Raw genomic sequence first — 72,089 nt, forward strand, 5'->3', positions numbered from 1 at the left:
GATATTTCGTACTTGTACAGTGCATATAACATCTTGTCTCATGCTTGTATATATCTTGGCAAGACACAAAGCTCCTCTTTTTGTTTTGAGTTCTAGTCTATCCCAAACCCTGGCCGACTATAATCCTAGGTTTCAGAACTGAAGAAGTACGCTAAAAACAAAAACTAGATAAAAGTTTCACAATTGGCCATAAATATTGACGAAATCACAATATGGTCACACTTCATATTACCTTACGAAGAAATTCAGACTGACTTTGCTTTTCACCAGTTACACACTCATCAGACCCTCTGTCTAATAACTTTTCTTCAGATGACATTTCTGATGTACTTCCATTCTTCTCAGTGTGGGGCTTCTGCATATTCTCATCATCGTCATCCTTCAACTTTTTACTACTCTCATGATGGTGATGGTGACGGTGACTGTGGGTCCACTGACTGGCTCCTCTGGAATTTTCTTCAACATACCTCACGATTTTCTCCACAACAAGAAAAAGTACAATTCCAGCTGCAACAACCAAATATCACTGTAAGAATTCAGGTCATAAAATACCAATCAGCAGACTGGCAGAGTTCCTGATGAAAATCAAAATAAAAAAACAAGACCACCAAAACGTAAATCATAAGAACGTAAGGGGGTAAGGAGGAGCACGTAGGAATTCTGACCATACCCAAGGTAGGGTGAGCATCTCCTGACAGATGAGATTGGACTCAAGCCAAAAAAAAGGAAAGAATGCTGAAGAGGCGACAGTAATCAACAATTTAAGAATCCACATCAAATGTTTCTCAGCTTACCCAACACGGACAATCCAACAGAAAGATCTTTCAAGGAATGAGAATGTGAAGGTTCAACTCCAACATGAACATGAGAATGACCGCAGTCCTCAATGTCGTGGGAATGAGAGTGTTCACCACCTGAAAATACATAATTCAAAAAAACAACACATTATGACCAAACCACCACCATTAGAACGTGCTGCAAGTTTTTGTAAATGCCATAGTAAGGGTTCAGGTGAAACCTCTAAGCAATGACTAGAAGGTACGAAGCACCAACACTCCAAAGGGCGCCGTATCCAAGTATTGGATACGGGGACACACGGGGACACATATTGGATATGCATGCCACGTGGCGTGTCCAATAATTTTTATTTGTTTTTAATGGGGGACACACGGGGGACACGCCAGGGACACGGATGGGGTCAAAATGTAATATTTTTAATTTTGGGGGGTTAATATGTAATTATTCAAAACTTTTGGGTTAAACTGTAGTTATGCCTTCGAAAAAAATTATAAAATTTGTGAAATTATTCATATACAATGGTTCATTAAAAAAATTATATTTTTTTATACACGTGGCGTGTCCCCCGCCGTGTCCGTTTCCCCATTTTTTTAGGAATGTCGTGTCCCGTGTCCGTGCCTGTATCCGTGCTACATAGACTAGAAGTTGGAGAAACTAGTTTCCATTCTTTCATCTTACGAGGGTGAATGAACAATAATATTAGAGAAACACCGGAGACCATAAATGACTAGAAGTTGGAGCAGCTAGTTTCCATTCTTTCGTTAATTTAGATTAACAAAATATGCTTGTCGGTGAAGGTCCAACTAATGAAGTAAACACATCAGACACAAATCTCATACCCCTATCCGAGTGACCGACACGTCGGGTACTCTATACATACTAAATGATCCACTCAACAAAGAGCCCAATAGAATGATAAATTACCACAGTTCCTCTACTATAATTAGCCAAAACTGTTCACTACTAGAAATAGAGGAATTCAGGAATCCAAACTACATAAAAAAAATAAGCAAATAATTGAAGTACCAAAGAATGACATCAGACCCGTTGCATACCAAAAGCATGTGGTAATTGGTGAAGAAAAGCATCCCCTAACATAGCTCCCGCCTGCAAATAGCAAGAGGTGAAGAAGTAAAGGAACTGAAGAAACAAAGCCAGTATCTTATTTTAATATCAGTCAAAGTGTATCATTTTCCCACTATGTGCAATAGAAGCAAGGTACACTTCGCAAACAGTTGGAACTCGGGTAAATGACTCAGAAAAAAAGCAGTGCCTCGAAAGAGTCACCTAAAATAAAGGGTGACACCTCTCTATATGTCAGCGATGTCACATACCTAAATATGATATGTATTGCAGAAACCCCAAAACATAGATTCAGAAAACATTACAAATTAATAAAAAAAATTACACTTACAGTGGAAGTACGATCCTATCATTCTCAGGTTCTCGCCGATGTAAGAAGCAAAAGATCCGATGAAAAAGTTAAAATGAAAACTTATACTGTTCTACGTCACTTTACCACTTAGGTAGTACTAGTTGAAAGGAAATTCTATTCATTGCCCAGCTTTCTTTTCCAGTTTAGCTAGACAATTCTCATTTCAGCATTCTGAACCCCAAATAATATCTTCTCCAGAAAAACGGAGAATTGAAGAACTAGCACAAGCATTACTGCAAGCAGTAATCACGATTTCAAATTTGAAGCATTACATCTATTTCGTCCAATGATATAAATGAAGTAATTATAATAGCTAAACATTCAATAGCAATTTTTAGAAGACACAACACAAAACAATCCACGTAACCAAAAGACGAAACTAAGTCTGTAAATCAAAGAAGAAACTAAGAGGCAGGATAAATCTAACCCCAAATAGAGCCAACGAATCAACAACTGCCTTCGATGGTTTCCCTTGTACTGAAACAAACGGAAAAGTGATGATTAGTATAATGATACAGGCATCATCAGCAGAAAGGCAACTCAGCCAAAACTAACACTGGAGTCAGGAAAGTTAAGTTTTGTGCAGCTAAGCTACTTACTAAATATTAAAGGCAAAATTATCAAACAAATGAGGGAAGCCATGCTCACCAACAGCGAGCACCCCATGGCATGAATCCAAAGACCTATCAAAAAGCAAGAAAAGCAAGATAGGATTAGAGCTAGACAATCAAAAACTTCAGCCTTGTATATACGTGGTTGGAGATATACTGTACAAGTGTACAGTAACATAAAGATCGATTGCATTCAGTTAGTTAATTTTCAGTAAAGCAATTTGATGATAGAATTAAATTTTTTGCAATCCAAGGGAGAAACTAAATAGAAATGAACCAAATTGAGCATAAAACTTCGGCCTTGACAGTTTGACTTATGCGTTTCTGGCTCCACTAAATAGGTTACCTCCACAAAAAGCCATGCGCCATGTGAACAGAGTTCTACATACGAACCCTAGTGTTTGAATATCAAGTTTTACCCTAGGGTTTGGAGATCAAGTCTTTGGAAAATAACAAAAAATGAGTTACACAAGCAGAATAGATAAACTAGGATTTCATCAATACAAAGTAGGACACTGATTTTGGCGCTCCAGTGCAAAGTGGAGCGCCTGCATACAAAAGTGGAGCGCAAAAATCAATTTCCTACGAAGTAATGAACCATTTTTTTTACCAATTATTAGCTTGATGTCCATTACTTTTAGTAAATAAGACCTCCAAACAAAACAGTGGTACTGAATGCTATACATTGAACAGATTCCTAAGTTAGATATACAGATGTACACATATAACAGGTACTCTTAGCATGAATGCATCGACCCAAGGCAAAATTCCTATTGGAGGTTTCCAACTGCCGTCACGTAAAGCAGAAAATTCAGGAAGACAACGGCATTCCAATCTTAGTCACATAATCCATTAATAGAGCCCTTCACTCTCGCTCTCAATTATTGGCTCATCGCTCTATGATGGCGCTCTCGATCCTCGCTCTTGCCAATTTAGCAGTTTGGAATATCTTTAAAGGACTTTTTCACGCTCTTACTCTCGCAACTTAGACTGCAATCCAAACGAAAAACCTGGGCGAAATGCGCTAAATTGAGCTCGAGAGGTGAAGAAATTACCGACGCCAGAGAGCTCCGAAGAACCATGATGGTCGTGACGGTGAACGTGGCCGTGGCCGTGGTGGGACCCAAACCCGTAGAGTTCCAGATCCTCCTCCTCAGCCAATTCTTCCGGAAGCATATTCTTCGACCCGACCACATGATCGTGGCGGGTGTCGCGGTGGTGGTGGTGATCGTGGCCGTGGTCACAGTTGTGATGAGCGTGAGGTTCATTGACCTCCTCGTGGACCGGAGACGTACAGGATCCAGAGTGGTGGTGGTGGCCTTCGTGACCGAAACTCGGATCGGATCCGAAACTGATTACCAAAACGGTCACAAGCAACAAGAAGGGCCGGATCTGGGGACTGCGCGTCACCATTGGTGTTTTAGGAGGGGAGTATTTTGTTTAGGAGTATTTTGTTGTTTTGTTTTTAAGTAGAGCGGCGTTTGCAGGTGCCTTCGAGAGTGACGAAGCAGACAGCGCAGAAGAAGAGCACGATTATGCCTACGATAACACCGAAGGTAAGTACGTCCATCATTTACTCCTAGGGGAGTGGAGTGTGCCTTTAAGTGAGGCGTTTTCTGCTCGATTTGCTCGTCTCGGGAAACTAAAAGGGAATCCAAACGCATCCATCTATCTATCAGACGGAGGGAGAGGCGGGGATTTACTGCCGTGCGGATAGGTGCAACAGCTGCTTGCTTGCCGCATGGTTACTCTAAGATGTGGAGACGTTGACATTTCTTTCTATTTGAATTGGTCCGTCACATTGTTTACTGGAGCAGTTTCCGTTCACAAAATTCTTTTTTTTTTTTTTTTGAACAGCTCCGCTCACAAAATATTTAACACTAACATTTGATACAAATTTTACGTAAAATTTCCACGCAAATAATCGGAGCTGTTCAATTTATTTGAAACATGTTCTTAAAAGCTTCTGTAAATAAATCAGCTCATGTTTATTTACCTATTTGGCTATTTGCATTTCTTATTTTTGTTTGGTAAAAGAGGATGCACTAGGGGTATACAACCCCTATCAAATTCGCATAAAAAAAATTAGCGATACAATTAGGAAAACAATGGTAGATATAGAAATCTGCCACCGAAATCGATGCATCATTTGTCAATGCATCCGCACAATGATTTGCTTCACGGTAAACATGATTGATAAATACCGCTTCAACGCCTCCTTTAGTGACTTGCAATCAAAAAGGATGATACCAAGTGGATGATTTTCTATTTGCTAGTTTAGGAGTTGAATTACCCCCAAAGCATCCACCTCTATTTCCAGATTTCTCACGTTTTCAGCCTTTGCGAGGCTAAGCCCATCACGCAAAGCCCAAAGCTCCGCCATGGGGCTCGAGTTTGCCGTTGTGTTTCTATGAAAACCTCCTAACCAATGTCCAAGGTGATCACGTAAAAGCCCTTTTGTGCATGTTGTACCTAGTGCCGGGTCAAAAGAACCATTGGTATTGAGTTTTACAAAATTGTTCTTTAGAGGAAGCCATCCCACAAGAGTATCACTCCTGCGCCTAGAGGGTCTTTGTTAGACCAAGAGAAATGCCACTTCAAAGATTTGCTAATAATAGTTTTTGCAATTGAATCTGGGTCTGGACAATTCGAGTTGGAGTTAAGGTCAAACAGACGTTTGTTCCAATCATTCCAAATGTGCCTAAGAGCCAGCACAAAGATGACATTCCAAGCGGAACCCAAGCAATGATTACCCTCTTAGAGTTGGTGCGAATCCAGTCGGAAGGGTTATCCGAATCGCCCGACGCTCATCTTGGACAAAGCCAACCTAATCGTCTAACTAATACAAAATGAGAAAAGTACAAGACGGTTCATGTCTTTCACCCTAACAACATCGCCTGACGCTCATTTTGCTAAAATTTTATATTTCCTAGCAGTCTCAAAAAAAGATAAAGTGATAGTCAACAAAAAAGATTTGATAGTCCTTGTTATCGTGATGAAAAATATTTTCGAGACTTTGTATTTTGTGTTCTTATTATACAATGAAGAAGAGTACTTTTTATAGTTTTTCCTTTCCATATTGTGACTATTTGTTGATGATGTTCTTTTTTGGTAAAAACTGTCGAGTAAGGGCCCCATTTTTAGAATTGGCCTAGGGTCTCAAAAACCTTAAGGAAGGGCCTTTTGCCAAATGCTAGAAGCCTTGATGCAATCACGGAGAACATGGCAAGTATTCTCCGTCAAGAAAGGGCACAAAGCACAATTGAGCGAAGCAGTGATGTGCCGAGCAAAGAGATTGTTACTACAAGTTTGAAGGCGATCTTGGACAGCGAGCCAGATGAAGTGTTGGATATGGTACGTGCCAAGTAACCGCCGCCATAACCAGTTCCAGTCAAGGTTGGAAGGAGAAGAAGCCATGGAGGCAAGAAGTGTGCGGGCTGAAGAATTGGTGAACTCGCCATTGGAAGTAAGGTTCCAAATGTAGGAAAATAGTGCCGAAAAACAATAAACGATTTTACTAATTTCTGGAACTTACATCATGAACATGAATTACAAAATCACACAATATGAAATGTAGACATAAACTGTAAAAGAGTATTAGCTATTCCAAACCGAGACCCGTTTTGAACAACGGTGCCCTTAAGACAAATTTGCCGCCTCACCGGTGCTGGGGGTTGTGTCGATGTTCGTCTCCCAGGGTTGACTCGATTACCACTCAGCCGTTGGAGCACCATCGTAGACTACTCATCAAACCAACTTGTACTCTCTCTCTCTCTCTCTCTCTCTCTCTCTCTCTTTCTCTCTCTCTCTCTCTCTCTCGAAAAGTACAATTGTATTGCAGAAGAATGCTTTGGATTGTTTTCGGTATGATTTTGGTGTATTGAAACCAAAAGAAGAGGTCTCCTTTTTATAGCTGGAGGAGGAGCCTCTCCTATGAAATGCTGCAACGATGGAGGAGCCTCTCAATCAATAGAGGAATTGATTCTGCAATTCAATTCTGAAATAAAACTGATACAGTTATTATTCCTAAAATTGAATATGCAATCATGGGTAATAACTCTGGGTAATCAACTAAGCTTTGACCATCCAACCAGTTGTTAGTCCGAAACCCACTTTGAAAGACAATTTATCATTCATCTCTCAAGGAATTTGTTCATTCTTTCATAGGTTTAAACTCCTTAGCAATGAGTATCTAAAACCTACTTGGGCCCACCTCGCGCGGTGTGGGTCCCACCAAATTCTCTTTGGTTAAAATTTCATTTTTCCAACAATCCCCCACATGAATGAAATTGGTTGAATCCGACTCGGGAGACAAAGCTGACACGAGAGAGAGTACAATGGAAAATTTTGGCATAGGATAGGTAGCTTTTGGCCTTGAACCTTCCCTTGTGAATACCAATCAAATTTACTGGATAACTAGTGAACATGTTGTCTTGAACTGTTCTGCCGTTTGTGTAAACCGAGACAACAAGCATCACATGGAACTTCTCCCAGCACAGTTCAGTTCTCACTGTTGGGTTCGTTTTGGCCATGACACCCCTTCCTGGTTCTGCAAGTATTTTCTCGAGAATTTTGCCTTTCGAAATTCTCAAAGAAGCGGCCACACTTCATACTCACATAGGTGACCTTCTTATAAAAGGTATCCTGCTATACCCCACCTGGCATTCCAATGCATAAGAGTCATTAAAAGCCAACGCTTAACCTGTTTCCATTTGCAGGTATCGCTGTTTCGCACCATAGGAATGAGCAAGAGAGCATATCTCTACAGTGATTGTTCTCCGTTACTCGCAAGTAGGTTGTCCCATTGAACCTAGATCTTGGGATCTCCAGTCAGCTAGGTTGCGTTTCCTTCACGGTAACACGAGCATAGTAGGCTTTAGCCCCATTCCTTTCAATATTTTCTGAACTAGCTCTTTATTTAACCCTTTGATTAGCGGATCCGCAATGTTGTCATTTGACTTCACATAGTCAACAGTAACAACCCCAGTTGAGAGTAATTGTCTAATAGTATTGTGTCTACAACGGATATGCCTAGACTTACCATTATACATATTACTTTGTGCCCTTCCTATTGCTGATTGACTATCGCAATGGATGCAAATTGCTGGCACAGGTTTCGACCATCTTGGAATATCTTCTAGAAAATGGCGTAGCCATTCCGCCTCTTCAGTTGCTTTATCTATAGCAATGAATTCAGATTCCATCGTAGAACATGCTATACACGTCTGTTTTGAAGATTTTCAAGAGACAGCTGCACCGCCAAATGTAAAGACATATCCACTCGTGGATTTCGAGTCTTTCATATCTGATATCCAGTTTGCATCACAGTACCCTTCTAGTACTATTGGATATCTGGTGTAGTGCAGTCCCAAATCACGAGTATGCCTTAAATAGCGTAGTACTCTCACTACTGCCTTCTAGTGGTCATGCCCTGAATTACTCGTGTATCTACTCAGTCTGCTGACTGAATAGGCTATGTCAGGCCTTGTACAGCTCATCAAGTACATCAGACTCCCAATTATCTGATAATACTCCAATTGGGATGCCCCTACCCCCACATTCTTGGATAAGTGGAGATTCACATCCACAGGAGTCCTTGCTATACTCGTATCAGACTTGCTGAACTTCTCAAGAATCTTATCGACATAATGAGACTGAGATAGTGCAAGTCCATCAGATGTTCTAGTGATTTTAACACCTAGTATTACATCTGCAAGACCCATATCTTTCATGTCAAACTTCGAGTTCAACATCTTCTTAGTAGATTTGATAATCTTATTGTTACTACCAACAATGAGCATGTCATCAACGTAGAGACACAAAATGACGTACCCTTCGTCTGTGTCTTTGACAAATACACATTTATCACACTCGTTGATTGTGAAACCACTTGACATCATAGCATTGTCAAATTTCTCATGTCATTGTTTCGATGCTTGTTTTAGACCATACAATGATCTAACAAGTCTGCAGACTTTCCCTTTTTGACTTGGCGCAGAAAAACCCTAGGGTTGTTCCATGTAGATTTCCTCATCTAAATCGCCGTTTAGAAAAGCTGTCTTCACATCCATTTGATGTATCTCAAGATTTCGCAAAGCTGCAATTGCGAGTATCATTCGAATGGATGTGATCCTGGTGACAGGAGAATAAGTATCAAAGTAGTCTAGACCTTCTTTTTGTCTATAACCTTTAATGACAAGCCTAGCTTTGTACTTATCTATTGATCCATCTGCCTTCATCTTCCTCTTGATAATCCACTTGTAGCCCAACAGCTTACTACCAGGAGAAAGATCCACCAATTCCCACGTATGGTTTTGCAGAATGGAATCAATTTCACTCTTAATAGCCTCTTTCCACAAAGGACCCTCAGAAAAGCTCACAGCTTCCTTGAATGTCCAAGGCTCACTTTCTAACAGATACGTTAGAAAGTCTGGACTAAAGGATGTTGATGTTCTAGCCCGTTTGCTTCGTCTAGGCTCAACATCACCCTCTTCCTCTTGGTCTTGACCGCTTTCATATGCAGTCTCCAAAGTCCGCTTCATGGAACTTGACTCTTCTATGGATCTATATGGAAATACGTGTTCAAAGAATGTCGCATTCTTAGATTCCATGATAGTGTTCTTGTGAATATCCAATATCTCAAGTTTATACACAAGAAACCTATAGGCAGTACTGTTATGTGCGTAACCAATAAACACACAATCAACAGTCATTGGACCTATTTTCTCCTTTTTAGGTGGAGGTACAGCTACCTTTGCAAAACACCCCCACATTTGAAAGTAACTGTAGATAGGTACCTTGTTAAGTATATAATTTGCGGAGAGGATAGCCTCCCCCCACAAGTTCCGTGGCAACCCAGAACTTATCAACATAGCATTCATCATCTCTTTCAAGGTACGATTTTTCCATTTAGCAATTCCATTTTGCTTAGGGGAATAAGGTCCAGTGGTTTGGTAGATAATTCCGTGTTGTGCACAGAATTCTCCAAACAGTGATTCATACTCACCACCTTGGTCCCTTCTCTCCACCTTAATCTTTTTGCTAAGTTGATTCTCAACTTCATTCTTATAAAGCATGAATTTGTCCAGTGATTCATCCTTGCTATTAAGCAAGTATACATAGCCATATTTGGTGCTATCATCGATGAAAATAATAAAATACTTTCCACCAGTTCACGTTTGGACATATTTTAGATCACACACATCAGTGTGAACAAAATCCAATGGCTCAGTGCTTCTTTCAACCGTTTGAAAAGAAGACCTGGTCAATTTGGCTTCAACACAAGTTTCACACTTGTGTTTTTTATCAATTTGGAAAGCTTGAATGTGGTCTAAGTTAATTAACCTTCGCAAAACATCATAATTAACATGACCTAGTCTACCATGCCATAAATTGGAAGACTCAAGCAAGTAAGCAACTGAGGATTCCATTTTATTAATACGTGGAATTATAGTCATTACATTGAGCTTAAAAAGACCACCGGTCATATAGCCATTTCCCACATATACCCCAACCTTGGTGACAGTCACCCTATCCGCTTCAAAACACCATGCGGAAGCCATGCTTGCTTAGCAGAGAACCGGACACCAGGTTCTTGCGAATGTCCGGCACAAACAGGACATTGTTGAGAGTCAGCTCCTTGCTAGATGTCATCTTCAAGATCACCTTGCCTTGACCCTCAACCTCAGAGGTTGCAGAGTTTCCCATGAACAGCTTTTCACCGTTTGTAACCAGCTCGAAGGAGGTGAACAGCTTCTTCTCACAGCAAATGTGGCGGGTAGCTCCATTATCAACCCACCACTCTTGAGGGTTTGACCCCACCTAGTCGGAGGCTTGGTGCACTCTGAAGCACGATGCCCAACCTTGTCACAATTGAAGCACTTGCCTTGAAACTGAAACTTTTTCTTGGCAACACCTCCTTTAGGTCCCAACTTGACCTCTTTGCCTTTCTACTTGACAGACTGCTTTCCAGACTGATGTTTTTTCGTTCTCGAAGACTGGCCATGTTCCACAACATTAGCCTTGGCGGCATAGGTGCTCCCTACCCTCATTTCAGCCATCTTAATGTCCTCCTCAATGCGGAGCCTAACAACAAGATCCTTCATCGTCATAGCCTTTCGCTTGTGTTTCAAGTACAACTTAAAGTCTTTCCAACCAAGGGGCAGCTTTTCTATCATGCATGCCAGTTGGAAAGGCTCACACAACAACATCCCTTCAGTAGCGATTTCATGCAAGATCACTTGGAGTTCTTGGACTTGACTGATCACAGTTTTTGAGTCCACCATCTTGTAGTCCAAAAATCGACCGACGACAAATTTCTTTGATCCAGCATCCTCGGTTTTGTACTTTCTGTCTAGGGACTCCCACAGTTCCCTAGCCGACTTCTTCACACAGTACACGCTGTAAAGTGCATCATGCAAGCAATTCAAAACATAGTTCTTGCACAAATAATCGTGCTCTTTCCATGTGATTTGGTCCTTCAGAACTTGCATGTCTTGCTCATCTTCAGCAACGACAAGTGCATCCTCACTCAAAAACCTCGCAAGGATCAGAGTCGTGAGGTAAAACAGCATCTTCTGCTGCCACCTCTTGAAATCCACACCAGTGAATTTCTCAGGTTTCTCCCCGTGGTTCACAGGAACCGCACGCACTGCCGTTGGGATTGAAGGATTCTGAGCCAAAGTCACGGGAGGTTGCCCGTTGTTTCCATTGGGGGTCCCGTTGCCATTTCCATTTCTAGTTTCAGTCAACATTTTTTTTTGAAATTTAAGATCAAACACAAATTAGTTACAAGATCTTAACCAGAAAAAATAGCCCAAACAGCCTAATCTTTTGAACTATGAAGACTGGAATTGGAAAACCCAAAGCTGAGAGTATCAAATAATCTTGAAACAAATTTGATCGCTACTAGTGAAATGTAAACTTTAGTAATACAGTAGCTTAGGTATTCCGAATTCAAATACCGTACTGAGGATTAAAAAGGTTAGTCCGCAGTCAAATATAACAAAATGAGCTATTAAGAACAATTGTCAAATAAATATGCACTGATGTCCCTAATAGCAACGGATAGAGAACTTTTAGTGATGAAAATCAAAAGTTTTGATCCACGTATTCAAAGCACCCAATAAATAGTTTACTCCAATAAAACCCTTTATACTGTTAAAAAGTTTCAAGTTGAAAAGTCAAACAAAATATAACCCACCTAGCAAGTTTATAACAATGAATTTGCTGGTCTTAAAACCAAATGAAACCGTAGCAGTATTTTAATAAGGCGGAATATATAATTTTATGGAAATCAATGCTCTAGACCAAAATAAATTTTACCCATTATTCACGAAACCCCTTCTCCAGTTACAAAAAAAATTGAAGTTTGAAAACGTCAAACAAGTATCTCACCAATCAAGTAGTAAAATCAGAACCAAATTTCACTAAATCAGCATAGAATTAATAGCACGCTAAGATTGTTTGCACTGACAGAAAGAAAGAAACAGTTTATAGCACAAACTTACAAGGCTACAGTAAGCAGGGGAACAATACTCTACTGTGATCGAGAAAGAATTGGGTTAGTCAGCAATCGACTAAGAATATGCAAATTGCTCTAGTACCAATAACAGTGGTAAACAATAACTTCTCAAAGATGTCAGCAGCAAATATGGAGTAAAAAATCTAAACAAAGACTACTAACTTTTCTAGATTTATACAAGCAATGAAAAGTCAAACCAAATCAGCAATTAATACTCTACTGTTATGGATCTGTTCAGTGCTTCTTCTTTTTTAAAATGCACAGCGAATATAAACAGTTAGCATGCAAAACAATTGAAACAGGAGCACGTAAAGGAGCAAACCCTCTACTGTTATTATGCAAGAGGCACACTTCAATTCGTGAAAAAATCCAAAACTATTTTTCCAGAACAGAACACTAGTGTGCAAAACTCTTAAGTAAACTGAGGGGGAAAAAATAATTCCTCTTCAAAATCTGTTCGTAACAGGAATTCCATAAACTGTTTTTCAAAATAGAACCAAAACTATTTTTCCAAAAGGAGAAATTTGTCTTAAGATTGTAGGAAAATAGTGCGGAAAAACAGTAAACAATTTTACTAATTTCTAGAACTTACAACATGAACATGAATTACAAAATTACATAATATGAAATGTAGACATAAACTGTAAAAGAGTATTAGCTATTTCAAACCGAGACCCGTTTCGAACAACGGTGCCCTTAAGACAAATATGCCGCTTCACCGGTGGTGGAGGTTGTGTTGATATTCGTCTCCCACGGTTGACTCAGTTACCACCCAACCGCCAGAGCACCGCCGTAGACTGCCCATCAAACCAACTTGTGTCTGTACTCTCTCTCGATCTCTCTCTCTCTCTCTCGATCTCTCGATCGATCGATCGATCGAAAAGAACAATTGTATTGCAGAAGAATGCTTTGGATTGTTTTCGGTGTGTTGAAACCAAAGGAAGAGGTCTCCTTTTATAGCTGAAGGAGGAGCCTCTGCCATGAATGCTGCAATGATGGAGAAGCCTTTCAATTAATAGGGGAATTGATTCTGCAATTCAATTCTGAAATAAAACTCATACAATTATTATTCTTGAAATTGAATATGCAATCATGAGTAATAACTCTGGGTAATCAATCCAGCTTTGACCATCGAACCGTGCACTATTGTTGGTCCAAAACCCACTTTGAAAGACAATTTCTCATTCATCTCTCAATGGAATTTGTTCATTCTTTCACCGGTTTAAACTCCTTAGCAAGGAGTATCTAAAACTCACTTAGGCCCACCTCACGTGGTGCGGGTCCCGCCAAATTCTCTTTGGTTAAAATTCCATTTTTCCAACACCAAATGGTACGGTCAGGAGAGTTATTGAACCACTGGAAAGTGATATCGTGGGTGGAGTTCAGAATTGGGGTAGGGAGTTCAAAGAAACTCTTACCGAAGTGCCAAGTCAAGTTAGCCCAACAAATCTCTAACCTTGAGGTCACTCTCATGGCCGTGAAGAGGTCCCACAATTTTTTGAACGGATTGGCCCATTCCCTGTCCAATTATGAATTATCCCACCGAAAGGAGGTGGAAAGTCCATTGCCCAAATGGATGCGGGTACGTACCCTTGTCGTAGATCTTTTTACCCGCTTGGATACCTCTCCCAATGGGGGGGAATCTCGTGGTAGGGGAACACGGTACCAACTTTTGATAACCCGTGTCCAAAGAGGTTCAACTTTATTGGAAAGCTTCCAATTAAGTTTAGCTATAGAAAAACCAAATTGTTGTGTCTTGTCTTTCGCAACCCCAGCCCTCCCAAGGCTTTGGGTTTGGATAACAAGATCCCAGTTAACAGCATGGACTATCCTGTGATCCGAATTTGAGCCGCAAAGAATATATTTTACTGAGTTGGTCAATTTTCTTGGTGACCGAGACGGGGAGTAAATTGCAGTGCATGACATGGACAGGTATGGTTTCGATAACAACTTGCCTCACAGTGTGCATGTTGTTACTCTGAAATGTGGAGACGTTGACATTTCTATTTGGATCGGTCGCATTGTTTATTTACCTATTTGGCTATTTGCATGTTTTTTTTTAATATATATACGTGTTACTTTTTTAAGAGTAAGAAATCCATTAGTAATACGTACTTATAACCCATTGATTTTAATAAAATATAAGCAATTAAGCTACCAGCTTGGTAACCCCACGACAGCTAAGGGCCTCAGCACATACTTTAATGTGGAGTTTGATTTCATTTCGCGTATATTAATTCTTGTGTTTTTTTTTTCTTTTTTGGGTTAAGTATATTAATTCTTGTGTTGGATCTGTCGTACATGAGGTTTTTTTTCCCGCAATTTTAATTGGCCATCACTAGTAGATGGATTAGTCACTCATTAACAAAAAAAAAAAAAAAAATTCGAGTTAGTACAAATTCTATAATTTGCATATTACTCCTTATTTTGACACAAATGGAGTAAAAGATTACTTACTAGTGAAGGTAACCAAACAAGTATTGCTATTCCGAGAGCAAGTCCCAATTGAGTTTCTAAACAACACTCTGAAATCACAGTTCAAAAAAACCACCACCACTCTGAAATCAAATTTTAACCATCATCCAGTTTATGCGTCTTCTAATGAATGACTAAATTAGTATTAAAGAATTTAACAGTGGCCAAAATGACCATATCTGGCATTATTTCGTCATCTTTCAAATTTTGGAATACTTTCTCACTTTGTCACTCTTGATAGGATCCAAATATGCAATTTGGAGTCACTCTTTAAAAAGTACAAAAAATAGAAATCGCCACCTTACCACACTCAGTAAAAATTCTCATTTTCTTGTTTTATTTTTCGTTTTTTGGTGGCTGGTGTAAATCGGTTGCAGATGTTCCGCAGATTGAACACAATTAAAAGGGGATTTTAATCCCACACGAGTCATAAATCAAATAATCAGAGACAAGTAGGCAACATAAAACACTGGAAATGCACGACCAACCAAGAATTTCAAGGCTCCAAACCACCAGAAAGTAAAAAAGTCAAACACCAGTTCAATCTGTTGAAGACAATCTAAGGGGCAAATGATCTTTTAACAAAAGTAGGAAAGGAAAAAAAAAGTGAAATTCAAGGCATTACAGTAGAAGTTCCCTACACGAAATTGAATCCGGCACTGAAATACATATAATATTTACGCGTACGTAAAAGTAAAGACACAAATGCCATCCACAGTACAAAAGATCAGTATCGCCTAGTTCAACAGAAGTGACTTCAAGTTAACTAGTATATCCACCACCGCCACCACCTCCACCACTGATATTCTTGAAATCCATAGCAGACCCAAATGCAAAACCTCGGTCGTCAGTTAACTTTGTCCAAGTACCTCTAACCTATCGCAATCATACACTACAGTACACTCCCTTCTATATTCACAAGCTTTCCACTGTCCAAATCTAGTTTTTACAGTTTCCTCAAACCACAGCAGGTCTCTGGTTCCTGCACAAGAAATCAAAGTCCAAGTTTCAATGGTGGCACATTCCAGTAGCTCACAAAATATAGGAAATAACGGTTGAAGAAATGGTCCATTTCACTTAGGCACCACTCGTCTAGTTGTTCAATGAAGGATGTAACAAGAACCGGTGAGTGGTGACTAATGTATTCTACGACCTTTTTAGAGAGGAAAAAGCTGCCTACCCACTACGGCACTACCTCTACATGACGCTGCCATAAGAGGAAGATTTGTGTTATGTATACGACTTTTTTTTATCAAGCATCAGTGGTTCCAGTCATTTCCATAGTTTAGAAGTACTACAATCAAATATTCACCAGAATCTAAGCGCGTCTGAGTCAAGACATTAGACCCAGAAAATTGAGTGATCCTAGGGTCATTCAAGCGCCTACAGATAATTTTTCAGCATAATTTCGACTAGCACATCTTAAATATAAAATGGAATGTGTGTCTAATTCCAAATTGATGAATCCACTCATAAGAAACTTTTAGCCAAGTACAAGTCCCTTCTTACGCATTTTTGTTACCGCTAGTGTTGGTCAGAACAACAATGCATAGGGTAGGACACATGCAAGTAGCAGCGTAACATTTGAAATTGTTCAACTTTTTTTCACCTATGGGACCATACTGATGAATAAAACATTTTCCGGTGATGCTAAAATGCCTTGAAATAGGGAATAGGATAGGTGAGAGAACATACTGCTCAAACCTCAGGTTCGAACTTGAGGGGGAGATTCTGGCTCTGAACCACAAACAGATGAGAATGAGATAGTATCTTCTTTTGCGATGGCCACAAAGTTCAGAGGTGCAGTATTCAACCTTCTCATTTCCTTGAAATACCCATTTTGATGCCCAGAATATGAACGTGGTGTTAGAAGTTCTGCATTCGGGCTACCAGATGATTTACGTCGAGGTGTGGGAGTCATGGATCCATTCCCATTAGCATGATACCCATTAGCCTTTCTAAAGCTACTGGTTCTTCTTGGACTAGGTTTAGACCCATACATCGCTTCCTTTTCGATAAGAAGCAGGTCTTGCAGCTTTTTTTGGTCCTGAATAAAATAGAGGTAACATATAATCATATCGTACTAAAATAAAGGAAGGATATTCTTGTCATGAAGATCAATTTAGAAACACATAGACATAAATAAAACCGTGTAGTTTCGTAATCTATGTAAAATACCCGTAAGTTATACCCATCTGGAGTGCATAACCAGCGTGTTTGCTTAATAATTTGGACAGCGATTTTTAGACTTGAAATTTCCAAAGAAGTATGAAGTGTTTGTTAAAAATTCATACTTAAGAATCTCGATGATTTGTAGAAGCAGCAGATGGACTTCAAAATCTAATCTTGGAGACTGTGCTTATGGAACAGATTAGAAATCTAAATGATTCAAAAGCTGATTTTAAGCTTTTGAAGAAAAAACTTCTAAGCATGTTGCAACTTACAGCTCCAACAAACATGTTTCCTAGCTTTTAGTGGAATCCAAAGCTATAATCTAAAATATATTTCCACCTCAATATAGCATGTGTGCCCGTCCACGCACACACGCTCACGCGCGCACATTATCTTTTTCGTTAACTTACATACCACCTTGACTAACATATAAAAACTTAGTTTCAAAACTTTTCACATTTTACCTGTATTTCAAATGAGGTATTTATGAAAGAAGATTAAATTTACCTTGTATCGCCTCTTCTCCTCTTCCTTTTGTTGTCTGGCTAGTTTGTAATCCTCTAGTATCGAAACCAAACGGATCTAAAAATATGGCAAAACACAGTTTCTTTATGAGCAAGAACCACAAGAGACAGAAAATCACGATTCACGAATCTTACGCTATATTCAAACTCACCCCATCATAAAGAAATAATTTCTGTTTTTCATCTTCCCATGCATGCGTCTTACTTATTAAGCTGTCAACAATAGCTGAGAAGAGTAGGTTTTTTGTTAACTCCAAATAATGGTGCCAGCTTAGGCAAAAGAAAACATCCTTACAGAAGCTCACAGTAGTATACCTGGAATCTTATTTACAGTAATACAATAGCTGAGAAGAGTAGGTTTTTTATTAACATCAAATAATGGTGCCAGCTTAGGCAAAAGAAAACATCCTTACAGAAGTTCACAGTAGGATACCTGGAATCTTATTTACAGTAATACGAGCTCGTTCTGCACGTTTTAGGTTAACATGAGCACCCCTTCCAGCACTGTAACGGGTATGATCCTGAGAATTAGTAATTCCATTAGAATACGACAAAATTTGAACTCTGATGTGTAAAGCAAGCATCAAGATCCATGCATCTCCACTCCTTACTCAAATGTTGACCCAAATTAGAATGGAGTAAAGAAAACGCCTAAAACATAGTGTAAAGCAAGCATTAAGATCCATGCATCTCCACTCCTTACTCAAAAGTTGAATTAGAATTGAGTAAAGAAAACACCTCAAACATATCACCCTTTCTTGAACAAGAAACAGTAATAAAACGAAATCTACTCAATTTTTCACCCTAACTTAAGGGAGACTCTTATTTGAACTCAAAATTTCAAGGCCATCTGTGGCTCTCAAACTTAAATCTTTGCCATAAACGAAGCTTTTTACTCGAATGATATGATTAAACATGCGTTTTTACATGAGTTTTTATCAGATCAAAAAAAAAAAACATGAGTTTTTATCTGATAAAAAAACATGAGTTCTACATTGATTTGCTAGAAGCTTTTAATCAAAATTTCACGCAAACTGTTATTTGAAAAGGACTGGAGACGGTCCAAGTTAAGCAAGCTACGTAAGCTCGAAACCAAACCATGCTAGACTGAAGAAATCTGCAAATAATAAAAGAACAAGAAAAACCAAACTATCTGGTGATACTAAATATCCATATTTCTTAGCATGTAACAAACCAATATAAGCCTCTTTCTAGCTTACTTGACTATACTCTTCCAGCCAATTTTCCTCCTCACATGCAGACAGCCATCTTTCTATCTTATCCATGATTTCTTTTCTGCTCAGAGCTTCATCTTTTGTTTTGCTTATTTGAGCTTCAATATTTGCCAGAAGTTCACAAGGATCCACAAGACCTAAGAAACAGAAAATTTCCCAAATCTATTACTTCGAAGACGAAAAATGAAAGTGATAAAAGCTGGCAAATTACGATTTGAATTCAGATGAATCAGATGCAAACCAGAATCCATCAAAGCAGTAGATTTCTCAGGAGCAGTGCTCGGATCAGGTTCAATGTGGGTTTTATGGCATATATCCTCCAACTCTGACCTCTTTTTCATTACCAGTTCTTTCATTCTGCTTGCTTTCAGTTTATTGAGCCTCTCCACTTCTGCCGATAACTATCAGAAAGACAAAATTAGTTGAGAATTCAGTTATGATGAACATGAAAAAGAAAAAGAAAAGGAAAAACGAGCAGGTGAGGATGCTTTCAAACCTGTTCAATATTTTCTGTTGAAAGAACACCAGGTTCTAAAATTTCCATTTCTGAGAGTCCACGTATCCAAGTAGTCCTTGAGAAATTACTCCTCTCTTCTTTTGTGGAGCCCATCAGATTCCAAAGTTCAGATAATGATGCAACAGTATCTTTCAGCTGTATTTCTGGAAGTCAGTTCCGATAACACTATGGTTGTATTTGGATAGAGGATTTGGGTGATGTAATCATTGAAAATCAATGGAGGATCTAAGCATTGTGAGCCGTTGCATCATTTAATGTTTCAATATCCTTAGATTCCTTACCCAAATCCTTAATCCAAAAATACAGACAAGGTAAATCACAACATAAACACAGGATCCACACTACCTTCTGAAATCGAACTTTCCTTTCTGTTTTCAACTTAAGGACGGTCCGTTCTAGACCCTCCAATGTGCTATCACTAATGTTTGTAGATTGTTCTACGCCTGTTCCATGCAAGCTAGGATGCACATCACCCACTGTCTTGCCAAAATCCAGCCCAAGCACACCGCATAAGGAATGCACCTCGTTCACATATTCCAAAACAACATGGAGCCGTTCCGACTGCAGAAGACAAAAATGCATGAACTAGTTAAAATCTGGTCACATGGTGATAGAGCTAAACCTTCCAGTCTTCAATAGTAACCCAAACAAACTTTCTTATCAAAATGCTAATTGTACCACATTAAAGGACATTGCATAACCGCTAGGTTGCTCTAGATTTCTTCTAAAGAACAATATCAACAAAGTAATTCAAGGCATAAAAGCATGGTTTAACTTTTGGTCTATGAAGCACAGATACTCTATTTTAGCCTCCGTATCTCGTACCGTACGCGTATCGGATACGGATACGCTAGAATACATTCCGGATACATATCCGATACGTTTTTTAGAGTATCCTGTTTTTAGATTTAATTTTTGGTACCCCGATACGTTTCAGATACACTCAGATACGTTATGGATACGTTTTGGATACGCTCGGATACATTATGGATACGTTTTGGATACGCGCGGGGGGAAAATGTTATTACTTAAAATATATGGGTCAAAACTGCAATTAGGACTTTATATTTATTTCCCCTTCTCGGACAAGTCGAAAACAGAGAAGAATGAAAGGCAGAAAAAAGACGACGATATCTCTGACTCGTCTCTCGACAACGATGACGACTGCAACTCTCTCTCTCTCTCTCTCTCTCTCTCTCTCTCTCATTGTGTAACAGTGTATATATATATCTATATCTATCTCTATCTCTCTATATATACACATATATATAGGCATATATATACCTATACGGAAATGGATCTCTCTCTCTCTCTCTCTCTCTCTCTCTCTCTCTCTCTCTATTGTCTGATTTAGGGGGGGTTTTTTTATAGTATAATCTGATTTTAGGGGATTTTTTTTTCTGTAACAGTATGATTGGATTCTGCTGTTACTGGTGGTTCTGTTTCCTCATCCTCACAACCTAATGAAGGGGATACAAATAATTTTTGGAAAAATTAATTTTATATTCAACATATTCCCAACGTATCATATCCTACTTTTTGAAAAAATCACGTATCCGTATCGTATCTGTATCACGTAACCGTATCCGTGCTTCTTAGCTTTTGGTTCTACTCAATGAATCCTATGCTAATAGAATAAGCAACTTGTACATTTCATGCTTCCATAAAGCAAAACGTTCAACATTTTAGCCCAAAGTAGTACACAGCAGTGACTTCCATAACTTTAAGAAATTGAATTGATTGCCTTCAATAATGTACTTAAGTGACATGACATTGAATTAACCCACCTGTTCACACATGGAGTCTCAGGAGTTCGATACATTCAGATCATATGGAAAGCAGTTACCATTCACCCAAAAAGAAATATCCGATGCAAAAATATATAGTCTCTCGTTATATGCAAGTATTAACACAACAGGGAACAGCAAAGACAAACAAACCTTTTCTTTTTGTAGAGTTTGCAGTTCTGTTTGGTACTCAGTAAGCTTTCTCAGAGACAAGTCTTGCTCTTCTAGATTCAAGGAACTCGCAGCATTGATGAGATGACTATATCCTGAGACCTCTGCAGTGATTTTATCAATTTGTGCTTTTAATTCCACAAATTGCTTGACACGTTCCTCTTTTTTTAGTTTTAAGTCTTCCACTAATGGTGTGACATATGCAATCTGCTCTTTCAATGATGCTGCTTTCTTCTCCATTTGGGTCTGTGAATTTTACATTAAACACCAGTAAACAACCAAAACTAAAGTATTTGGTACGAGTCATTGAAAATTAAAAAATAAAACTTAAAGGGCATAGCAGCCCACTTGTGTTGGACCATTAAGTCGCAGTCACACTCATAAATTCCACTGCTAAAAGCAGTTCTAATCAACATTGACTAACAAAAGTTCCACATACCAAATGTATTATTAGCTGCAAAAGGTTTTTCCTTGAAAAGATAATCATGCATTCACAACAGTGACACGGGGTTGAAGAAGACAACTAATGGCTGGTAGGTGAGACATAACTTAAAGGCCAACTCTAGTTTCATAACCAGCAAAACCTTAGAGGAAATCAATTGATACTAAATTGCTAAATATAAATTCAAAAGTTGTTACACCATCCTTTCTTCCTTGAACAGAGAGAAATGATGGCTTTGGATACCTACCAATGTAGACTAAAATTAAATATACTGCAACAATAGTTAATTTTGATCAATTAGAACTAAATGATGCTTATAACCCCTAAAAGAATAAATCATTAAAAGTCATCCAACCTTCAGGATCACAATCATTAAAAGCACATAAAAGGTAAAAGCCACCATAGTACAATTAATATTTTGAAATTACCAAGACATCAATTCTCAGATTGGCAAGCAGAAATATTTGAAGGTCAAATATGATCTTATAAAGAAGAAGAAATAAACCCCAAGGAGTTGGTCAATGGTCAAGACTTGGGACTTTGAAATTTGCTTCCTCCTAAGGTTTCAGAAAAACTTCTAAAAATCACTAGGCGCTAGTCGGGCAGAAATAGGGAGCCTCCCGGCTCCCACCGACTAGTCGGCTGTCTAAAAATAGGCGTAACTGCCACTGCCTAGGGCCCAGGCGAGGACTAATACTGCTAAGTACCGTCAACCCAGTAAATGGGGCCCCACTAGTGGACGGTGGGATTGGTCTCCAGAATTAGTCCATGTGCTCGCAAGCTGACCCGAACACTAGATAAAAAAAATATTTCAAGGTACTTTTACCGGTGAATGAAGGTTATGTTCCCCAAGAGAAGCCATGAGAGTTGCAAGCTCAGCTTCCTTTGCTGCAGCAGACTGATGGAGACGTGCTTTGGCATTGGCAGCTTCATTAACCTTCCTGCGATAGACTTCTAAGCACTCTCTCTCTAGCTCCAACAGCATGCGATCTTTATCCACCTCACTTTCACCAATGTCAATCCATATTTGCTGCTCATATCATAACACCATCAAAAATATGAAACAAAACAAAATTAACTTAATACCAACCATCACCAAGAACGATTACCCTTTAATTAAATCCTGGAACGAAATAAAATTCTTTTCAATTCAAGAAATTTCAGAGGACCCACTTGAAATCAAGAGCAAGAAGTACCATTGACCCAAATCAATTCGACTGAAAAAAAAAAAAACTTTCATACTAGTACTTTGAAATTATAACAAAATAGCCATATAGCGGATATATGGACAATTGCTTCTGCAAAGCCCCAAAAATTAAACAAATATTTTCAATAGGAACCCAAAAGAAAGGAATCCGCTTCAATTCAACTCAACAAGCACAAATTGAAGAGTAATTCTTGAAAAAGTAGCAGTTTAAACCAGAAAACCACAATTTTACATTTAAGATGCAAGAAAATTTTGAAAAAGAACCAAGAAACGCAAAACCAAAATAGGAGTATTAGAAAAGAAAAGAAAGAAACTAGGAAAAAGGAAAGAAAGGAAGAGAGAGGGAGACCTGGAGTTCTCTGAGTAAAGTATTGCACGTAGTGCTCGTACGGCCACTGGTAGGACTTCCCATAGCCAACATTGCGCCGGATCTCTCTCCCTACTTCCTCTCTCTAGCTCCTCTTTCTCGACCCAACCCCTCTCTCTCTCTCTCTCTCTCTCTCTCTCTCTCTCTCTCTCTCTCTCTCTCTCTCTCTCTCTCTCCAAAACCTCCCAAGAACTAAAACAGTTGACACTTTATCACCCCCACAACAAAGTCAAGAATCCAACTACAGCTCTCTCTCTCCCTCTCTCTAGAAAGCCCAAGAGAAAGTATGAGCAGAAGAGAGAGAGAAAAGAAAGTGGGTTTTAAGTCAAAAGCAATGTTAAGCTACATTTGAGCCAGATCCGAAGCTTCCCCTCCATTACCCACCAAACCCAACCCAGAAACACTTTGTTGTAGCTTTCTGCAAACAAAAACAACGCCCACCCAGAAACAAAAAACGGATCTGCTGTGGCAAAATAACAATACTAGTAAAAAGTAAAAACAGTAACGGACGTAGCAAGAGGGCGTAGACAAAATAGGTGACTACCACAAGCAACAAAAGGAAGATGAGCTCTCTAGGGTTTGTGGGCTGGGCTAAAATGCGCACATTAGCACATATTTCTAGGGCTTCTTTTTGTCTCTCTCTGAGAGACGGTTCAACAGATTGTCAAGAAAAACAGGGGAGGGGGAAATATACGCATACCGAAATAGAATACATGTATCTGTACCAGTTGTATGTATTCATGGTTGGTGCTTGACACTCTGGAATGTAGAGAAATGAGGGATTAGTGCTACACTGAAATTGGGAGAGCGTGGGTAGCACTGACCAATGGAGAGAGAGCGTCACCTATACGGTTTGATAAACTCGTGAGATAGGGGGATTTAATAGTAGTCCACAGCCGTCCAATGGTGATGCAGCTGTTGAGAGATCACATCAGTTGCAAATATTTTTTGTACACCCCCTCCAAACTTAATGGTCCCCCGTTTTATTTTGACGAGATAAAAAACAAGTTAGGATAATTCTAAATGAATAATAAATTTTATATCAGATATGAATCTTTTGATAAATCTTGATTAGTTTTACAATTATACAATATTTTTAAAATCACATAAAATATTATAAATTTATATAATATGGGAGCTCAATTTTTAAATCTGACATACATCCATCCATAACTCTTAACTATTGAAACATATCTCCATGAATCCTCAAGATGGCAATGGGACCGTTCGGAGTCGGATTTAGCGTCCCCCAAGCCCGCCCCATTCTATATCGGATCGGAGTCGTAGCAGAGGAAATCGGGGAGGTGTCGTGGTCGGAGAATAATTGAGTCCTCATTCACTGTAATAATTTGACTAATTTTATTTTTTTTAGAATATTTTGACAAGAAAACAAGATATTGATGATTGATGAGAGTTAAAAAAAATAGAAATAAAGAAAACAAAGATAAACTAATGTTTTATTAATTAGTATATTGCTCTTATTATATAAAAACAATGAAATTATTTAGACATATACGTACAAAAATATAAATACTTATAATCGAAATCGGATTAAAACAGGGCATGGGAAGTAAATACCATCGCCGCCCCATTTGCTTGTCGGATCGGGAAATACCCACTCAGATCGAGGCGGAGATGGGTTGGAGGTAATTGTCATCCCTAATAAAACCTACAGTTGAGAAACCTTTCCTATTCCAATGGAAGAAATGATATATAGATTACCATTTAGTTTTTAAATTTTGAAACATTACCAAGTATACACCCGTTTTTAATTAAATAGACATTAAGATTTTCACAACGGAATGTAACATATCATTTCCTTTAATTTATAAAAAATGGAATCTTTGATAAATTTGTAATCAAATCCTTCCATTTGTATTGGATTCTAATTAACAATATCATTTTCTTATCGGTACATCAACGTTGGTTTATAGACTCACTCAATTGAATACCAATAGCAAAACCCTCCAAATCTCATTTGTAGAATGATTTGAATTTGAAGAAAAAAATAAAATTGCAGTTCCAGAATTTATTTGAATGTGTTGATCATTCGAGTCATGCCTTCAGACACGAGCATGAACTAGTTACAAGATATAATCAATTGAAAAGTGACACGAACTTTAAAAAAAGACTATTAAATTGGGGCGAATGGAATAGTAGGATTTAAAAAAGGACAAATCTCACTGACCTCCACTGAAATTTCTGACGCAAACAGATACCTCCCCTGAGGTTTATGAAATAACACTATCCTCCCATGCTTTAACTGACATTGTCAACAATCCTTGCCGTTAATTTGCCACGGATGCCGTTAACATTGGCACAAAAAGTACCAAAATACCCGTAAAACAAAGTAAATAAATTTCACCAATTTGGTTCTTGATATCACTCCTCATGTCTTTCATTTTGTGTAATACCCCGTATATATTAAAAAAAATGATTCTTTTCAAGTATTATTGTTTATGTCGTACAATTAAATTAACTTTTACTATATGTTCATATACTTTCTAGATGTATAGTAGTACACGTGCATGTGTGCATGTGTTGAGGATGTGTCAACTGTCAAGTTTAGGCAGAGATGAGTCATGAGTTGGCACCCCTAGTCTTTGGCTTCATATAGATTAGAATGGTTACTGAAAGAAAATAAACTAAAGGGCTGGAGAAAGAGTCGTGAGGCAGTGGGTACTCTATCTTTTTGAGTTTCATGGTGGGATTATATCTAATGGCAAGACAATTCGAGGGTGAGTATGAGATACATATTTCTTGTACAATATTAATGTTGGGTTTTTGTTGGTTGTGTTATGTGCGGTGACTGTATGTCGTGGAACTGTTTGGTATGTGGCGGGGTGACTAGGCTAATAAGCTATGCCAAAAGACATGTTGGCCAATGGGCTATGGTGAGGCTAGTGAGGTGGTACGTCACCCGTCATATACCGAGGAGGACCGGATATGTGGTTTCTTTTATATGGAACGTGTTATATTCATGGTTGGTGTTATACGTGGTGATTGACGTTGTGCAGTTTATTTGATATTGATATTGTACACGTTATTATGTCTCACACACTCCTGGGATCCTTTGGACTCCAGCTTGCAGGTTGGTTAACGGGCTCGTCCGAGTTGCTGCAAGAGTGAGTGTTGTTTATTTATTTTAGAGATAGTTATAAATTGTAAAAAAATTTTGGAATAAAAGACAGATTATGGTCTTTTTAATATTGTGGTGCTTGAGGATTCGGGTCGTTACATTTTGCGAAATGAATCCACTTAAAAACCATTAGGCGTGTTCTTATTTTTATTTTTGCCAAATGCTTCTGTTTTTTCTCAAATAAAATGATCAACGAAGTTATAAAAAAGGAAAAAGAAAGAGTGTGAATCAAATTTGGATTAAAGCCGAAATTATGTAGCAAAAAGAATTGCATTACCGGCTTGTTTGGGCTTCATAGGATTTAGCTTTTTGACGATTATGTTAAAAAAAATTGTGTCCCAATTCCATATTGGAACAAAAAAATGCAAAGACATTACATGTTCGTGTGTGTGTATATATATATACACACGCACACCACCGTTCACATGAGGGATCCCGCACTTTCTTACGGTGCGAGACTCCCCCTTCCCGATTACATTTCGATGATCCGAGCCGTTCAATGTGTGCAGAACATGATTTTAAGGATACTCGCTAGAAATCAGCAAAAAAAATAACCGGGAAGGGCTTCATCTGAGCAATTTTTTTTGAACCGTTCAATGAAAACTGCTCGGATGAAGCCCTTCCCAGTCATTTTTTTTGCTGATTTCACGCAAGGAGCCTTAAAATCACGTTCTGATCACTTTGAGCGGCTCGGATCATCGAAATTCAATCGGGAAAGGGAGTCCAGCATTTCAAGAAAAATGCGGGATCCCTCACCGAAACCTGACTCTGTGTGTATATATATATTTATTTATTTATTTTGTTTGCACATATATTTATTTATTTATTTTGTTTGCAGAAAGGCATGATGCTCTTAGGCCATCCAAACGAAGCAAATAAATAAATTAGCTTCCACCATCTTGATCTTTTTCCTATCTTTCTTGACAATACGCTAAATTTTAGTGATGGTCTTCATCATCATAATAAAACAACACAAATATCTTAAAAGTAGAAAAGTACACTATCCACTTCAATGGAGTAAAGAATCAACACAAGATTCTTATCCACCCATGTTTTTCTTGTCTTCCTGTATTACTGCCATTGATAAAGAAATGGAAAGAATAATGGAAAGAATGAAACACTGGCCAGGTTGGATGCACAAGAATTTCCAAGTTAATATAGTCTTCTGTTTTTTGGGGACAAAAGTTAATACAATCATGGCTTGATGGTGGGACTTGAAAACAATGCTCCGGGTCGTTACTGCCAAATATACACATCTCTCTCATGCCGATAAAAAAAAAACTACACATCTCTGTAACCCCACTCCCCTCTCTCTCTCTCTGCATTATATAGCCTTGGTTTTTAATTAGTACTAACTTCAAACAATGTACTATTTGCACATGTACGTCTACTCCTTTTATTCCCACTTCTAAATTTTCCATTAAAGAAGCCTTAGACACCTAAAGCAACCATTACTCCCTTAAGAAATATAATTTCGAGATAAGATCAAATGTCAACACACTTTGAGAGGTCAAGAAATTAACAGTTGCTATTAAGAGAGAATTTTTTGTTTTTTATTTTAAAATTTCACCATATTAAGGAGGTTGTGGTATTGGGGCTGTTAGTATAATTGTTGACCTTCCTTTTGATAATTTAATGTCTAGTTTTTTGTTTTATTTGAAAAACATGCTGAAACGGCTACAAAGCTAAAGAACCATCACCATATAGAAAGACAAGAAGAAAGGGGAAGGAGCTGATCTCCATAGAGGAGGCAGGATACCCCTAGTAGCAAAAGAATCAACACCATCATTCTTTTTTTTACAATTAATTAATAACCGGATGTTTAGTCCAGTTTGCGCGCACCTCGACTAATTTCAAATCCTGAAGTTAACGATCGAGCAAACCTCTAATGGCCAATGTTTGAAATATTTGAACTTCGTAGAATTCAAACTTTCGACCTCTTAAGAGCATGCCTTTTTTTTGCATGCCTCCTTAGCCAGACCCCTATATTCTTGTGAAGTGATAAAGGTGTCTATTAACCTGTATAGGAAATAACAATTAATTGCTCTATATGTTACAAGTTCTATATGATCTTCAATTTAATTTGTAGAACCTTAACTTAGTGTGTAGTAAAGACCTGATACTGAAAATGAAAATAATGAGAACACGATTATTAGCCGATAGCAAATAAACTCGTATTCTTTTTAATTAGTCAAACATTGGAGCTAACACTTAGGAGATCTGTATTTAATCTCATTTGGAATTATCAATGCAAATTTCAATAATTCTCAACGTCTATGTTTATGGAGCGGATCACATCTAGGTGAATCTGAACTACTTATTTTTCTTTTCGGAACATTTTCAAGTTCACTTTTGGGGTTACCTAGGATTATGGATATTGTTTATGTGAGAATTGGATGCTCAACGGACATATAAAATCTCTAGCTCTACTATAGTTAGCTTGCTTTTCGATGGATATTTATTGCGTTTGGTGTTGAAATATGGCTGGAAAACATACGTATTGAAGTATTTATACTGATCATGAATACAAATAAGCTTTTTAGTTACCAAAAAAAAAAAAAACACATAAGTTTTTTCGTGTTCTTTTTTTTTGCTAGTAGTATTTCTTTCGCCGCCGGCCTCGACATTTGGGTTGCTTTAGCCCAACCTCATGCTTTGTTGCCCACTCACTCATACAAAATAAAAATAAAAACATAAAAGTACCCAATATATATATATATATATATATATATATTTACATTGTTTTTTAGCTTGAACAATTTCAAAAAAATCAACATCAAAATGACCCTGGTTATAGTGCTTTGGAATTAGGACGATCCGATTCAAAGAAAACAACCTTTCCTTTGCATTTTTTTTGAAGCAAAACTTTCAATTGAGTCGTCGACTCATCGTACTTTACTTGTCCAATAACTCGGGGCCCGTTTCGCTAATTTTTGGATTTTTGGGCTTTTTAGTTGATATTTGTAAGAGAATAAACTGTCTCAAAAAACATAAAATTTAAAAATCCCCGAATGCCCAAAAATGCTCTTAGTGGAACGGTGCCTCATTTTCATTGACATCATAGCCAATCTCGTTAATCTCTCTTGCGAAATGGTAGTTTGTCGATAAAAACAAAAGCCGTGTTAGCTCACTCGAAATATTTTAACTATGGTTTTTTTTAATCAAATTTAAAAACATATCACTTTTATACATAACTGTTGTGTTTGTTAAACCAAAACCAAGGAAAAGTATTCTGCTATTCTGAAAACCTTTTTAATATTTATATCTTACCGTTAAATTTTTTTTTGGTTGCCCCAGCCTGGGAGTTGCCCAAGACCAAGGGTTTGTGGGGCTTACCCAGGACCGGCCCTGACTTCTTTTTCCTTCTTCTAATTTCTTAAGAGCTGAGCCATCATCCCAATAATTCCATTTCATTTTCAGGCCCACAAGTTAATTCCTACAGTTTTTCCATGTCCTATTCCGCCTTTTATTCTGCTACTACCTTTATTTCCTCTTTTGAGCTGGTTTTATTTCCAAAAAGTCGGAAATTACTTTTTTCAATAGTTTCATTTCATCGTCAGGGCCCAAAAGTTTTGTTTGCTTTCTTCCCAATAACCATAGCTTTTTGTGCATGTGGACCATCTGATATAGGAAAAGTAAGGTCATAATTACCCCCAAAAATGGCAATGGAATCAAATTTTACCAGAGCCTTTTTCACCATATTAATTAGCACAAACTAGAAGAAAAAGAGAGAAACTTTTCTTAGGCTCTGGGCTGTGCATCATGTCTCATCTTGCCCCGTTTATAAACATCCTTTATGCTTGATACTGTAACCTTACCTTTACTTCTCTATTTTCTTTCGATTTGGCTTGTCGGCAGTCCCCTTATGGGGACTGTACTGTACCGTATAGTTGGCCAGATACCGACTTGTACCAAGTTTATTTCCATGATTGAAACCGTTCATATCGTAGAGCTCGTCGAATACTTTAACCACATCAAAAATCATGCTAATCGAATATTTATTAATACCTAATTGGAGTTACTTTTTGCTTTATTAAACTAGTGTTGATAGGTTTGATCCAGTGTGGCCATATCCATTTTCAGAAACATAAATGTGACCCTCAAAAATCATGCTAATCGAATACTTATTAATACCTAATCGGAGTGACTTTTTGCTTTATTAAACTAATGTTGATAGGTTTGATCCAATGTGGCCATATCCATTTTCAGAAACATAAATGTGATCCGATCAAGAATTAAAAGGGTTTAATTAATATAATTTTTTGACATGCTTGAAGTTCTTGACGAGCTCTACGACATGAACAGTTCCGATCACGAAAATAAACTAGGTACAAGCCAGTATCCGGCCAACTACACAGTGCAATCCGACAAGCCAAGTCCTTTTCTTTTTCCTTTTTGTGTCTACATATGGTTTGGAATCATAGACTATTGAGAAACCTCAAGTTGGTTGTCTCATTTCTCTCCCCATAGGTAACTTGAGTTTGAGTTCCACACGAAGCAAGTTTGGGGTTCAGGGCAATGAATAGCCTCTGAACCCCCCGTTAACTAATATACTAACACCCCGCTAACTCTCACCGATGTATACTATATGACAAAAAAGAAAAAAGAAAAGAAAAGAATCATAGACTATCTATCTTACAACGTAACATTACCTTGGTGGAGACTAAAACGGATACTTCAAATGTCATTCATCCTATCAACACTCCTAAGAACACCCATCATCTCTACATGTTAATTGTTGACTGCAGGTTCTTTTTGCACCAGTTGGGCGACCCACTGTTGAGGCATGTCATGAGGGAAGGAAACAAATGTGCTGATCTTCCAGCAAGATGCAAGATCACATTCCCGGCCCCCCTTATTTAGCGTATCTTTTAATTCCGTTTTGTATTAAGTCTCAATTTCTAGAGGACATGAAGAGTGTTACTGATCCCCGGACCTTGTATTCCACTTTCGTAATTTAATCTATTTCCGTTTTACCCAAAAAGGAAAGAATCATAGACTGTCTGCATTATAGAAGTCTATGCTGTTGTATGATTAGAAACCAGAGATAATTCATACTTCTATAGTTGCTTTCCAATGTCTTATCACAAACAACGGTCTTGGCATATTTTAAGTTCAACTTTAAGTGGAATTCAGTATAAATAAGTTTCATAATAATGCGTCAAAAACCAAATCCAACTTTAAGCCACAATCAATTAGGGTGCGCGGCTACATGGATTGGTTATCTCCGTAGAGTTCTGCACATCGTGTTCTATGATATCCAAGAAATTTGAGTCTTTTTTAAATTACTGCATCTAAAGTCAATTTTGGTTAGCTCTTCCCATTAGTGCTACTATTTGCATTAATCATATCACTATTCCAAATTGCCGCAACGACTAATCTACGATAAACATGTGTGCGTAAATTGACCTGCACACATGATTATAAAAAGAAGAAGAAGAAGAAGAAGCAGCATGTCTGAAGTACATGAAGTTATAGTTGTATTCATTTTCAAAAAAAGTTATAGTTGTATTTGTCTAATTTTCTCCAAATCCTGGATGGATGTGAGCGGCTGATTAGTTTTGTCAAGGTATAATAAATTAAACGAGAACATTATTTTCTCTGTTTGGTGCATATTGTTTCATTTTTTATTCTGAAAAGACGGTCACAATTTTATATGGTGAAAGGTCCTCTAGAGATAAGAAGTGGAGTATTAAGAAACAGGAAAGTCTTTCTTTGGTGCCTCCAAGCCAATAAAAAATAAAAAGTAGAGTGATTTTTGTACTTTTCAAATTATTAATCGCACTTTTCTTAAATCAACTACTCTTAGAAGTGCGGTTAACAATTTGAAAAGTGCGAAAAATCAACTCTAAATTGATTTTTGCACTCCTCAAAATAAATAATTTGAAAAGTGCAAAAATGACTCCCTAATAAAAAAAATACCGTGTCAATTCATCTTATTTCATCAAATCCAGAATGTAATTTACACGGATCCAAAGGCCGGGGATAAGGGAGTTTTATAATCTCTGTATTTTCGTTTCGGATGTTTTGGGTTTCGCACAATGCCAAACGTATGGACATACATAGTCACATTTTTCAAAGCACCGAATAAAAAACATAGAGAAATGATAATACCAAAACTGTTTTTATTTGTGTCAAAATTCTAGTGTACAAAAGGCTTATAGCATTGCAAATGGTACAAAACTTTTATGAACTAGAGTTTTGACACCAACAAAAACGATTTTGACACCAACAAAAATAGTTTTGACATTATCATTTCCCAAAACATAACTAGTTACTACTTTCTTTTCTGACACAAACAAAATTTGTAAATTAAAGGTCAAGTACATAGTTACTAAATTAGTCATATTATTCGTATGAACCCTTTTATAACCGCCGACAGTAATTTCACCGACCTTGCACCGATAGCCACGTCTACTGGTCTCGTACGTAAAATCCGAGCCATAAACCGAGTAGCTCCGCGAAAAATCAACTTAATTCGGTATGTGTAGGTACTCGATCCAATCTTCGCATTTTTCATTCAGATTACAGAGATCGGAATTTCTGTGCGGGACACGGTAACAATCCGGATTTTCGACCCTATTTTTTTTTTAAAATAATAGAGTTAATATTATTAATAGCATTAATAATATCATAAAAAAATGTATTATTAGTAATAATAATATATATTTTTTTCCTTATGGATATATACAAATATAATTATCTTATCTTAATTATCTTACTATTATTTTTATTTTTTTATTTTTTAAATTACATGCATGCATGCATACAAATTCCTTCCATCTCTCCATCTCCTATTCAGTTTCTACTTCCTCACTAGCCACAAATTCGTCCGTATTTCCGTCCATCTCCTAACCCAAGAGGTAGAGTTTTAATTAAATTCAATTTCGTCACCCTCTTCCAAATTCGTCCATAAATACCCCATCACTCCGACCCTAGGGCATACCACAATATTCTCCACGCCCCACCAGTCCAGAAGAGAGAGAAAAATTGGAGAAAATCGAACTCCAATCCATGGAATTCTAGAGAGAGAAAGAAAGAGAGAGAAAAGCGGGTTTTGTACCGACACCCGAATTGATCATTCCAATCACATCTCTCAACCCCAAGCATCCCCAAGCTTCATTCAATTCGAGCCCAAGGTCCCCCGATCGCCAAAACTGAAGTCGTCTTCCCCAAAATTTCAAGTTTCATTTTAAAATCAATTCGGCCCGAACCAAGGTATTATAATCCATTCCAAACACTCCTCTAAGTATATTAAGTGTTTTTAAGCCTAACCCTATGCCCTAAATGGACCCATGCATCAAAACCGTGACGAAAAACCAAAAAAACCGAATCTGGACCGTACCTTGCGGCCGCAACCTGCGGACCGCAAGAACCAGTCGCGAGTTTGCGGCTGGGCTCCCCACCGCAAGGTCAAACCAGTCAGACCTTGCGGTTTGACCTGTCTCGTTTCAAATCGAATTTTCGACCTTCCGAACATTGTTTTTGACCCCCGAACTATTTTTCCTAGACTTTTCACACCTCAAAGATCATAACTTGTTAAGATCATATTTTTTTATTTAATTATCTATTTATTAAATTATTTATTCGTTATCTATCAAAGTTTACAAACAAAAAATCTTTGCGACCTTCCAAACAACGTTTTAACACCCAAACTAATTTTTCCTAGACTTCTTGCATCTCAAAGATGATATCTTGTTAAATTAATATTTTTTTTATTTAAATTACTATTTATTGTTATTTCTATGGCGTTTCCGATCAAAAATTCTTTACGACCTTATAAACGTTATTATAAATGCCCGAATAATTTTATTTCGACTCTCTATATTTTGAAGATGAAATTTTGTTAACCATAACATATTTTAATTTGTAAATTATTTATTATCGATTTACTTCACTTTCGGCCACTTTATTTAACGTCTTCATTTAAAATAATCCCGCGACCCTCCGAACCCAACTTTTGATACTCAACTGGTTGCATAGGACCTCTCGGACTCTTAATCAGATCACGTTAATTATTTTAATATTTTTACCTAATTAATGCATTAAATTAGTTTTTAATTAATCTAATTACTTAGAAATAATTAATGAGAGTCTAGAAAAATATTTTTTTTAAATTTTGTTAAAAAGCTCTTACTTATTATCATCTTGGCCATACGAGATTAAGGGCAACGACCCATTCATAAAAAGTTGCATGATTTATATGCTTATTATGTATTTCAATTATCATTGTGATTATTTGTATACTGCTCCGATTTGTGATTTATATGTTAGATTGAAACCTAGAGATATGGGGTGGTATGCAAATAGAGTTCACTTAGACGGTACTAAGTAATGGGTAAATTGAAAAGTTTATTTTTAGATCTGCCTGCAGGTAGGATTTTGAGATGTGATGAGTTGGATGTGATGATTTGAAACTGACAAAGTAAGCCCAGTGATGAATTGAAACTGGCAGGAGTCCAGTAATGATTTAAAACCTGGCAAAGTAAGCCCAGTGATGTTTTGATAAAACCTAGCGGATAGGGCTAGAGATATTTTCTGATGATAAAACCTGGCAAAGTAAGCCCAATGATGTTTTGATAAAACCTGGCGGATAGGGCCAGAGTTATTTTCTGATGATAAAACCTGGCAGGTGGTCCAGCGATATTTTGCGACAGTAAAACTTGGAGGTTAGTCCAGTAATGTTTTGCGATGATAAAACCTGACGGTTGGTCAGTGACATTTCACGACGATAAAACCTGACGGTTGGTCAGTGATGTTTTGCGATGATAAAACCTAACGGTTGGTCAGTGACGTTTCACGATGATAAAACCTGATGGTTGGTCAGTGATATTTTGCGATGATAAAACCTGGCAGGTGGTCCAGCAATATTTTGTGTTAATAAAACCTGACAGGTGGTCCAGCGATGTTTTGTGATGATAGAATTGGTGAGGTTAGTCCAGTAATGTTTTGCGATGATAAAACCTGACGGTTGGTCAGTGACATTTCACGACGATAAAACCTGACGGTTGGTCAGTGATGTTTTGCGATGATAAAACCTAACGGTTGGTCAGTGACGTTTCACGATGATAAAACCTGATGGTTGGTCAGTGATATTTTGCGATGATAAAACCTGGCAGGTGGTCCAGCAATATTTTGTGTTAATAAAACCTGACAGGTGGTCCAGCGATGTTTTGTGATGATAGAATTGGTGAGAACCCCGTGGTGATTTTGATGTGGTGATTAAGATAGGCAAACCCTAGTTATGGTCTGGGCATAACTAGATTTTCCTTATTGTTAGGTTATCGGTCAAATGTGAATAGATTTATAGGTATTTTACTTTTCTGCATTGATGATATATTGTTACCTGCTAGCTATAATGTAAAGGATGGGTGATTGGGTTGGATTATATTACGGAGTGAACTTTTTCACTCAGGCACGGATTGTCTGGCATCCGTGTCATCCTGAAGGAGGGCGATATTACCTAGAGATGAATCTGGAGATGGAGACTGAGCAAGTATACGCTTGGGGTCCGCATCAATCCTAGAAGACGGCTTTATTATTTTGTCTAAATTATTACCATGAAGACTATTTTCAGTATTCCACTATGGTTTGTAATAGATGAATCTTTAGGGTGAATTATCTGTTTGAGATTTAGAATTTAATTTAATAAATTTAAAAAAAAAATTTAATACCTCCGATTTTATTTCCGAAAATCGGGGCGTTACAGACACGTAGTAAAGCCTCGTGCGGCCGTCGATGCAAGGTCGGTGAAGCTACCATCGGTGGCCATAGCATTTTCATACTCATATAATTATTTAATTCGTAAGTTCCCAAGCACGAGCTTAGGCCATCCACAATGGTATAATAAAAAATGAATAACTAAAAGTTGACACATCAGCTTTTGATTATTCATTTAAGAGGTTGCTAAACTTAACAATGTTGAGATCTACAATAGTCACTTTTAGTCTATAATCAAAATAAGGGGTCCACTACAATTTCATTCTCTCTCTATCTCCTCCTCTGTTTCCCGCCATTGACTTCCATCGATTACGGATTTTTTTTGGGCAAAAATATATTGATTCCCTCCCTCAATTTTGGGGAAAAAAATCGGTTCCTTCCATCCCTCCTATTATGAATTTTTTTGGGAGGAAAAATCTATCGATTCCCTCCTTTATTTAGGAGGAAATAAGAGGATTCAGAGCTTCCCCTCCCATTCTCCTTCCCTCTTAATGGAATTTTTGAGCACCTCTCCTTCCCAAACGATGGAATCAAAGTCACAATTCCAAAGCCAAATGGAAGAAACTCAAAAGAAAACAAGGAAAACAATTTATGAGTGAAAGTGAAGAAGATATAAAGTATGTGAAGAAGAGAAGAAGAAAATATCAGTTGAAATACGCTTGTATACAAATTTTGGAACCAATTAACTTATGTGGTGTTGAGTCCACAAATTTTGATTATTGAAAAAGATTGTTAATTTTGGTTTTCCAAACCCAAAATTTGATTATTTCTAAGAATGTTACTAAGTTTGATTATACCATTGTGAGTCATTGTTTACATAAATATTGTTAACTTTAAAAACAATTGACTTTTGATTAGAGGTGGCAAATGGGTGGGTTAAAACAGGTCAAGGGTCGAATATGGGCAGGTCAAATACAAGTCTAATAGTAAATAGGTTGAAACAGGTCGGGTCGAATACGGGTCAAGTCAACCCCAAACCCGCCCCCCCCCCCCCCCCCCCCGCCCCTCTTCTTCCCCGCAAAGAATCCTAATCAATTTTTCTATCAAAATTTTGAACGGGTGTTGAAATTAGTAAACGTATGATCTAATCTCTCTTCTCTTTTAAAAAAGCGGCATATGAGTGTAGTCGGAATGGCCGCACTACGCGTGTAGGTGCACTACAGCACCCCAAGTTAAGTGACTTTTTTTCTTGTTTCTATTATTTTTCGCAACGGTTCCAGGGACACTTAAAAAAACCCTCCAAATCTTAATCTCATAGTTCCCAATCAAATTTTGATGATCCGAGCCGCTCAATGTGTTCAGAACGTGATTTTAAGGGTGCCCACGAGAAACTGGCAAAAAACCTAACCGGGAAGGGCTAGATTGGAGCAATTTTTTATTGAATCGTTCAATAAAGTTCAATAAAAACCTATTCAGATGAAGCCCTTTCTGGTCATTTTTTTTGCTGATTTCTCGCGGGCACCCTTAAAATCACATTCTGATTACATTAAGCGGCTCGGATCATCAAAATTTGATCGGGAACTTGGGAGGGTTTTTTTAAGAGTTTTTTTAAGTGTCCCCGGAACCGCCCCGATTAATTTTTTTTTGAATATGTTTGTTAATTTTGTGTTAAACTGTTGTGACATATTGATTCGTCTCGTCGGGAGGAATTGGAAAAGTAAAAAATAATGATCGGCAAGAGTGGGTCGTTGCGTGCCAATCGGGGAACAGACTGGGAACGACTCTTTGCGAGACATTCTCCCATCGTCAACAGTCAACTCAAAACTAGTATGGACAAGGGGTTAATCTGACTGTTTAATTAAAACAAAGCATTGCGATGATCTATGTGGATGCTCACGCAATGTAATTTCTGTCAAGTGCTCTGAGTGTCAAAGTGAACACGAGAGGCACTTGTGTATATATACATACATATATGTATACATGCGGTGAATAACGAGTGGTAATAAATTGCACAATAACGACAAATTGCGCTATAACGAGTAATAAATGTGGGAGCCAAAGTGATTATTCATCCAATATTCACGTAAACAAACATTACTCGCATTGAAATACGGAGTATAATAGTACTATAATTGAAGAGGATGTCGACAAAGAGGAGGTGCGGACGAAATGAAAGGAGATGTGAAAGGGCCGTGAATGTAAAGGATAAGAAAACTTCTGGATAGAAGTTCAAGAGTAAAACAACTCTTGTGCAGAATGAGTTTTTTTAATTCAAACCCATGTAAATATGGATTTTATATGAGTTGTACCTATATCAACCTATTATGTAATATGGGCGGGTTGAGTTTGGTTATAAATAGACAGATTAGGCGGATTAAAAAAATATGAGTTGAGATTGCCACATCTATTTTTAATTATATCACTGTGAATGGCTTTAGATTTTGTCTTACCATTTCTAAGGACTTATTTATTAGACTAGTCCCAACAAATGGATAGTGACTTGAATTATAGAGACCTGGATCGATGAATAATTGAGAGAGAGAGAGAGGAAAACGGAATAAGTACTATTCGACAAACAATAATTGATATATATATATATATATAAATATATCAATTAAAAAGTTAGCACCTACAACTCGAACAAAAGATCCCAATGAAAATGCACAACACTAACCAGATACCGAAACAAAGCCTGACAAACAATAATTATAAGCACGAACAATTCCTTCAAGAAAGAAATGAAAAGAAAATTACTTATACCTACTTGCATAATACAGTATATAATATATAGTAATACAATAAAACTAAAGGAAGCAAGGTTGTTGGGTTGGGTGGCAAATTGTACAATTAGTCAAGCACTAAAATAAGTGGGGTTGGTTAGTTGGAATTATTAGCCGACACAATTAAATCCAATTGTGGCTTATTAGAAATTACTAACAAATTCTTTAAAAAAAGGCATGTCCACGCGAGTGATTATTCAGTGCTCCTGAGCCCCCCCCCCCCCCCCCCCCCCCGGACTTTTTTCTTTCACTTTTTGTTCTTCGTAACAAAATTAATTTTATATTACAATCGGTATGAAAACATACACTTTGTGGTTAAACCCTCAACCCACACTCCTAAAGTATCACAAAATGGTGCTCCAGGCACACTTAATAGTTTCTTCCAATCTTGAGTTTAGGTTTCCCCTATTGTCTAAACAAACTAAACGGGCTAAAGTCCACAAAAACATGAATTTTGAGACTCATTCTCCTCACATACATTAACTAAAACTTCATTTAACAAAAACAACTTATCTATAGACCTTAAGCTATAGACAAACTTTTAAGGAGAAACCAAGCAATAATTCTAGGACAAACTGAAGTGAATTTTATGAACCACCATTTATGTAAGTAGAGAGAGCATTGTGAAGTAATTCTCCTTAATTACTAACATATTCACCATTCACTGTCTTGTTCCACAGTTCCAGGTTCAAATGAGTTACTAAAACTCAAAACCCTCCCCCAAAGGATTACACCACGACGCGGTGCTCAAAGCGCTTCTTCACCACACACGTCGTGCTCCATGCGCTTCTTCAACATACATCGGTATAAGCTCCACCACTAATTGTGTGGTTCTCACATATAGCTCCCACGCTAATGTATAGTGAATAAGATACTACCTAGAGCACACTAGTAATCACTCCAAACAAAGACAAGGAAATAAACGAGGGTCGTAATTACTACTACTTCATTATGCCATAAAAAGAGACCCAAAAGAGAGGCAAACAGTTCCCACTGTACAGTTCCTCAAATAGAAAGGCATCTTGAAGTTGAAACTATTGATGGAGCCTTCCAACTCAAATTAAGTTTATGCCCTCAAGTTACATTTGGTACTGGGAAATCATTTGTAGAATAATTCACCACTTTTATCTCAAGGATTACCCTTTGGGTTTGGATTTTTAGGGAAGTTTTTGAAAGTAATAAGTGAAGAGAGATAGAAAATTTATTGAAAACCGTGCCTAAGAGTTTTAAGACCCTAAAACGAACAAGGCCCGTGTAGAAAATTTGTTGCTCATCAATCTTCCAGAACCTTCTCCATTCTCTCACTGTCAATACAGAGAATCATACCGAAGGTAGGTAGTGCACACGTTATCAAGAATAGCAATGCTATACAGATATAATATATAAACAGGCTTTTTGTAATTCTTTCTATTTCGCTTGACTTTTCTATAGTAAAATTTATGTTTGCAATCAACTATCCGTTGTTAATTACATAATCTACAAAAAGCTATTGAAATCAGAATTAGAGAAAAAACTATGTAAACTTTGTTGGCTAGTGACTAGGGATGTAAAAGAGTCGAGCCGAGTGGCGCTTTATGCTACTCAAGCTTGGCTCGTCATAAAATTGGTTGGGTCGACCTCGAGACGAGCTGAAGAAGTGCAGCTGGAGCTCAGTTCGCCCTAGCGAGCCGAGTCTCTAGCTGCTCGCAAATGGCTCGGTTCGTTTACAGCACTGGTAGTGACCACACAACTGCAATCACAACTACAAGATCGAGCCAATCATAGTCAAGCAAAAATTGATTTATGTATTATACTGTCGAGTTTCTTGGAAAAAAAATTCCTTTTCGTTATAGGCCATAGGACTCCTATTTGGTTGTGCGGCAAATAGGTAAATATCCTTTAACTGTTTCATAAAATTGATTGTCGTGAAATTATACAATAGTCCGGGAGTACCGTCACGTGGTACTCCGGACCACTTTACAATCACATATTCCTTTGGAGTCTACCACTAAATGTATGGATCTCATATGAACATGTGGTTGTAAAGTAGTCTGGAGTACCACGTGACAGACTACTGAATAATTACTCTTGATTGTCCAGATTGAGCAATTCTCATGCTACTTGTGCATGATCTCTCCTATCAAGAACCTATAGACAAGAAAATGAAAAAAATACAACTTTAATAACCATTCTATTTAGAATATATGTGGCTCATAGCTCATTACCTTTCGATTTATTGTTCATAATAATTTGGGGTTTATATATAATTATGTGCCCTTATGATTGTTGTTTTATTAGGTCATTTTATTATTGAGCCGTTACGCAATTAATGTGCCTACTTATCTATGCTAATTATCTTGCTAATTATGTCTTGGGAGTTGCATATAACAACGGAAAATGATATTGGCACTCCAAAAATTAATACAAGCACTACTAAATCAATGTAATTTCAAAGCTGTTTTTTTTTGTTTTTTAGAGTGCCTGTATCAATATTTAAAGTGTCAATATCATTTTTCATAACAAAGTCTTTATAAAGAGAGACGTTCTTATGATTTTGAGATATAATATATATATCATACATACAAGTGTAAAGAGTAGTTTTGGATATTATATTATTATTTCTTTACATATCTTTTACTATATGGTTTATGGACAACGGATGGTTCTTTACTTCTTGGAGGACATGAACTCTAAATGAGCACGGCTTGGGTTAGATCTTGGAGCCATTGGTGTCTGCTAAAACCTTGATGTAAGGAGAAAATAGTGACTTTAGGTTTAGGATAGGATAGCAACAACGCGCCTCACAATCTCGCAGACCAGCTTTATCTAATTATTACTATTAGAGCAAATTTCGAACAGTCCCAACTCGATTTTAGGTACTTCATAGTTCGAGTCTGACATTAATGTATTTAATGGTTTCTAGCCTCTTATCCGCTCAAATCTAATTATCCATGCACCAGTTTAACCAAACAAGAAAAGAGCATAAATGAAAGGCCAGATTCCAAAATGAAACAGACCAACAAGGGGAAAAAGAAAGGATGGGGAACCTATAGTGAGCAAAATCACTACAAGATTCAGAAAGTAGAAACTCAATTTATGTGGGAACATGGCTTGTTCGTTTTTGGTACTCAAAACCTCTGCACACGGTCCCCAATAAATTTTCTCTATCTCTCACCACTCATTACTCTTAAAAACTTCTCTCAAAACCCAAAAAGGGAGACTTTTACTGTGCCAAAAAATCCAGGGCATCATTTGGAATCCGACAAAACATAGTAGTATTACTATTACATCTTTCTTTGGATTCAGCATAGTACATGATTCTATATGGAAATTTCCCAGTCAGGTTCTTCACTTCTTGGGGTAATTTCCAGTACATCTTTCTTTGGATTCAGCATAGTACATGATTCTATATGGAAATTTCCCAGTAAGGTTCTTCACTTCTTGGGGTAATTTCCAGTATAAGGACCAAAACCTAAAAATTATCCTCATATGCTAATGCACTCTCAATCTTCTTCTCTTTGGTCACTTGGTATAAGAATTTATAGTATCTTAATTCCAACCCAACCCATCAACAAAAGGGTCCTTACCTTCTCTTGCAAACAGATAGAGCCAATGTAGAGTCTGATTATGCATTTTGGTCAATTTTATTGCTTATGGGGCATCTGCCTATTAGAGTATTCATTCCTAGCAAATATCCATGTTCCTCGGGTAGATTGTAATATTTCCTTTGTTTTCGTGTGAGAGTAGTGCTGATTCTTGTACACATTGGTTATTCATGTTCCTACGGTAGATGGTAATATTTCCTTTGTTTCGTGTAAGAGTAGTGCTGATTTTTGTACAAATTGGTTAGCTTATAAAGCCAATGCCGGTGTATTGCGCCGCCCTTTAGCTGTGTTACCCCTTACCCCTGTAATTTGGTCCAAAGTACTGGATGTTGTAGGATATAATCAGTCTGTAATAAAAAAATAAAAAAAACTGAGCCCTTCCCATATTCCCTCTACTATTATATTTTCTGTATTAATTACCATTCCCAGAAGAATTTCACAGGAAATATTTTGAGAACTGTGTTGTACTTGCATCCTTAACTTGATCAAAACACCACACCAAAAATGAGTAGAATTTACTTCACCTCTTAACTGAATCATACGGACATGTGGTGGAGCCTACATATCATTCAAGGATACTTCCAAAGTGTAGTGAGACTTACAGATGTGTTATACAAGTGATGAATCAACCAAAAGCTTTACTTGCATCACAATACACATACACATGCATTTAAAAGCTTTGCATGGTGTATTGCTAAAGCATCAAAGGCTGTAGTAGTGTAGTACTCTTTAATGAAGTGGGTACGTACCAAACGAGCCCTGCAGTTCTTCCACAGAAGAAGAGGGCTCAAATATGTGCTTGAGAATGTCCCTGACAATGTTTAGAACATCCTCTTCTTTGCAGGAGGTTACAAACTTGACTGCAGAAAAGATGCACAATTACTACAACATTTCACACCCTACATCTCACAAATAAAAGAACTGAAAGCATGTTTGGCATTGTTTTCATTTTCAATTTTCCTATTCGTTAACTTTGGAAACAAATACAGCAAGTACAAGAACATTGGTTGCCAATTCCTGATAATATTAATACAACAGACATTGTGTTCCTCGATAAACGTGGATTGTCATAAAAAAGAAACGAAGACAAGAAAACGGCATGGAGTGTTTTTTTTTTTGGAATTTCTCATGAGATGAAATAACAATAGAATATAAAGCAATACACCAAAGACATTCTATGCAATGAAAATAGAGGCATCTCATAAATCCCTCCATGTTTCACTTCATACTCACAAGATGGGCTCACCTCAAGTGTTTTTGTCAACCAATCATGCTCGCATTAAATAAAATAAGCAATCAAATATCACAAGAGATGGTCTTGTGAGATTCGATTGCTCCACGTCAACAACTCTACCAATTCTAGTTAAATCCGATCGTTACAAGTCCATGGTATTATTGCTATCTTTCTTTTATAAGAACAAAATTACTATTGCTCTCTTTGTAGTACATATCAAATGAATCATTAACTTAGTACAGTAAACATGGAAGTTTAACATCAGAGCTGAAACTTATACCTAGTTACTTATATGGGACCCACCAAGCCTAGTATGCTGAGAATTAAGATATCCCCAAGGAACAGAGCCTATTTTAATATATATACTATATACAGACACTCCCCTTATTTGGTGCATTTACAACCTTTGTTCCTGGAGACAAAAAAACATGAGGGAAGACTTTGCATGTGAACTCTGTACACAAAAAGTCAAGCCCGAAATCTGGAATAACATTATAATCCCTATCATTCTTGTAATGGGTAAACACAATTTGCTTAAAAATTAATCACCCATCCACATTCTCATGAGACTCATGCTCATTCATCTGATGCCATTGACTTTTTATCACTACGTTCTCCAAATGAGGCTACGACTCAAGTCCATATTGAGAGAGTATGAGCACATTCTATATGTGCTCTCCCGTTTTGTCGGCCCTTGAGCCCCTCTTGTCCCGCTCTCTAACTGATAAGAAGCCCGCACACTCTGTTCACCCTTCTATTGCGAAAGACCAAATTGTACTATATTTTGTCCTTATATAAATATGTTTGTGTACAGAATGCATAATTATTCCTTCTCGATCACACACCACTTTGGCCCTCTTTTTTGTGGTAGCAAGTGTAATTGGACATTATGGGAAGCTTCAGCTTACTCAAATATACTTAAAGAAGTCAAATCTCCAAATGACTAGATGGGGTTTGGTGAAGGCATTGATCACTAAGACAATGGTAAGATAAGAGAACAGGAAGGACCCAAATATGAAGAAGTAGGTAGGTAGACTTATTATAAGTAATAACACCAGCACATCATTTCTCTTTGAGAATTGGGACTGCAAAAGATCACTACATGCAGGAAATGGTGGGTCCTCATACATGATCATGCTAATGTCAGCATTGATTTAGTAAACACCCTTTTGATAAGGATGACTACTCAGCCAATACAGCCTGTGTGATTGAGAGAACTATCCAACCAAACACTTTCCTTCGGCTCAACAACCATACTTTAAGCACTCACACGTATGGCTTGAGGCATTTGTATAGTATTCTTGGCAACAACAAACGAATATCTTAATGAATTGTGACCACCAGCTGGTAGAAGAAGGTACAGGTCCCTCTGTGAAGAAAAATCCAAAATGTGGACCATCCTAGCATATAATCAAAGCACTCCCTAAGGAGAAATTTTTGGATGCTGGTGGTGGGTATATCCCACGTGATTCCTGCTCGGCACATTCGGACTGTCCAATACATTTTTGGATGGCTCGAATTGCAACTCTCTCTCTCCTCTCACCCCAACTCTTTCTCTCTCTAAATCCAAACCGTCCAAAAATGCAATGGACAGCTCGAATGTGCCGAGTGAGCACCACGTGGTACTCACCCAGCACTGAAAATTTTCCCGAAGGGAGAGACACCCCGAATCAAGTTTTCTCAGTAGGTGGTCCGTGAACTCAACTTTGAGAGAGAGAGAGAGAGAGCCTGAATCAAGTTTATTGAGAGAGAGAGAGAGAGAGAGAGAGAGAGAGAGAGAGAGAGAGAGAGAGAGAGAGAGAGAGAGAGAGCCTGAATCAAGTTTATTAGTAGGTGCACGGTCCTTGGTCCATGAACTCGACTGCCATCAAACTTTTATGCATATGGCTCAAAATTAGCTTTACCAGGAAAACTACAATTCTCATCATTCAATATAGCCAATTCCTTTGTGCGTTGCAAGAACTTTTGTGCATGGTTCATTTTTTTTTTTTTTTTATTGTGCTAAAGTATGGATGCTTCATCACACAAAAGCCAATCTGCATAAAGAGGGCGACTCTTTTCTCCTTCATGTCTCATTCAAGTAGTCAATGGCTATAGCCTATAAGTCTAGAGTTACAGAACTTGAGGCGAAAAATCTCTAAGAATGAAGTATTCTGCATAAAGAGAGTGCTTTTATTTATTTAAATGGAGTGTGTGCTCTATCTAAGAGAAATGCACCAGAACTGCATTCAATTAAACAGATTGATATTATTCCCTTAGCAATACAAGCATCCAATTAATTCTAATCCATTGACCACCGGAGGTGGATGCCAAGATGGCAAGTGGTGTGAGGGTGAAACACACAACCGCAAGCATACGGTCACAAGTTCGAATTCCGGTTGTGGGTAGTAGTCCTTGTGAACCAGATGCTTTGTATTTGACATCATTTGTCCAGCTTGTACCTTTTTTTGACAAAATACAGCTTGCACCTTGGTGAGGTAATTGTGACAGACTACTCCCCCATGGGTAGGGGTTATTCCGAAAGGACACCCCAGTGAGTTTGGCTCCATTGATGGGTAGAACTGACTCACTAGCTGAACATGCTACATATGGCGGTTGGGAGCCCATCTTCCTTGAGGGATGTTGCAACTCTCGTCTGCCCCTCCCAACCTTTTATATCCTTCGTTAAAGACCCATGAACAGAATTATGAGTTCTTCCCATGTGCTCGTTTTACCTTTTCAAAAGAAGCAATTGCGTCAAGTACTGACTAGAAGTCGACCCATCCGAAGAAATGCTACTCTCACTTCACATTTTGCAGACGGTCTAAACTTCATCCGAAGAAATGCTACTCTCACTTCACATTTTGCAGTCGGCCTCTAAACTTCATCCGAAGATTGACATTTATACGACTCGACTAAAGTACCAACCTTAGAATACATCCTACAGAAAACAAATTCTTTGAAAAGTTGACCCAAAAAAAATAAAATAAGGAACTCTTCGAAAAGGAAATAGAAAAACTCCAAATCTTAAAGATCTGTAGGATCAAATCAGTGTGTTTCAAGGGCCTAGCACGAATTTAGAAGTCTAGCCATTGTCAGTTAGAATCTTCTTTCCATTGATTTGGTACCAGCAGTGAATAAAATCAAATGCTGGGGTACAAAAACTGTACAACAGAACCTACCGTGACCAGCTTATCGGGGACCACTGATGAGAAGATGATCTTACATGGACGGTGGTCAACCTTATACGGCTTGTGGGAAAATATGGAGATCAACCTATGATACCATTCCTATCCGTACACGTGTCAATAACTAAAAGTATTTGGGACCCACCGACTAAAGTACTACCATCAGCATTTTGTTTCGATGCTCCTATAATCCTATTAACACCGTACCCCACAACGCTTACCATTCAACAAGGCCGCCTCTGAAAGTTACCATTTGGGTATCCATAATGGGCTCGATGTGACTCAACTACCCACTAACAATCTTCAATGGGCTGAGAAGCCCTGTGAATAGAAACCCTTCAACTCCTAGATACTTCAAAACCCTCTCCAGCAAAAGGGCCCAATGGATTCTGCCACAGCAACGTACAAGGCTCATAAATTCATAATCCCTCTGTCATATGTGAAATCGTCTCAATGTAATGGTGTAGAATGAAACCAACAGTTCCCATGAACAATAAATCTTAAGATGCCCCATCTTATCTATCATTGCTAGACTTCACATTTCTAGACAGAAATGCCAGACATGGTTTGCAAACCCAACTGCTCGGCTGATAAGAATGAAAGCATATCCACGAGCATTACAAATTAACTAAACAGTGAGTTTGGTTTTCGCCAAAAGTGTTCACTACTTCACTTGCTCCTTCACACAAAAGAAGACAATCCTCTTCTTGAAAGCTTTACTAAATTAAAGTTAATCATTATCAACTACCAACAATGTAATATAATATAAGAAAGCAACATATCAAAAATACGCACACCAGGTTGGACTACAGTCAACACCTATGTTATGTGGATTGCGGTGATTTAGATTTTAGACTTCAGAGAAGAACTAGAATCAGACACAGTAGACACACGTAATCTATTGAATGCGTCCTTGGATATGAACCTACATGATTAATATGATTTGCACCCATCAAGTACCCCTAAATTGCTTTTAATATATGCATCTCGTTTCATTCACACAACATACTCTCTAGTTGAGTTTATTCATAAGCAGAATTTCACCTCCAAAAACGTATTCAACCAATATGAAATCTAAGCCATATCATGGTGTCCTTGGACAAGCATCTAACGCTATGACATATACCCACGCCCAATGGCACATTCACATTCACGCTGGTTCAGTTCAAGGAAAATCGACAGTCAAAAGGGCTAACCTTCCTAAAGCTGAGACCAGTAATTCATTGATAGTGATTGGTTGTCATTCACAAATCATTCAACTTTTGTCAAGCTTGCTTAAACTCTCTCAAACTCATGGCAACATATTCGACTGAACCAGTCAGCTCAGGTTGGCTTATAACCAGCTAAAAAATGACACGGAAAACTAATTCCCAAACCCCATTATTTTATCCCCCGAAAATCCTGAGAAACCTCTCATACAAATTTCGCAGAAGCAAATAACTTTTCTGAGTAGAGATTTAGTTGATGGTTAGTTTCAAAGTCTTTGTTGTCCTTTACGAAACAAAGCTTACTCAGCTCCAGTTGGAATCAGAATAGAACAGAAAAGAAACATCGGCATCAGGGTGCTGATAGTTAATAACATTTCCTAGTCTTTGGTTTCCTATATGTAGAACTTTCAACTATGTAAAGGTACATCAAAGAACAAATTTAATGTGCACACTTCGAGTAAGGAGTATTTACCCCAAGGAAGAACAGGGAATTCCCATTTCTGTTTAGGAACAGTGACAACATACGTAGCAACCTGCAAAAGGTCCAGAATGCTTCTGAAATAAAGACACAGCAAAAGCAACACTTTTGAATTAACAAATGCAAAAGGACATGCCAGTATTGACGCAGCAAGATTCCTGGGAGAATAATAAAGAAGCGATGTTTCCTCCTTTTCGTAGAGAAGATCCATGATATCCATGGACGCTTCAACGTTCACAAGTTGCCCAACTCTTGCAACTCCCCTAAAACCATACAAGATAGAAAGGAAGGAATTAATGGCCATTTAGGACGAACCAACGAAAGGACACACTAGATAGATGATTGCCTATTGAAGAAACTACGTATCATATAAGGATAACAAAACTCACTCAAACTCAACGAAGAGCTCCTCCAGGAATTTAAAAGCAATATTAGCTGTGCCGATCTCAAAACCCAATACCTTGAAGAATGGGGCCAAAAAAGAAAAGCCAAGAGAAAAACATCTCAGTTAAACGGACTAATGCAAGCAACCATTGAAGTCTTACGGAATTTACCTGCATTAAGAGCACCTCCTGTAGAATATCATGGTCAATCACTACAATGATGAAAAAAAAATAGAGCTTATATTTTCTAAAACCAATTGTCACAAGTGTATCTTACTGCTTCCAAGAAATCACGAGTTGTAAAATGCTGCTCCTTAATCATCTTGTCCCCCAAAAGCTTCAAACTTTTGACAGATAGGGGCTGGGAATCATGTATCTGCAAACAACTGATGTGAGAAACATACAAACGACGCCAACAGTGAAAGCCCATGATGAGTAAATTATGATTACCTACTTTGCTTGAGATCCATATAGAAACAAGGGAAAATAATTGCAGGTTGCTCTCTCTCAGGGGATGTAAAAGCCAGCTTTCCATGTCATTGCTCTGTCTGAATCTTTGCAAGTTCAAGTTAATGGTCACAAAACACAAAACTTGTAGTAGCAAAGAAATGAAACAATCGTGTTCGCAGGTACAAAAGCATACGAAATATCATTCAGACAAGTGATAGTTCCTATAGGACCTCAAATTTTGATCCATAAAAGTCATTTGCCAACTGAGGCCATTCAACTCATGCGATCACAATGTTAAAATACAAAAGTGAAAGAGTACATCTTAACCGATGTTCGACAGTCTTACACAATTAAAAGACTCAACTATATAAACCAGTGACCGGATTCCTTCTTTAGTTTGACCTATTGCACTTTTAATTCAAGGGGCGCAGTCCATTAACATGTTAAATGTAACTAATCTAACATAAATAAATACTAGATGACTTTTGGAACGTAAGAGGGCCATGGCACCCCTGCGGTCTTACTTCCCCTCCAACTCTGCATATCTGGCACAACTTTGATGATGCCGGATTTTACGACCCAAAATTCTCTCTGTAGCTTTCATGGGGGGCCCATGTTTGGCGTTTGCATTTGACATGGAGGAAAATAGTAAAAAATCATTTCAGCCATTGAAGCAGGATAACGTAAAGTCATAAACTGTAATGTTTTGAAACTGTAGGATGTAAAAAGTATATGGACGTAATGTGCCAAAATGGAAATTGGTAAAGCATCCAACGCCCAACTAATTGACAGTGATTAGAGAGGCCGTTGGGGCCAATACGAGTTTGGCGGTATTATTTACCCAATGTGAGACAAACTCTAAACACCCCCCGCACAGCCCAACTCTCTACTCACACATGTAGAGGTAAACAATGGACCTATACAAGCGTGGCTACACCATGTGGTGAGGGGGTTCAAGCCAACTCTTTGGGTTTAAAAAGTACACTATAATTTTGTATTTTTTGACATATAATTTAATTTTTCTTTAATACTGTCGGCACTGAATAATTCATTCGTAACCAAAGTAAATGAAAAATCACATAAATTTGTGAGTAACCAGGTATATACCTCAACAAAACAACACAAACTAGGCAAAATTATTTTATATAGAGCCCTGTATACAATTTTTCTTTTACATTTTTGTCACCGCAATCCTAGAGCCGCCCCTGGACCAATACCGTAGGGATCACAATTAAACAAGCCAGGTTTATTGGAATTACGATATACCTTCATACGCACAGACATTATTCTCAATGTTCATACTAATCTAACAAACAGTGTAGCTGAATTCAACGCTTTATAATATGTGTAAATTGCATGGGAAAATAAAAATCATACCTTGATAGAGCAGGGCAGAACCGATCGGAGAAGAGTGATAATGCAGAGTACTTGACGATTGGACGAACCTGAAGTTGCTATACCTCGGTACAAAACATTTAAGCAAAAAAAAAATCAAAATCTAGTGAGAAATGATTGGGAATGTACTGATAAACATTATGTACGTAGTTGGTAGGATTTGTACTCGGATTTATAGCACAATTTTATGTAGAATAGGAAAATGAAAAATACTCACACGAGCAGATTGGATAAGGAACTCTAGCAATCGTAGTCGGACACAGGAAGGCAACCTGCTGTTCATCTCTCTCTCTCTCTCAAATCGCTGTTCAAAGGCGAAATCTGAAAGGTCATGGAGTTTTGGAGGGAATTTCAAAGAGCAGTGTCGATCTTCCAAAAAGTATTTTTATGGGGTCAGAGCATCTCCAACCCTCTCCAAAACTCCAAAATAAATAATAGATGTGATATATTAGGATGAGATTTTTGTAATTTATTCTTATTTTTTTGCACTGTATGAAAAAAATCTAAGAGGGACCATTGTACTTTTTAGAGATTTTATCTCTAAAATGAGAATAGGGTCTCCATATTTGAAGTACCAAAGGCAATTTGAAAACCTAAATATCTAAAATATACGATGAGTCCCTTCTACATTCTTTTATAAAATGCAACAAATTAGACTAAATTACAAAAGAGATCTCTCTAATATATCACATCCATTCTCTATTTTGAAAGTTTAGAAATGAGTTGGAGATGCTCTTAGATTTTGTTAAGACTTTTCGCGTAAAAAATAGTTTGATATTGCAAAAGCCTTTTTAAAATCTGATCTAAATTTTTGAATGACGAAGGAAATGAAATTGCAGAAAAGTCGGATCTTGTTTTATACTACTAGTTAAGATCTATCAAACCATGCAAACAAATTAAAAAATTATTTTCTTAAAATTATTATTTTTAAGTTTGAAAATTACAAATAAATACTTATTTTTTGGGCTAAACTGGAATACCACCAAATTACTTTACAAGTAGGATCCTAAGGCCAACCACAGTAGTATAATAAAAAATTGATAACCAAAAATTGACACATTAGTTTTTGATTATTTATTTAAGAGGTTATTAAACTTAACAATATTGAGATCCACAATGGTCACTTCTAGTCTATTACCAAAATAAGTGATTCACTACAATTTCTCTCTCTCCCTCTCGATCTCTCTCTCTTTCCCACCACTTCCCTCCATTACATTTTTTTGGGCAAAAATATATCGAACATATGTTCTTTCTAGTGTTCTCTATCGAAACAACACCGAAACTTGTTTTTCTTCCTATTCCTGTAGCCTATCTAACCAAACTAATATCACAAATCCAACACTCTCTTCATCTTCCAAAAAAAATCAGATGTGTTCTTGAATTTGGAAAAAAATACAAGGTTTTCACGTACTCAACCATAGGGGAGGAACGAAAAATAAATAAAATAGAAATGAAAAAGAAGAGTGAAATACCTTAATCCGGCAACGATTGGTTGAATTGTAGATGATTGAGAAATATGAGCTTCACTTTTGGAGAGAAAGAAAGAGAAACAGTTTGTAAATGGAGTGAAGAAGATATAGAACAGACGAAAAATATGAGAAGAAAATACTAGTTGAAACACATGTGTATACAAATTTTGAAACCAATTAACTGATGTGGTGTGTGGTTCACAAATTTTGATTATTGAAAAAGATTGCTAGTTTTGATTATCCAAAATCCAAAATTTGATTATTTCTAAGATTATTGCTAAGTTTGATTATACTATTATGAGCTATTTTTTGTACCAATATTGATAACTTTAACAATAATTGGCTTTTAATTATATCACTATGGATGACCTAATACAAATACTGAAAAATTCAATTAGAATTAAATGAGCACTAATAACCGTAACTTTTTAAGCCTACGTTTAAAGTACTGTTCCATTTGAAGTGTCCAACTTTAATTCTTTTATTGGTGAAATCCAACTCAAAAATTTGACAACCCTCTCTCTCAACCCTAGCCACCACAACTCATCTTCTCCCTTTCCCTCCCCCGTGGTTTCTATACCAGTGTGTGGCGGCAGGAAGGGAAGGCCATGGTACTATTCCGACTCACTTTCTTTATTTTTTTCCTTTTTTTCTTTCATCTCTCCAAATCAACGACTTATTGTCTGATTTGTGATAGTTTTGTCTCTCGTTGTACGAGAGTTTTGTCTTTAGACGAATTTTGCCTATAGATCGGGTTCTTTCAATCGATATCTTTGGTGGGACGACTCGTGGCGGTTTGGCAGATTTGTAGTTTTTGGGAGTTCATTAATGTGTTCATCCTTGGTTGGAGTGCATCTGATTATCTAGGCATTTGGTGTCTTTATTATTAACTTTGCATTTTTTCTCGTTTGAGACTCTTAATTAGATATTAGGTACTCAAAAGTATCGCTATTGCATCAGGCCATGCCTAGATTGGGATGAAATATATCAATTGTCTTGTGATTTACTCGTTTTTATTTGCTAGACGATTAGTTTGGTGTTGTCCAAATTCTTTGTAATGATCTTCATTTTGTAAGTGTCGCTGTGCGTTTTTCAATACAATCTTCTCACTTTTGAAAGAAAAAGAGAGTCCAACTTTGTATATTCAACTTTTTATAGAGATATTATCATTACACTTCAAATATTCTAACTTTATACATACATTTACACTTTTATGATACATCATTATTACATTTTTTTAGGAATCTATAGAAAAGGACAAATGAGAAAATTTATTAACTTTTACCTAATACATTTTTTAAATGAACACTTAATCAAAGGACAATCCAAAATGAAATACTTGACCATAAAAAAGGGATGAATGGAGTATTATGTTTTGCGAAATATGGTTGTCCGTTCTTAATTATTACTTATCGCTTAATACATTGAGTTTTGAATGTTGAATGGAGTTCCGCCCAGTACTTTTTTGAGGGTTTTGGGTTTTATCTTATATATTTCATGACATGTTTGGGTAAAAGTCATAATTTTTTTAATTTTTTTTGATTCGTCTTAACGAATTAATAATCCACAAAAGTTAGGTGTCATACTAACGAATGCAAAAAAAATTTGAATAAGAACAAAATAAGAAAAAGTCAAAAAATCTTTAAAAAAAATCCTTAGCAGAGCTTAGCCCTAGGACAAAGTTAGAATTTGTTTGAGTGGGAGCAATTATTAAACACTCTTTTTAAACTTAAATATTTTGTAATAATCAGGCATGAGATAACGAAATTTTCGTTGTACACATTACCAACAATAACAACTTAGGAATAAATTTTTATATAGTCTTTTTTAATTATGTCACCTTCTGGTGGATTACTTTATTAAAAGGACTTTTTTTAAACCATCTCCAAGTTGGAGAAGACTCCAACCCAATACTATGTAACGGGGTTCAAAGTAAGGCCTTTTTTGTAATAAAATTGATGAGTCTAAATTTTACTTTTATCACTTCAACTAATTTTTTGTGTGTGGATAATTTGTTTTCAATCAATCAATTAAACTTATTGAGAGTCCTTAAACTTTTTAAATTGATATCCACTTAGTCTAATTTTGGACTCTTTAATTGTCTATTTACTGGACAACAAACCATTATAACACGGTATATATGCATGTCATTATATTTTTTTCGACAAACAACGTTCTTTTGATTCTTTTTTTTAAATTCAGTAAAAAGTACTGTTGTATACCATACTATTATATTAAAAGTAAAAGAGTAAATCTATGCCTGATATTCTGTTCATGTATAACACGGTATATATGCATGTCACAATTGGTGACAAATTTTCCCTGTCAACCACCTAATTGAAGATAACGAGCCTCAATGCCAACCCCAATAAATAACAGTTGCCATCGTCCAATAAATAGATTGAGAATAAAAAATTAGACTAACTGGGCATTTGTTTAAAACAGTTTAAGGACTCTCCTTACGCAATCAAGGTGGCTTTTGAATCGGAGAGTTCTGTTATGCACAATCTCAGCCGTCGGATGCCTCGAGTTTGTGGCTTTTTGGCTAGCTCCTCCGTACATTTGCCTACCAAGACCTACTAGCAGGTCCGGATTTCCTCTCCCTACATTCACCGCCTCTTGCTTCTGTTTGGTTGCTGTGGAGGCTTCGGTCATGGTCTCGGTATCTAACCGGACCACCATCAACCGAGGTCTCATATTAACACGGGCCTGTGTATACCTTTCTGTTTACTCGCTCGGCGTCAGGTCTCCTGTTGACACTTCGGTTAATTACCGAGGTGTGCATTCCGTTTGGGCCTCTTGGCAGAATGCAGCATAGCTAGAGGGGACCATGAGCGACACGTGGCGAAAAGGATCATCTGGGCCAGGCCTGCCCATGTGCTTCGTAACCGTCTTATCCCGTGGCGTCATCTATGATGTCACCGAGGGCGGTTACCTAAGCGTGACCTCCACGCACTGGCTTGGAGCCCAAGTTAACCTAGGTCTATAAATACAAAGGGATATTCATCTTTGAGAGGTATGCCATCTTACCCTAACCTTAGACCTAAAAGCAACTCTCCTTACATCTAACTTGATCGTCGGAGGGTCACTAGGCTATTCCAGCCTTAGTGACTTGTTGCAGGGTCAGCGGCGGAGGAACGGAGTAGCGGAAGTGAAGTACTAGTTCAGGTGAAGATCCTTCCTCCTAAATCGAACCCCTACAATTGGCGACTCTGCTGGGGATCTAGCCATCCTTTCAACTTTCACCTCCCCCTTTCTGCTCCGTTAAAACATCCAGAATCAAACATGGTGGAGATCGACGACGCACATCACGGTGGTACCGCCCACGGGCTCGGTTCCCTCGTGGACCACAGCCTGGCTTCTGGCGGAGCGGCGGCCCTTGGAAAGACCCACATATCCATCGGAGTTGGCGTCGGAGCGTCAGCTCCAGACGCAGGCCCATCCTCCGAGCTCCACTCCTACATCCGCCATCTCGAGCGCAAAATCGACGATCTCACGACGGTCGTGGACCGCGACAGACACGTCCGAGACGAGTTGGCGGAAATCAAACACCTCCTCATCTCCCCATCTCATTCCTCCGGGAGCCGCGGCGGAAGAACAAACCGTCGCACCCCCCCCCCACGCAGTCACGAAGCCGGTCACCTGCTAGAGCACAGACCCCGCCCTTCAGTCAAGGATCGTCTTGAGTCACCAAGAGCGGACACACGAGCCCCAAAAGAAACATCGCGCAGGGATCGTTCTCGCTCTCCTGCGCAACTTCGAAGGAGACCATCGGCCTTTGACAGGCTCGATGGTGGGAGCGTCTCTGCCTCCTCCACCCACTCCGTCCTTGTGGGCAGGACAGGCCGGGAATCTACCCCTAGCCTCACAAGGGCATCCAGGGGAGATGACGGCCTTGTCGAGATCCAGACTAGAGGATACCGCGAGCGCCTGAAGGGCCCCCGAGCCAGAAGTCCCATCGTCTCGCACCCCGGCGGCGCAAACAGCAGGAGCCCGGTCACCGAGCGCCTCGAGGCTTCCGCTCGGGATGGCTACAGACATCATCGCCAGGAGCGTTTTCCCAGAAAATCGGTTAGTATCGATCCAAAGAGAAAGGAGCACGAACGATTGGACAAACTCGTCCCCAAGAAGCGTACAGCGACTGAGCGTCCAGACGGCCCCGACCGTTCGATCCGACCTCATCGCGATGCGCTACTTGCGCGACTCACGACCTCTCCCTTCACAAGAGAGATCGACTCGGTTACCCCCCCAAAGGATTCTCCCAACCCAAGTTTGCCAAATATGACGGCAAGACCGAGGCGTACACTCATCTGGTCCAGTATAAAACCGTCATGTCTCTGTTTCTTCGGAATGAACCCTCGGACGACGCTTTCCTGTGCAAAGTGTTTCCAGCAAGCCTCGGCAACCTGGGCCTCACCTGGTTCAATCAACTCCCAGCTCGGTCAATCTCCTCGTTCGACTCCCTCTGTGACGCCTTCATGGCACGGTTCGTAACGAGCAACAAGCACGAGAAGGAAATCGACTCCCTCTTAGCCCTCCGTAAGAGGAACGACGAAACGCTTCGGCAGTATGCCGGCCGTTATTGGGAGTTGTTCAATGAGATAGAAGGTTGCGACGGTGTCATCTCTGCCCGAGGATTCAAGCTCGGTCTCACCTCCCAGGACGAGCAAGTCTACGACGACCTCGCTCGCCATAAGCCGAACTCTATGAAGGACCTTATGACTCGAATTGAGGGCTGGTGTCAGCTCATCGAATCCAAAGCAGAGAGAGGCATCGGGAAGCCTACAAGTTCAAAAGCGTTGAACACCTCGGTATCCATACCGGCCCCCGCACCTGTCTCAACACCGAAGAAACAGGTCAACACAATCAAGCAGTCGCCGAGGAGGGGACCGAAGCCAAGTGACTTCAACGCCGAAAAGACCGTCTTCACCATTCCCATCTACCTAATCATTGATCAAGTGAAGGATCAGCCCTTTTTCTCCTTCCCCAATCAAAAGCTCGGAACCGAAAATGGGAAAATCAAGAATCCCATTGTTCGATGCAGCTACCATAGCGAGCAAGGTCACTTCACCACAGCATGCAAGCCCTTCAAGGCCTACTTGGAACAGCTTGTTGCTGGTGGCCACCTCGGCAACTTCATCGATCACGAGAAGACGACGGCTCGGACACAGCGGACCGAATCACATACCGAGGAAGAGGTACAGACAATCCACGTCATACACGGTCCATTGAACCCCGAGGCCGCTCGAGTCATTCGGGCAGAGTTGAATGAAGCTTCCTCCTCCAAGCAGGTCATGTTAGTTGGCCCCGAACCAAAGCGCCCCAGAACCGACGATGGCTCCAAATGGACGATAACGTTTACCGAGAAGGATCTCGACCGCGTCCAGCTTCCCCACAACGACGCCCTCGTGGTCACGTTACGCATCGGAAATTTCAACGTCCGTCACGTCCTCGTAGACCAGGGTAGCTCGGCCGAAGTCATGTACTACTCTCTTTTCAAGGATCTAAAGATTCCCGAGACCGACCTCCGTCCCTCCGAAGTTCCCCTTATCGGCTTCAACGGAGCTCCTGTCTGGCCCATCGGTATGATCACTCTTCCTGTCCGTGCCGGATCGGTAACGCTCGAAATAGACTTTGTGGTGGTCGACGTCCCTGGCCCTTACAACGCCATTGTCGGTCGAACCTGGCTGCATAGGCTTAAAGCGATTGCCTCCACATATCACCAAGTGGTACGTTTCATTGGCACTAACGGGCACCAGGAAGACTTATACGGAGACCAGACCGCGGCCAAGCAGTGCTACATCAACGCGGTCCGAAGCACCAAACAAACCCCCCGGGTGAATCTCATTGAAGCCCCCGAAGCCCCAGTCTTGGAGGACGTCGGCAGATCTCCCGATGACAAAACCGTTGAAAATGTGGCCACAATCCCAATCACCGAGGACGGCTCCCGCTTCTTCCTTGTCAGTTCCTCACTTAGTGATACTGATCGGAACGAGACGGTAGCTTTTCTCAACCGAAACATTGAAGTGTTCGCCTGGACCCCCTATGAGATGCCGGGGCTCGACCCCTCTTTCATCTGCCACGAGCTCAACATCGACAAAACCAAGCGACCGGTCGTACAGAAGGCACGACGGTCCTCTCCTATTCACTCCGAGGCCGTCATTGAAGAAGTCAACCGACTCCTAAACGCTGGGGCAATCAGAGAGGTCCAGTACCCCAAGTGGTTGGCTAACACCGTCGTAGTCAAGAAGAAGAATGGCAAATGGCGTGTCTGCGTCGACTACTCCAACCTCAACGACGCTTGCCCGAAGGACTTCTTTCCTCTTCCCCGTATCGACCAGCTCGTCGACGCCACCTCCGGTCACGAGCGACTCAGCTTTTTGGATGCATACCGGGGCTACCACCAGATCGCCATGAGCGAAGGCGATATCGAGAACACCGCCTTCATTACCCCCCACGGGATCTTCGGTTACCTCGTCATGCCCTTCGATTTAAAAAATGCCGGAGCAACCTTCCAGCGAATGATAACCAAGATGTTCGAGCGATTACTGGGCGACACTATGCTGGCATACATTGACGACATGGTGGTTAAAAGTCTTCGCGCTGGTGATCATCTAACTCACCTCGCCGAAGTCTTTGAGATACTCAAGCGCCACAAACTCCGCCTCAATGCCGAGAAATGCGTCTTCGGCGTCAGCTCCGGCAAATTTCTTGGCCACCTCGTCTCCCGACGCGGTATTGAGGCCGATCCTTCCCAAATTCGAGCTATTGATCAGCTCTCGGCTCCCCACAACAAGCGCGATGTTCAGCGCCTAACCGGTATGGCTGCTGCTCTGAATCGGTTTATAAGTCGCTCCTCGGACAAATGTCAGCCATTCTTCGCACTACTAAAGGGTAGCCGACGAAGCTTCAACTGGACAGAAGACTGTGGCCGAGCCCTTCAGCGACTAAAGGAGTATCTTTCCACGGCTCCACTCCTCGTCACTCCTAGGGACCAGGAAGACTTGTTCCTCTATCTAGCTGTCTCTCCGCACGCCGTAAGCTCGGTGCTCGTCCGATAGGAGGGTCGGGAGCACCAGCCAATCTACTACTCCAGCAAAACCATGACTCCCGCCGAGACGCGCTACCTCCCCCTGGAGAAGCTCGTGCTCGCCCTAATCTCAGCCTCCCGAAAGCTTGCCCCGTACTTCCAGTCTCATCGCATCATCATCCTGACCGAGTTCCCCCTCAAATCTCTTCTCCGGAAGGCCGATCTCTCCAACCGAATCTCACAATGGGCCGTTGAGATTGCCAATTTCGAAATCCACTTTCAGCCTCGGACATCAATAAAGGCTCAGGTGCTGGCTGACTTCATCGCAGAGCTTACACCGCCCAACGTATCTGCTTCGGCACCCCCACCGAGCATCAAAGCAGTACTCCAGGCCAACCCTAGCACAGCTTGGCAGCTCTTTCACGGAGACGTATGGAAAATGTACGTCGATGGCGCATCCAACAGCCGAGGCGCAGGTGCAGGCGTCGTTCTTCTCTCACCCTCCGGTGTCTTGCATGAAAGCTCCTTCTCCATCAATTTCCCGGCCTCTAACAACGAGGCCGAATATGAGGCGTTGATCTCCGGACTCAAGACTGCCGAAGCCATTGGCATCGAGGAGCTCGTCGTTTACAGCGACTCCCAGTTGGTGGTTAACCAACTCTCTGAAGAATACGAAGCTCGGGATGACCGCATGCGTACCTACCTCAGCGTCGCAGTCCAGCTCATCCAGCGCTTTAAAGCAATCAGAGTCGAGCATATTTCAAGGGAACAGAACGCCCACGCCGACGCCCTGGCAGGGCTCGCTTCGGCATTCTCATGTACTGGGCACCGATCCATTTCCTTCAATTCTATTGACAAGCCCAGTTTTGAGCTTGAAGACCTATAGAAGGAAGTACTCAACATAAAGCTCGGCCCGAGCTGGATGGATGAAATCGTCCTTTACCTGAGGGAAGACTCCCTTCCCACTGACAAAAAGGAGGCTCACCGACTCCGAAACAAAGCTGCTCTCTTCTGGCTCAATCCCAACGGCAAGCTTTACCGAAGATCATTTACCGGGCCGTACTTATTGGTTGCGCACCCACATCAAGTTCCGGGCATCATCGAAGAGCTTCATGCCAGTGACAGCGGTTGTCACTCCGGTGGACGATCGCTCGCCCACCGAGCCCTCACTCAGGGGTATTGGTGGCCGACAATGAAAAAGGATTCTGAAGAGTTCGTCAAGCGTTGCAAGAAGTGCCAGATGTTCGCTCCCATTATCCATCAGCCGGTCCGGGACCTTAGCCCTCTTACCAGCCCCTGGCCCTTCTCCCAATGGGGCATGGATATCGTTGGAAAGCTCCCTGTCGCTCCGGGTGGATTCAAGTTCCTCTTGACCGCAACCGATTATTTCTCAAAATGGGTCGAAGCCGAGCCCCTGGTCACCATTGAAGAAACAGACGTCATCCGCTTCGTATGGCGAAACTTAATCTCTCGCTTCGGTGTGCCGTTCGCCATAATTACAGACAATGGAAGGCAGTTTACAGGGCAGAAGTACCGGGCCCTGCTTGACGAATACGGTATCAAATGGGATACATCCACCCCGGCTTACCCCCAGGGCAATGGACAGGTCGAGGCGGCAAACAAAGCAATTTCATCCGGACTAAAGCGACGACTCGAGTCACGGCGAGGAAAGTGGGCCGAAGAGCTTCCCAGGTACTCTGGGGCTACCGTACGACGCCTCGGCGATCAACCGGTCGCACACCTTTCTCCTTGGCATTCGGAATGGAGGCGGTCATCCCACTCCAAGTCGGACTCCTAACAATGAGAACAGAAAATTTTGATGAGTCGGTCAACAATAACACCATTGCTTCGGACCTCGATTTAGCCGAAGAAGAGCGGGACAACGCAAGGATCAAGCTCGCTTCATACCAACAGGAGATTGCAAAGGGTTACAACCGGAGCGTGCGCCTCAGGTCGTTCAAGACTGACGATCTTGTTTGGAAAAAGGTGGTGGAGAAGTCCAAAAAGCGAAAGCTAATGCCCAACTGGGAGGGTCCTTACCGAGTTCTCAAGCACCTCGGTTCGGGTAATTACAAATTGGAGAAACTTGATGGTTCCCCCATTGCTAAGTCATGGAATGCAAACAACTTGAAGAAGTTCTACGGATAGTGCTCGGCTACCGAAGCCCGTTTGGTCCTTATTACGTTGCATTTTCTTTTAAGAAAGTTTTGAAGGCAATCTGCTTATGTATTGACAATACCCCGAGTTTTAATGAGAATTCTCTTTGGCACTGTTCGTACACATCATTTAAATTACTTATTCTTGGTCTATTCTTGCCCGGACCATTTTATACCGACTTCAGGGATATTGTTCTCCCATAGGTGATACCCTCGGAGAAAAATTCCCACCAAGTCGCCCGGGCCTCTTCGGTCGTCTGAATTTCTAGTCACTCGCTGTAAGGATACTCGGCCTTTCTCTCCGAGCCCCTTACACCGACCCACCAGAAATTTCTCACTGTTCGGACTCGCTGCGTCACAAACCAATGGCAAAAACCATACCACTTCATGACCCCGGCCTACGTCCCTAGCAGTAATACCATCCCGCGCCTGCTCGATAAGCTCATTTCTATTAATAAGCAGGGGCGTGCAATGTCAAAAATTCATTAAAGCAGGTGCTTCTGATTCGGTCCCTACCGGCCCTCGAACTAGCTGGGGCTTCGGAACGAGTCACCTTTTCTTGATTAATCATCTTTTTTATGCTTGGCAAAACGATTCGGTTAATGCTTCGGTTAAACTTGTTTCTACAAACTTTTCAAGTCCCACCGAAGCAGGGGCATCATAACCTAAGGAGCAAACCAATCAAACAAGCATTTCAAAGATAAAAACATTCAAGAAAAGAAGAGCATTCATTCACGAACAATAAACAAAAGGGTACTGCTTCAGTATCAAACAATTACAATCCCTGGAACGGCAAACTCCAAATGTCCGGAGCCGTCCAGTAAACCAACCATTTAAGCAAAAAGTTAAAGTACTTTTCAGAGCTGCGAAATATAAAGTTCCTATGGTTCATCAGGAAACAGGGGCGCTAAGGTCAGCTGGCTCCTCGGTTGCTTGGGGCTCTTGGTTCAGCACCTGCTCGCTTTCCTCCTCTGGTAGCATGAGCTCTTCAGGAGGGGGCTCAGGCACGGTTCGAAGCTCCGAACCCTCTGGCAGAGTGTGGGCACGCGCCCCCGGAAATTCTATTTGAAAAATCGGGCGCAGCCCCTTTTGTTGGAAGAGCGCGGTGAAACGCCTCGATTCAGAGTCGCCACTCGGGTTTTAGCGGTGAAAGCACCCAAGGAACCGAACTCGAAAACGTTTGCCACGTTTGTTTGATTTTGAAAAGGCTTGTAGACTGGACCGTCGTCACCTTCGATATCTGAGGTTCGGGAGCCATGTTACGAGAGGGGAAGGGTTTTATGGCACCCCTCTCGCCCAATCCGGAGATCGGTCTCTACTCGGGCATTTTATAAAACGTTTGCATTTTTCTCTCATTTGATCATTTTTTAGCCAGTTAGGGCGGGGGAACAGTTAATGGGGGTTAAAACTTTAACAAGTTGTGATTATGTGACAAAATGTTTATGAATGGCTTGATTGCAATGCTAAATATAGCTTGAGAACAAGCACTGAGCAAACTGGACAAATTGCAGTACGCTGCCCCGCAGGGGCGTGAGCAAATTCTACCAGCATGCACTGGCCAAGCCACAGCAAGCTGATTTGACTTGCGCACGCCACAGAGAGACTGGCGTACTCCACTCATCTAGTTTCACAGTCCTTATTTGCAACCCTCTGGGCTCTGGAAAAGGACCAGCGCACACCCAAGACAAACCATGCAGTTAAATAAACAGGATATATGTATTTACAGACAGATGAGGCGGCTTGAAGCCATGAAAAATAGAAAAGAAACCCCCTAAACAGAGTGGGGATAGGAAGGAGGCCAAGATTAAGCTAAGATGCAAGGGCCAGCCACTGGATCCTAGCTTTAACTGCCGTACGCCAGTCATGGACTGCCGTACGCACGTTTGACCCTAATCCAGTGCTTGGTTTTTGCATCATCTGGGCTCTGGAACATGACCAGAAGGATCCCAGAGGCCTTTGGAATAAACAAAGAGCAGGCAATAACCTTTACGTCTAAACAGTTCTAAGCGTACAGAAAGCAACAAACCGGTTGTTTAGCATGCAAGGGTGATTGACAGAAAGATAAAACAAAAGAAATGACGATCCATGATCCCCACGCCAGTTGTGCTCGTACTGCCATGACTGGCGTACGGCATATAGAAACTGGCGTGCGCCAAGTATCGTCGCATACGATTGTTGTATTTTTACCAGTTCAAGGCCAGGACTGGTATTGTTTACCAGCCTGGGCCTTGCTGGTTCCCCTCAGGAGTCGAAAACAGAAAAGAACGTAAAGGTGATATACCTTTTTGTATTGAGGTTTGGAAGAGGTATTGAGCTTATGGATTGAAGATGGAGGCTTAGAAGGTGACTGGATATCAGTAGGGTGTATGGAAAGTGGGCTCCCTTCCTTTCTCTTTCAATGGAAGAAGTGGAGAAAAAGAGCAAGAAGAGAGAAGAGGGGTGCTTTTGCTTCTTGATGATGCTAACCCTTTGTGAACTTGGTAACCCTTTGCAAGAGTGTGAGAGGGGAGTATATATAGAGGGGGAGTGACAGAGATCAGTTTGGTCTAGGGCCTTGTTTGGCTGGTTGGAGGAGGAAGGGAGCCTCTCATGCATTAAATGCATGGGACTTGCCTTGATGGGGGTTGTAGGAGAGAGAGGGAACGGGCCTGGACGATATAATCATCAGGGGCTACTGTGGCCAACGTCAGGGTGGCACAAAAGTCCCGCCCAAGTGGCTGAATAAAGTTGATTTGACTGGAATTGACTGGCGTGCGCCACATATGAACCCGCGTGCGCCAATTATAACTGGGTCAACGGTCGATGACTGACACGTGGCAGCTAACTGGCGTACGCGTCCAATACACTGGCGTGTGCCAGTTGGGTTTTGCTGGGGCTGTTTGGCTCTGGTTTGAAAGGTTTGAAATGGGTTTGAAAAGGGGTTTGGGACGCTCAAAGCTCAAACACACCATTAACCTCAGACTGTTCTCGACCAAAATCATCATCGGGGAAATAAAAGATCGACAAATAACGTTATCTGGACAGTCCAGAATGGGGTGTCTACAGAAGCCCCTCTTTGACGGCACTTGAAGCACCATTGACTGGAGACAAGTAACGTCAAAGGTTTTCTAGACACCCTCTTCGAGGCTATTCAGAATACGTGAACTTTAAAGGACCTGTTTGATTTGAAGTTGGGGCGGACAGACTGCTGCTTTGTTGTCTTTGACGGATAGATCACACAATGCGGACTCTCCTGGGGAACAATCTTTTTTGCAACAGCATCGACTCTGTTGGGGAAAAAGACTGTGGGACGGATAGATCGTCGTTGATTTGAAATTGGACGGGTGGACCGTCGTTGATCTGAATTTGGACGAGTGGATCGTCGTTGATTTGAATTTGGACGGGTGGATCATCGTTGATTTGAATTTGGACGGATGGACCGTCGTTGATTTGGATTTGGACGAGTGGATCGTCGTTGATTTGATTTTGGACGGATGGACAGTCGTTGATTTGGATTTGGACGGGTGGACCGTCGTTGATTTGAAGTTGGACGGGCAAACCGTCGCTCGTTTGATTTGAAAGTGGACGGGCGAACCGTCGTTGAGTTGAGAGTTGGACGGGCAGACCGTCGTTGATTTGACTTTGCTTGGGGAAATGGTTTAATCGCGGAATGATGAACGTTGTTGGGGACCAAACCTTATCCGGCACACAAAGAACTCCAACAATCACGGGTAGGTCGTGTCAGGGAGGTTAAATTCCATCTGTTGGGAATCAGAGCCAATCTCCTTATCAAGGACCATCCGAGACAGAGCAATAGGATTGCTGGAAGATGTGCTCTAAGCTGGTCTGAAATAGAGGTAGTCATACAGAATGGATGGACCATCGTTGAACATGGATGATGGATCATCGTTGAGGATGACTTGGGAACTATCGTTGATTTGAGACGGTGGGTCATCGTTGAGGACGACTCGTTGAACCATCGTTGATTTGAGATGGTGGGTCATCACTGAAGGACGACTCGTTGAACCATCGTTGATTTGAGATTAGACGGGCGAACCGCCGTTGATTTGAAATTGGACGGGCAAACCGTCGTTGATTTGGTAAGGGACGGGCAAGCCGTCGTTGAGGGGATCAAGCTATCCTTGGCACGAATAGTTCCAACAATCACGGGTAGGTCGCGTCAAGGAGGTTAAATTCCATCTGTTGGGAATCAGAGCCAATCTCCTTATCAAAGACCATCCGAGACAGAGCAATAGGACTGCTGGAAAATGTGCTCTAAGCTGGACTGAAGTAGAGGTATTCGTTCGGGGCAGGCCGAGGCGGACTCTCGTGGGGAAAAATTAGTTTCAGACGAACAGACCTATTGAATGATATTCTGATTGTCGTTGATGAATTGAGCCGGACGATGTTCTGATTGTCGTTGACTTGGACAGAGCCGGAGGATCATTCTTTAGGATGAACGTGCCGTTTGCGGACTGGACTGGACCGGTGGACGGGCCATTGTTGCCTTGAGAAGGTGGGTCATCACTGAAGACGACTCGTTGAACCATCGTTGATTTGAGACGGTGGGTCATCACTGAAGATGACTCGTTGAACCATCGTTGATTTGAGACAGTGGGTCATCACTGAAGACGACTCGTTGAACCATCGTTGATTTGAGACGGTGGGTCATCACTGAAGGACGACTCGTTGAACCATCGTTGATTTGAGACGGTGGGTCATCACTGAAGGACGACTCGTTGAACCATCGTTGATTGATTGAAAAGACAATATTCTGATCATTGTTGATTGATTGAAAAGACGATAGGACGACATGGCTGATCGTCGTTGATTTGATTGAGAGGGACGACATGGCTGATCATCGTTGATTTGATTGAGAGGGACGACATGGCTGATCGTCGTTGATTTGATTGAGAAGGACAACATGGCTGATCGTCGTTGATTTGATTGAGAGGGACGACATGGCTGATCGTCGTTGATTTGATTGAGAGGGATGACATGGCTGATCGTCGTTGATTTGATTGAGAATGACGACATGGCTGATCGTCGTTGATTTGATTTGAGAAGGACGATATGACTGATCGTCGTTGATTTGATTTGGGAAGGGACGACATGGCTGATCGTCGTTGATTTGATTGAAATGGGTAGCACAAGCCATTGCTGCTTTGAATTGTATTCTGATTGCCAAAGTGTGCTCCAGGTGCTAGTGGAGTGGGACAGTGAGGCTGTGTGCTTGACATTTGCCATGGAGAAATGGATAGGGAGAACAACATGTGGCACCCCCCTTACAATTGCACTTTCCCAGAGCAGCAGCTTCGGCTCCAGTTCCAGTAGTGACTAGATCCCAGGTATGAACCCCTAAAATCCTGATTACTTGCTGCTTTCGATACTGGACAGGCATGCTTTGACACTGGATAGATTTTCCCTGTTTTCAACAGTTGATATACAATATGCAATGATATGTACGGAATTGAATGCATAAATTGAAAATGCAAGAGCAGACTAGGGCGGCTTCTAGAGGATGATGGCCTAGGATGGCCACATAAACGGGAGTTACGCAAAGCGGTACTGTCACCTTAGCCACAGCTCAGAGATACGAGAGCAATAGATAACTAGCGACTGGAGGTGTGCAGTTGGAAGAAAGGCCCCTAGAAAGGGTGGCTCGTGCCAAAGAGTTTTTAAAGGTTCAGAGAGAGTAGTCTGAGAGATTAAGAGAGAGTGAGAGAGAAAGAGAGCGCGCCAGCGAAAGCCTCCTCAGAAGAGGCGGATGGGAGAGGAGCCCCAGGTACTTCAAAGAGATCAAGAGTGACGACGACAACGAGGCTGAGCTCTACCTCTGAGGACTACCACTGAGCCTTTTTACTTTACTGTCTTTTACTTCTTAAGTGCACTCCCAGATAGATAGACATTGAGCGGGCTGGCCTGCCCCAATTGACATTTAGGAGTGGCATTGGGTCGACGTGCCCTTTTCCTTTGATGCTTGGGCGGATGAGCCCCATAGATAAGCTTTGCTTGGCCCTGAGCCGACATGCCCTCGCTGCTCACAAGATTCCACTACTTGCGGATTACAGATGGTAGGGTAGCAATGTAAATTGCATTTTCCAATTTATTTGACTCTCTTTTGAGAAAGTTTGAAAGAATGCATAGACCAATCGCTAATATCTGATTTGCATTGACAAGCGAACTGAATTGACAAACAGACACATATATGCACAGGCTCGCCTAGCTCAAATGAGAAGGGAAGAAGAGTCCCGGATATGTCACGGACTCCTAGACATATGGAAAACAATGAAATTTTGGACATTAATGTGCCAAAATTCACAGTATCCCTTAGATAGGTGAAACTGACACTTGCATAAGGTCCAATAAATGTACATTGACCTGTACAAATCGGTAAAATTAAGAAAAGCATCCCGACATGACAATGGATTGAAGAACTTGAAAAGTGTCACAAAGATGGACAAAAGACGCAAATGATGACTCATATAGGCCCGGACTGAAACTGAGACCCCTGTGCAGCCACATTATGACCATATGACTTGCAGAACATGACAAGACTTGGTAAAAGCCCCTTGAACGAGATTTGAGGTGCTTTGAATTTGAAATGTGCCCCCGAGGGTCTAAAAATCTCTGTTAGGCGTGATGGCTGCCTACTGCTGTCTGATGCAGGAAATGAAGAAGCGCGCGCATGCTTGAGATCAACGCGCATCACTTTTGTACAAGTGCGTGTGAGCCTCAAACTAACGCGTGAGATTGCAAAGCTACTGCAGCCGCTTAAAATAGACGTTGATGAACTTAGAATAAACCGTGAGCCGTTAGGCCTCATAAGCATTTCGTTCTGTTTTTGATGCTTCAAAATATTTTAAGGCTTTTGCTCAGCTTTAAAATTGAAATAGCAGTTTGCATTAAACTTGAAAGACGAATGGCTTCCCCCTTCTGATTCTCTAATGAATCAATGGACTTCAGCCTACCAGTTAGCACTTCGGCTTGTCTTGTTCTCGACCTTTCTTGACCCTTGATGTGCACCAAAACGTCAACCTTGGATCCAATTGATAGAGTATGACCGAGCCTCGAAGAGAGACTGCCTACGTATCCCTTTCTGGGAATCAGGTCAAAACGTAGTTCAGGCAAAGGTTCACTCGTGTGTTCCACCTCTCCTTTTATGCTCTAACTTTTGCCTAGTACCGCCCTTTCAGGTTTTCGGTCTAGCGAGCTTTCGACTTTTTGCCAACTTTTGCCTAGACCGCCTTCATAGGTTTTCGGTCTAGCAGGCTGCTCTAACTTTTGCTTGGAACTGCCCACCCTTGGGGTTTTCAGTCCAACGAGCTTCTCTCAGGAAAAAGCAACACTTGTGTTGATCCATGTTGACCGAGGTATTGATGTGCTGCCGTCGAGGTCGATGATCTTTGATTGTAGCCCCAGATAGAACGACTTTGATAGTGAAAGGGTCCTGACTGCTATAATTGAAAATGCCTCGCTCCAGGCCACTTTTGCACCCTTTTAATGTGCGCTTGATGGAACACTGCTGTTATTGTTTTGAACATGGTACGAGGCCTGGAGGCCTTCTGAGCTTTTGCTTTCTAGCTTGGCATTCGGCGGCAGGGGATTTGATACTTCTTTATCCCATGATCAACGCCAAGCGTGTCTTTGTGAGACCATGACAAGATATTGTTGAAATCTTTGAACAAGTCTAAACGGGTGCAATACTCTTAAGGGGGCAGCGCTGAACCAATTTGAACCATCCGAGGGTCTGCCTCATCTTTCAAGTTTATTTGAAATTATTATTTCTTTTAGGGGCTGAGCATGCCTTTCGTCTTTCCTTTCGGCGAGGGAACACATTTTCTTGGGGATGATCCCATCGAAATCTATCCCTTCGTCGTCGGGGTCGACACGGTTTATTCAAAAGCCAGCAAAGTACTTAAAAGCAGGATAATGCATATCATAAGAACCCTTGGGGTTTCCAAGCACAACAAAAAGACTCGAATTGAGAATAGAAGCTACGATATGGAGGGCCAAGAGGCACAAGCTCCGACTCAGAGCTAGACTTAGACGACTTGACAGACACTGCGTCAGACTCAGACTCGAAATTGTCAATACAAAAGAGACGCGATTTGAAAATGCAATTTTTATAGTTACCCTTGACTTCCTTGCAGAGATGTGGGAGCTAGAGGACAATAGGCTCAAGCAACAGCACTTCGGCTTCTTCAGCTTCTTCGTCCAAACCCACTTGAGAGAACTCCTTGAACAACAGCCCCAAATTCTCATGATTGAAGGATCCAAGCCAGTCCATTTTCTCCTTTGATTGATTAAGCTTCCTCTTGAGTTCCTCCTTTGTAGACTGCTCATCACTGTCAACCCAGGTATCGGCGGTAAGGACCTCGACTGCACCTATGGCCATCAGGCTAACCTCGGGTTTGGATGGGAGAGACAAAATTGGCTTGGTTTGATTTTCTGGGCTAATGAAAAGGGTTGGGTTGAATATGGTGGAGCTAGGTTTGATTTGAGTGGAGCTTGAGTTGATTTGAGTAGAGCTGATGGATATCTGGCTAACACATGGTTTGGAACTGTGTTGGGGTATAAAGTTGGATATGACATTGGGCTTTGATGGGAGTGGAGCTTGCATGATGCCATTGTCGATGAGATCTTGAATGACATGTCGGAGGCGGTAGCAGGCATTGGTGGAATGGCCGGGCATTTGATAGAAAGCACAATAGGCGTTTGGGTTGTAGGATGCCGGGAATGTTCGAGGCGAAGGAGTTGGAAGGAGTGGCTTGAGGAAGCTGGCTTCGAGGAGCTTCTCATAAACCGAGGACAAAGGTGTGGAGAAGCGGAAGAAGGTCCTTGGTGGGTTCCGACGACCAGATTGAGGAACATGATGCACTCTTTTGCCTTTGGGATTGATTTCTTTGTTGCGCATATCCTCCCTTTCAGCGTTGGCTTTGAACAAGGATTCAACATTCTCCTTCGGGTGAGTCCTGGCTTCATGAAACTCAGCCAGGTCTTTGAACATGTCCTTCGAGCACTGCTTGGTTCCGACTGCAGGAGTGTGGCAAGCTTGAGAGGATTCTTTGACTAGCCCCATATCCGGCTGTGGGGCTATGGTGGTAAAGAGGTCAACCAATCCCTGGACCATAGCTATTTGTTTGTCCATTTTCTGGTTCATTTCTTGAACAATCCTCTTTAGCTCAGCCAGCTCTGTTTGTGCTGCCATTTTGGATTGATGATTGAGGAGGGTAATATGGCTTTGGAAGTGACGGTGAAATAGCCCTGGCAGACGCTCCTAAGTAGGTTTGGCTCTTTCCTTCAGTGAAATGGCCTAGAGCTTTTGACAGTAAAGTAAATGAGAACTCAATGGCATTCCTGCAGCAAGCTTTTGAAAGAATTTGAAGGAATGCAATGCGCATGTCATCGTCGTCGGTGTCCTCCTAGACTCTAGAGCTAGAGAGAGTCTGCCTTGCGATACTCGGACAGTTGCCATAGAATCCTCGGATTTTCTTTTCGACGGTGTATCCTTGATTGAATCGAATGTTACTAAAAGATGCCAAAACAGCCTAAGCTTTTGGCTTTCTCCCTTCTCGAAGTTTCAAAGTTTGAGCTCGGAACAATTCGGTGTAGATGGCGTGATACTGTAACCGAAATGGCGTAAGCAGCACTGTGCCGGAGCCCGAGCGCTGTAAGTGATTGGCACTCTTAACCTGAGTGGCGTAAGTATCACGTCATTCTCTCCGTTGTTCCTTGTTTTTCGATTTGAAACCTCGATGGGGTATTGGACAAAGACTTAGAAAGTGTTGATTTTCCGAAGTTTCATTGATTAAGGACTTGAAAATTTTTGGTAACGTGCAACATCAAAATGCACGACTCGTCATCGGTCCAAGGCAACGCCGATCGGGCGCAAGACAGACTCGACAAAAGACATCCTAAAAGCCGCCCTAGCATGCTCCTACGCAAAAACGGCCATGAATGTACGTACAAGCATGCGATAGGGAAAGCGGTAACACATATGGGGTTAGAAACAAGTAATCCTACCCTGCGGGTTCCTGTTTTATGTTGAAAGGTTCTAGTGCTTTGTAAACGCTGTAGAGGCCGGTTTTGGCTTAAAGGGGTTCCTCTGACTAGAGCCGCGATATACCTCCCATTGCAACGCGTGGAGCAAAGCAATGGTCGAACGGTAGTACGACTCATCATCGTCCAAGGTTGTTGGGCGTTCGAGGACCCCGGGCTCCAGTAAACTGTGCCGGTTACCCAAAACACCTCAACGGGGCTGACCAACCGTCGATACGAACGGAGAATGCCGAAGAATGATTCAATGAGAGAGAAATGCACCGCTTTTGAAAACAAATGCCTTTTGAAGCTTGGCTCACTTTTGTTAATTGATACTTGTAGAAAACTACACAAGAGAACAATAGTAAAAGCCCCAGTTCGGATTGGTCGGATGCTGAGATCCTGTTACGTTACCATTCCGTTCTTCAGTAGCGCGAAGCGTACTGTTTTGACAAGCTTTTGAGAATTGTTCAATTATGTATTAATCGCCAAATATCAATCAACGCAATGTTCCCCAGCAGAGTCGCCACTGTGGGCACGCGCCCCCGGAAATTCTATTTGAAAAATCGGGCGCGGCCCCTTTTGTTGGAAGAGCGCGGCGAAACGCCTCGATTCAGAGTCGCCACTCGGGTTTTAGCGGTGAAAGCACCCAAGGAACCGAACTCGAAAACG

At 40.3% G+C, this 72,089-nt stretch overlaps 3 protein-coding genes across 5 annotated transcripts in view; all 3 read right to left on the reverse strand.

The window, feature by feature from the left end:
• The window catches only part of LOC131301431 (IAA-alanine resistance protein 1), a 7,158-nt gene extending 2,556 nt beyond the window's left edge, over positions 1-4,602 (reverse strand). The window contains exons 1-6 of the mRNA XM_058327730.1: positions 3,900-4,602; positions 2,833-2,916; positions 2,661-2,710; positions 1,854-1,905; positions 795-914; positions 233-507 (exon numbers count right to left, since the gene is read on the reverse strand). Of these exons, the coding sequence (XP_058183713.1) occupies positions 233-507; positions 795-914; positions 1,854-1,905; positions 2,661-2,710; positions 2,833-2,916; positions 3,900-4,257 (939 nt within the window). The 5' untranslated portion in view covers positions 4,258-4,602. The remainder of the gene's footprint in view (positions 1-232; positions 508-794; positions 915-1,853; positions 1,906-2,660; positions 2,711-2,832; positions 2,917-3,899) is intronic.
• A 10,734-nt stretch (positions 4,603-15,336) lies between these two features.
• Positions 15,337-23,965, reverse strand: LOC131300447 (65-kDa microtubule-associated protein 6-like). Its single transcript, XM_058326299.1, has 12 exons — positions 23,247-23,965; positions 22,517-22,720; positions 21,231-21,494; positions 19,636-19,851; positions 19,270-19,425; positions 19,015-19,174; positions 18,759-18,910; positions 17,972-18,059; positions 17,691-17,764; positions 17,522-17,596; positions 16,538-16,889; positions 15,337-15,824 (listed from the first exon to the last, which is right to left on the reverse strand). The coding sequence occupies exons 1-11, from the start codon at positions 23,316-23,318 to the stop codon at positions 16,548-16,550; spliced, it is 1,803 nt and encodes a 600-aa protein (XP_058182282.1). The 5' UTR covers positions 23,319-23,965; the 3' UTR covers positions 15,337-15,824; positions 16,538-16,547.
• Positions 23,966-42,932: 18,967 nt separating this feature from the next.
• LOC131300985 (cyclin-J18) lies at positions 42,933-51,135 on the reverse strand. Of its 3 annotated transcripts, none has more exons than XM_058327068.1 (9): positions 50,960-51,135; positions 50,725-50,801; positions 49,352-49,445; positions 49,175-49,273; positions 49,069-49,086; positions 48,904-48,974; positions 48,651-48,777; positions 48,509-48,569; positions 42,933-43,287 (listed from the first exon to the last, which is right to left on the reverse strand). In XM_058327068.1, exons 1-9 carry the CDS (start codon positions 51,023-51,025, stop codon positions 43,157-43,159), a joined length of 744 nt encoding a protein of 247 aa, XP_058183051.1. In that variant the 5' UTR covers positions 51,026-51,135; the 3' UTR covers positions 42,933-43,156. The 3 variants fall into 3 exon arrangements, with proteins under 3 accessions (XP_058183051.1, XP_058183050.1, XP_058183052.1); XM_058327067.1 differs by having other exon boundaries at positions 49,352-49,451; XM_058327069.1 differs by lacking the exon at positions 49,069-49,086 and having other exon boundaries at positions 49,352-49,451.
• Between the last annotated feature and the right edge of the window lie 20,954 nt (positions 51,136-72,089).

This window comes from Rhododendron vialii, chromosome 9a (assembly GCF_030253575.1).
Source record: "Rhododendron vialii isolate Sample 1 chromosome 9a, ASM3025357v1".
Taxonomy (NCBI): Eukaryota; Viridiplantae; Streptophyta; class Magnoliopsida; order Ericales; family Ericaceae; genus Rhododendron; species Rhododendron vialii.

Excerpts from the sequence above, each read along its gene's own strand:
- LOC131300447 (XM_058326299.1), bottom strand. The coding sequence starts at position 23,318 with ATGTTGGCTATGGGAAGTCCTACCAGTGGCCGTACGAGCACTACGTGC. Across the intron at positions 19,852-21,230 it reads AAACTCTACAAAAAGAAAAG|TCGGAACGGCTCCATGTTGT; the intron begins GTTTGTTTGTCT and ends TGTCTTCTGCAG. Across the intron at positions 18,911-19,014 it reads TACTGCTTTGATGGATTCTG|GTCTTGTGGATCCTTGTGAA; the intron begins GTTTGCATCTGA and ends TCTGTTTCTTAG.
- LOC131300985 (XM_058327067.1), bottom strand. The coding sequence starts at position 51,025 with ATGAACAGCAGGTTGCCTTCCTGTGTCCGACTACGATTGCTAGAGTTC. Across the intron at positions 49,274-49,351 it reads CTATATGGATCTCAAGCAAA|ATACATGATTCCCAGCCCCT; the intron begins GTAGGTAATCAT and ends AGTTGTTTGCAG. Across the intron at positions 48,778-48,903 it reads GAGCTCTTCGTTGAGTTTGA|GGGAGTTGCAAGAGTTGGGC; the intron begins GTGAGTTTTGTT and ends GTATGGTTTTAG.